This window comes from Triticum urartu, chromosome 1A (assembly GCF_056163025.1).
Source record: "Triticum urartu cultivar PI428250 chromosome 1A, HENAU_Tu73, whole genome shotgun sequence".
Classification (NCBI taxonomy): Eukaryota; Viridiplantae; Streptophyta; class Magnoliopsida; order Poales; family Poaceae; genus Triticum; species Triticum urartu.
In genome coordinates, this window is record NC_141873.1 from 11,853,782 (window position 1) to 11,925,870 (window position 72,089).

The 72,089-nt window shown below is 43.2% G+C and overlaps 2 protein-coding genes, 1 long non-coding RNA gene and 1 pseudogene across 5 annotated transcripts; 1 reads left to right on the forward strand and 3 right to left on the reverse strand.

Annotated features, from left to right (window-relative positions):
- Nucleotides 1–11,923: 11,923 nt before the first annotated feature.
- Nucleotides 11,924–16,830, reverse strand: LOC125534363 (uncharacterized). Its single transcript, XM_087538827.1, has 8 exons — nt 16,708–16,830; nt 16,441–16,494; nt 16,268–16,318; nt 15,126–15,188; nt 13,696–14,814; nt 12,734–13,103; nt 12,347–12,409; nt 11,924–12,147 (listed from the first exon to the last, which is right to left on the reverse strand). The coding sequence occupies exons 1-5, from the start codon at nt 16,777–16,779 to the stop codon at nt 14,692–14,694; spliced, it is 363 nt and encodes a 120-aa protein (XP_087394953.1). The 5' UTR covers nt 16,780–16,830; the 3' UTR covers nt 11,924–12,147; nt 12,347–12,409; nt 12,734–13,103; nt 13,696–14,691.
- Nucleotides 16,831–35,807: 18,977 nt separating this feature from the next.
- On the reverse strand, nt 35,808–42,139 carry LOC125534476 (uncharacterized; annotated as a pseudogene). Its single transcript, XR_015610312.1, has 7 exons — nt 41,534–42,139; nt 41,222–41,295; nt 40,675–40,725; nt 40,521–40,528; nt 36,779–37,180; nt 36,360–36,422; nt 35,808–36,160 (listed from the first exon to the last, which is right to left on the reverse strand). The product of XR_015610312.1 is annotated as an uncharacterized LOC125534476 (transcript).
- A 4,476-nt stretch (nt 42,140–46,615) lies between these two features.
- LOC147988352 (uncharacterized) lies at nt 46,616–49,276 on the forward strand. 2 transcript variants are annotated; one of them, XR_015613956.1, is made up of 5 exons: nt 46,616–47,131; nt 47,275–47,490; nt 47,605–47,661; nt 47,743–47,876; nt 48,551–49,276. It is a non-coding gene; the product is annotated as an uncharacterized LOC147988352 (long non-coding RNA). The 2 variants fall into 2 exon arrangements; XR_015613958.1 differs by lacking the exon at nt 48,551–49,276 and adding an exon at nt 47,960–48,528.
- A 739-nt stretch (nt 49,277–50,015) lies between these two features.
- On the reverse strand, nt 50,016–55,240 carry LOC125529265 (F-box protein At5g49610). The gene is made up of 2 exons (XM_048693670.2): nt 53,789–55,240; nt 50,016–50,546 (listed from the first exon to the last, which is right to left on the reverse strand). Exon 1 carries the CDS (start codon nt 55,067–55,069, stop codon nt 53,837–53,839), a length of 1,233 nt encoding a protein of 410 aa, XP_048549627.1. The 5' UTR covers nt 55,070–55,240; the 3' UTR covers nt 50,016–50,546; nt 53,789–53,836.
- Between the last annotated feature and the right edge of the window lie 16,849 nt (nt 55,241–72,089).

The window sequence follows — 72,089 nt, forward strand, 5'->3', positions numbered from 1 at the left end:
CTCGACATTGATGTGGTAATTATACCTTCTTAGTAGGTAAGGATTGTATGGAACAACCCACCTATTGTCTAACTCTTGGCCACATACCTTTGCACGGCGTCCATCATCTCTCCTCCTATATATGGGATATGAGTCCTTTTCTTGAAGGGTTGATGCATTAAACGGTCGTGGATAGTAGTTCTTGCAGCTACCTTTCTGCATGCACACGTTCTTGGGGTTTAGGACTCCACAAGGGCCATGCATCATGTGCTTGACGACCATTTTGTACAACTCAGGGTACTTGGATTTGTCTGGCAATTCAGCAGATATGAGACAGTCATATTGCTCTGGGCATGTTAGCTTGTACCTCCCCTCCATGATTAGGAGGAAATGAGCATGTGGTAGACCTCTTTTCTGGAACTCAACGACATATACATATGCTGCCACCTTACCAAGAATGTGCCTTTTAAAAAGTTGTACCTTGAGGTCTTCCAACTTCGCTCGAAATACTCTTACAATGAGATCAGGACGATCCTGTGGAGTTTGTCCAGGCTCTAGCTCACTAATTATTTCATCCCAATTAGGGTTGCAAGTCATGGTTAAAAAAAATGTCTGGCTTCCCATACTTTTGAACCAAGGCCATGGCATCAAGGTATCTTCGTCTCCTATCTCTTCTCCCTCCAATAAATGATGAAGGAACTATAGTCCGTTTGCCCACTGCATCCGCACGATATTCCCCAGCTTGAAGGCTATCAACAACACCTTGGTATAGATCATCACGTATTTGTTTCTGGTGTTTTTTTATATAGTCCAGTCTTGAGGTTTCAACCTTGATGTACATATCAACCACATATTGTTGGAATAGTCGTTTACCGTATAGCATGGTGTTAAATACACCACGGCGCATTTGAAACTTGTAGCAATAGTAGTCTCTAACGGAGACGCATAATTGACTATTTGTACATGAACCTACAGAATGAGAGATAACAAAAGGACAATATTGGGAATTAGGAAAAGTAAGCACAATGAGGATAAACAAAATGAACACATGTTATTTTTGTTATATGAATTACCTAGACTCTGTCGACCACTGTGACGGGACTGAAGTATCTCATTCAAGCCGACACCATTCTTTGGGATGTCAGGATGCCAACCAATCTCCCCTCTTGGGAAGAATAAAGGGTAAGACAATGGATCATAACATCCATAATATGGTTGGATGCTATATCTCGTGTTGTTGTTACCGAACAATACTATGCTACGATCAAAGTGCTTACAGAGTTCACTACCCTCAACCCAAATAGCTGCAACCTCTGATGATATAGGCACATTATACCTCCGTTGATCCAACCTCATGTCGGTGTTCAGTTCAATACGGTATTCCTCAAGGTCATCGACTCCACCTAGATTCCTGAATGTTTCAGAATAAGGATTATCCTTGAGGATGTCAACAAGCTTTCGAATGACATCTCGGTCTAGGTTCGGGGAGCGCCGAAACCTATGTTGTAAACCGGGATCGTCATCATAGAAGTAGAGTTCCAAATGCTTTGGCCCATATTGAGTTGGACCAAATGAGAAGATGTTGTGGTAAATTTGACCGTGAGCTCGAAACGTATAGACTCCTGACTTCATGTTTGTGTATCTGTTGTCCAGGCTGACTCCAAGGGTGGTGAATGAAAAGTGTCCATTGAAGTATCGAATGTTATCCCTAAAATGCACGGCATTGGGATCTGAACTTGTGTACAACATTTTAAGTTCCAAGGGTGGTTCTAAGTGTGCTAACTTAACTTTTCCAGACCGGCAACAAAATCCATTTGACTCATACTGGAACCTCTTTGCACCACAATGCTTGCAATCAGGTTTAGGTGCCAGCGTGTGAGTACTTACTGGTATATTCTTGTAAACATCATCATATGGGTCAGGAATAATGGTATCTACTTTAAATGCATCTATCAGGTCATCACAGTCTTCATCATCTCCTACATATACATGAGATGAATAGTGTTATATAGGTCTTGCAGTTTTTGTACTATAATACATGTGTAGGAAAGTAAGGCATCCATGGCATTAGCAATACCTCTGCCAGCAAATATGAAGTACTCGTCATCTTCTTCTTCAGACTCATCATCGTCCGTAACAAAGCTTTCTGTTGGGGAACCTACATATGAAACCAATGGGAGCCAATAATGAATTGTCCATTCCAAGTTATAAGGATGGTTCTGAGTGTGTGTTATAACATACTTAGTAGAGAAAAGAAGGCATCCATACCATAGCATACCTGTGTTAGTGTAAACTATGTGATCCTCTTCCACCGCTTCAGGTATGCTTTCAAGATTACCTGGTATTTTGATGATAGTGTAAAATACCGGCAACACCTTCGGAAAAATTGGCGAGATAAAGGAATGTGTATGTGAGAATTACCTTGAACTGTAGCAGAAGTTTGTGCCAGCATAATTGGGTAGCTAAAGGCATAAGAGCTTGATGATAGTTGTCCTGCCAATGAACCTTTAGGGCACTGCAGTGCGGCGGAATCCTTACAGAGAGTATCTCGTTTAGCTGCGTAGCTTTCTTTATGCTGAGCTAGGAGTGCTTGCCGCTCTTCGGGTGGTAGGCTTTTCCTACGTGCTCGCTGGCGTGCATTCCTTTCTTGTCTTTCATCTAGCGTCAAACTTTGCCTACGTGCTCGCTGACTTGCATTCCTCTCATCAAGTGTCATACATTGTCTTTTCTCTCTTCTCTGTGCATTAATCCTTTCCTTCTCATTTGGTGTTAAACTTTGCCGACGTGCTCTCACACGTTCTCGCCTTGCTTGTATTTGTTCTGGTGTACGGCTAGCATATCTTATTGCTTCACGTGCACGCTTTCGCCCTATAGTATTTTTATGAGAAATTAATTAAGTGGGTAAACAAAATTACATAAACACACACTTTCGCCTTATAGACTTACCTTTGGAGCTTTCTCCTCGCTCCAAGTCCTCAATTGATGTGAGCAGACCATTATTAGTAGGAAAAATCGCAGCTGATTGGTTTGTCACTTCATCATCCGAAGAAGACGAGTAACTCAAATGTGTCACACATGTTGGCTCGCGTATAAATAGACTTGTCCGAGTTTGTGGCATGCCATTGGGGCCAGTTCTGTTGGACTTATTATTGTCGTAGACCACTGTGTTATTTAAAGTTGGACCAATAGTCAGATAATACAAATTGAGAAATATGCAAACAGATTGTTCCGCCAAGTGATAAGGGATAAGATAGCAACCTTTTTCTTTTCCTTTATCGCTTTGTTGGCACAAGGATTGTAACATTTGGGCGCAAGACCTGAATATTTCTCCCCAAAACAAAAGAGAGTATGAGGTTAGCCAAAAATGAATTAAAAGATCAAAACACAAAAGCCAATAGGAATGTTATATCTAAAAGAATATTATTCCTTGCCAAAAGCCAACTGGATAATTCATTTTAACCCAAGCACAGGTATGATAGATTTAGAGAAATTTATATTTAGATCCAAAAGTGCACATATGATAAATTTGATCGTCATTAAGTAACAATATGAACAAAACAAATAATATGAACAGCAGCATGTACAAAACATGGAAGTATGAAACAGGGAAGTATGAAACAAGATGCACTCCTTATAAATCTCTAACACAACCACCAATCTCTGAATGAGTGCTCATACTGAATATTCATCCTAACTCAGCCAGTATGTCCTCACCTTGTGGTTCTTCAGTTTCACACCGAAATCCAAGGGTTTCTCCTGTAGACTTCTAATTTCTGAGCTTGTTGAGTATGTTTTGGACCTGCCATGTGGGTTGTCATTTCAAAAATCAGTGATTTAGTGAGAAACAAATCCAATTGTAGTTGCAGCCGCCACTGAGTATTTATGTGCAGATTTAGTACCAATGCATATTTGCTATTTGGTCAACTTAAGCAACAACTTCAAGATCTCAATTGTAAGCAATACCACAATGCATGTATAATGTGGTACTACAAAAGTATAAGATCAAGTGACAAGAATGTGGCTACCTGCGGTCCATCAATCTATGCCAATAGATGAACAAAAAACCAAACTAATATTCTATTCACTAATTATCAGTGCTAGCATTTATTGTGTAGCAATCATATTAGCATAGCAAATCTAAGGACAGTAAACTATTCCCCTTGTATTATAGGGAAAAGGTACCGGTGCTTGATCTCCTAATCGGATCAGCTATTTCTGTCAAAGCACATATATGCGATTGCACAAGAAGATTCGCCCATACCTCCTTCACGGAGCAGAACAAACGGCGTAGTCCTCACAATCTGTTCAATCTGAAGATTTGCGTAACCAGCCTCTGGCTTCTTTGGGTGCAGCAGCGTGAGTCCCATATGCCTGCCCATTTGCTTTATATTCGTCTTCAAGAGTAGCTTCTAGACAGCTCCACCTTGGCGCGCGGATTTGAACTTGGTGCGACAGAAAAATTGATATATATTGGTCTGCAAGGTTGGCTTCTAGACTGTTCCACCTGGGCGCGCGGGTTTGGCAGAAAAATTTGAATTTGGGAGGCGCCACAGGAGGATGGCAGTAGCCAAGAATAGCCCGCCGGTGGAGAAGGGGAAGGAGTAGTCGGCGCCGCCGCTGAGGATGAGCATCTCGTAGCCGGCGGCGTACTTTGCGGCAGTCAGCGTTGGAAGGGAGGGGGAAGGGGGCGGATGAGACATCGAGGGGGGGTGTCTGCGGGAGAGGAAGAGGCGTCAGGAACGTACTGCGTCGGCGGCGGACCTGCGGCGACCACCGTCGGAGGAGACGGGTGAGCCGGCGGAGGAGACAGCAAGGAGGAGGGGAAGTGGCAGTGATGGTCTACCATAGGCCTTCTGCAGCAGAGGAGGGGGCAGTAGAGGCGTCGGTAGACGAACGGCGTGGTCAGCCTGCTTGCCGCGGTCGACATCAGATGAGATGGGAAAGGGGGCGAGGGGACGACGAGGAGGATGGGGTCGTGGCGGCGGTGGGAGATGGGGCCGAGAGAAGGCACAAGAGGGCTCGGGTTGGATGGCGTCGGCAGCGGCCAGATCGCCGGATCCATTCCAGCGCTGCCGGCGGTGGTTCGTACGGCGCCCCCTGATTCTGGATTTCTGGAGAAGATGGTCGGATAAGGTGGGGCAGGAGAGTTGAACGGGAGAGACAAGTTGGAGGGCTCATCCGCAAATGTGTGATGAATAGCGGGTGTTTTTTGCAAAATTTTCCACAGATTGCTTATGGTGCGTTGGATGCAGATCCAACGATCGTAAACGACAGATGGCAGGCACACCATCATCACCAACTCAGACTTTTATAGGAGTAGAGATAATTCTCTTTCTGAAAAGCAAACAAACAAAGCAGCAGCAGCAGCAGTAACCTGGATTGCTAGCTTCTTGTATCCTCGGTTTCTTCCCTCATAATCTCTTCCTCCGAGCGCTCGCTGGATTGCTGTCGGTCTCTATTTGCTCAGCGTCAAGCTTGAGCATGAAGAAGGGACAGGGCAGGCTGCCCAAAGTCTTCGCCAGGAAATGGCAAGGACAGGCCGCGCAACAGCATGTCGAGAGCACTAATAAGAAGGTCAACGCTTACTGGTTCAAGAAACAGCCGGGTATTTCCACAAACACCTTGCGTTCAGAGGAGGAAGACAGAGTCGTACCTCCTTCCAAACCGACACCACCAACTGCAGGGCTCTCCCGTCTTCCCGACCTCGAGCGCATCCAAATTGAAAATTATATTAAAATATATAAGAAAACAAAATCTGAAACTTACTCGAAACAAGTATTGTCTAGTGTATTACTCTGATGCAAGGTTCCGCGACAAAATGGCTTTCCTGACTTTTGTGGTACTTAAAATGAACGTATATCTATATTTATACCTAATAATAAAGAGTCTATTGTTTCTGTCTGTACGTCAGGAAAATTACCCAAAATATTACTCACCAATGTCATATATAAGTGATAAAAACGCACCACAAAGGCGAATCCTCAGGCTGGGCCGGCCCATGCAGTTGGGACATCCTATAATGCGCTCAGCGCGGTGGGAGACGCAGCACTCCAGTTTCGGCCGGTCCATGTCCGGGCGGCCTGTTTTTTAATTTTCGTTTTTATTATTCCTTTATATTTTTAGTTTTTTTAACTTAAATAATTTAGGACTTCAAAAATTTCTGAAAATTAAAAAAAAGAATTTTGAAATATATTTTTAATAATTCACAAAATGTTTGTGGATTCAAAAAATGTTCACGATATTGTAAAAAAATGTTTGCTTAATAAAAAAATGTTCGGGAATCCAAAAAATGCTTATGTAATAAAACATGTTAATGAAATTGAACAAAATTTCGCCAAATAAAAAAATGTTCATGAATGGAAAAATATCCTAAAATTTTTAAAAATGTTCTTTTACAAGATAGTTTATTCATTCATAAAATGTTCGCTGATTCAAAAAATGATCTTGCATTTCAAGAAATGTTGTTAAACATTTTTTTAAATTAAATAAACACTCATTAATTTCAAAAATTATTCCACCAATTTCCAAAAAACAAATTCTTCAATTCAAGATAATAGTTTAATAAAATGTTCAAAAATTTTAAAAAATGTTTGCAAACTGTTTACAATGTTCATGAATTCAAAAAATGTTCTTAATTTTAGAAAGTGGTCGAAAATTTGTAAAAGTGTTCACGAATTTGAAAAATGCTCATGATTTCAAATATGTGCATGAGTTTAAAAAATTGTTCATGATTTCGAAAATGTTCTTGATTTCACGAAATTGAGAGTGATAGTTTATCTTGGTGATGCGGCAAAATACGGTCATGTCCATTGGAGATTATGATTTTTTTTCCTCCCGTTGTCAACGCACGGGCCCTTTTGCTAGTAAAAACAAAACCGATACTATGTTAAGCTTACCATTCACCCAGTGTGTGCTTACAATTTTCTTTTTTGCCAACAATATCACACAAGTCATTTTGTCCCGAAACTTTACACGTGAGTAACACACTAGACAATGCTTATTCCGGCAAAGTTTTGTTTATTTATTTATTTATTTATTTTACTATTTTTAAATCTTTTTCGCTAAATGGTAGACCCAGGTTACAAAAATCCGCACCGAGGAAGGACTAGCTTCATTAATTAAAATATGGAGTCATTATGTCATTTTTTATAAGGAGCCATAATACAGCTAATAATATAGACCCCAACAGAAAAATAAGTAGGAACTCGGTCCATGAGATTTGGTGGAATGACACCAAACCACGAAATTAGATCATAATTGTGCCCTTTGCCTGCCATAGAGCATGAGATGAGCAAAAGACTTGTCGTCGCCAGGGATGATTCCACTTGGGATCACAAGACTACTTCAGCACTACCACCAAATAACGTCATAAAGTGGAAGAAGAAGGCACCCACCCTGAAGCGAAGGTGCCTTCCTTTTGGCATTCATGCCGTGAGGAAGGAAAGGAGGTGACATCGCACTTGCCTCGATGTCGGAGCTCCTAACAGTCACCCTTCGGCCAGAAGATCCTGCATAGGAGCGAGGTAGACCGTCTATCTACCATCGAGGCCTAGCTCTCACAAGGAGGATGAGAGTAGAAGCAGGCACTGTAGCTCCGTGAAACACGTAATGAGCTCCTAAAAAAGGGACAAGGACAAGTGCAATTACAACACATGAGAGAAGCCACTTCAGCAGACCACAACTCAAGATCCGGACCCTATTATCCCCTTCATCTCTTTTCCGTCTCCATGGATGCACGAGAGGCTCGGGTTGAAGCATAGGAATCCACACATAGCGTCATCGAACCCCCACTTCTACCATACAAGGCGGAAGCCCTTGAAGAAGGCATCATATCCATTCCACCAATCAACTTAGGTGATCTTCGCACAAAAAACCATGGGTGCGGTAAAGCCCGTGATGAGTAAGAATTGGCTTATTGTTTTTTGGTTTATTTGGGAAGAAAACATATGGCACAAGTTTGAATCCCCTCTCACTCACCGCTATACACCGTGGCCGCGAGAAATGGGGAAAGGGGACCGAACGGGCGGTGAAGGGAGGGCTCAAGGAGCACACTAAGGCTAGTTGCCATAGAAACCGAAGTCTAAAACCGGTGGAGGTGTTAGAAGACTTCTTAAGAATTTGAATCTACCATCGAGCACACCTTCCCTAACAAGGTGGTTGACTGCATTTTTTAAATGCCCTCTCTTTTGCAGTAGGGGAAATCTCTGATTAAGGAGGGCGATGTGGCGGCTGCGGCGCTTCTGATCTCTCACGTTCGGGGAACTACGAACTTCATCCTGGGCAGAGATTCAGTGCGGTTGTCCTAGTTGGGTGCTAGCTTCGCCCTCTTTATTTTGTCTCGCCTGCATGCCATGCTTCCTGTTGCCGGTTGTGGCTCTCCATTCCTTCCTTAACTACTTTCGTACTCTTGTTGATTTGCGTTGTATGTTGGGTGTTTGTTGACTTTTGTCACGCTTGGTGGCTTTATCAATTTGAAGTCGGACAAAGGCATTTTATCTATAAAAAGAGGCCCATGGGGCAGCTCAAAATCTGATCTCTCACGACATGTTCCCGAGGAGCCAGAGACTCAAGGTAGATCGCGCATGCGAGTCGCCATAGGTCGATGATGCGGCGCACTGTGGCCACAATGTCTACAGTTGTTTCTTTCGGCCCACATTTCCCAAACCGCCAGCAACACCAATGATCTAACTCCTTTCCTCATGTTTTGTTGTGATTTTGATTATTATAATTTTTTTCTGGCCCAGTCGTTTGTAAGATTTTGATTAATTTTTTTTGTAGGGTTGTGATTTGGTATTACAATTCAATTGAAAAGCTACCATTGGTAATTTCATGTATGAAAATTCGTAGAGAGATTAAAACTTTTGTTTGGGGTGTAGTGAGATTAAAGCTACCTTTTCTGGAATGGCAAGTTTGCTCCCCCCCCCCCCCCCCCCACAAAGAAAACAGATAACATATACTCCCTCAAATAAGTGTCGTGGTTTTAGTTAAACGGAGTGAGTAGCATATTGGTGAAGACTCTAATTGTTGCTCTAATCATACTGGTTGTTTCTCATTTGCAGATTAGTGGGGAGAAGTGTGAAACACCAGTGGCATAGTTTATTAAATTATTGTATACTGAATAAGTTGACCGGAAGGCAATCAATAGTTTTTAGAATACGCGTAATACTATTTTCTTGCTAATGATTATTTGGTAAATGTTGTGCAATTTATGTTCTACAAATTATTAGAGATGTGTTATTCTAAAACAAATAGGGCAGAATCTATACCGCTAATGTTAGGTTCTACGGTAGGGTGCGTCGACTGCAAATTAAAAAAAATTCTATGCACAGAACATCCAAGAACATGCTAAGGGTGAAGGATCACAAATTGTTACCACTAGACGCGCAGTGCCGTGCAGCGGAAGTAGAGTTGGGGCAACGCGTCTTCGGATTCGTCTCCTCCTTGTCGATCTCCCACGTAGCCGATAGGATCCCGCGAACATGTTCGCCGGAGCGGCGCAAGTGCACCGCCTCTAACGGTATCCTCACATGCAGGAGGAACGTCGTGCAGCGGACTGTTAGGTCCGATCACACAACTGGCGGCGAGTGGAGGTGGCTAGTTGCAACAGATGCAAAGCCCTAGCGACGACGTCGAAGCGATCAATCAAATGAGTGTGCCGCACCTCCACTATTTATAGGCATCTGTCCCGGGATCAACTCTTGGGCCTCACACAAATCCTAATGCCCACAAGTCTACTCGGTCACAATCCAAGTCCAGCTCGGATCACGTCCGACCAGTGTCCTCGGATCCGACCTTGTAGGTTCCTTCCCTTAAGCGCGCAACCCCTTAGGTTCAAGTCGGCTTGGTCGCAGGACGGATCACCTCCGACCCGCTCGGCTAGTAGCGGCCTCTAGCAAGGCGTGCCGACCAATGAGTAGACTAAGAAGCTGGTTAAGCGAATCTGTACAACATGTCACACTTTTGTTCCCTTTGCCACACGATATATGTTGTCGGGCTCAAGGCGAGTCTGTCATCCTTGTGCTAGCGTGACCTCTTTCTCGTTGCAGTGATGCCGACCACAAACCGGATTATCTCATAATCTTTGTCACATGGCCATGCTTATCTTGGTCGGATCACACGAGCGGCCCAGAGTATATCTCTCCTGGTCGGAGGAACAAATCCCATCTTTCTCGACCATCTCTCGCAACATGGGTCTGGACAAGTCCGGAACCTACCTTTATGACTACCCAGTTACGGAGTAGCATTTGGTCGGCCCAAAGCATGTCTATCACCATCCCGAATACATGCGTCAGTTGAGGTCTTAGGACATAGAATGTATGTTGTACTAGAGACTCACAAATGACATATCGATGCGTCTCATAGTTGGGTCTGTCCGATCCGATATCCATCCGAGCTCGGATCCAACCTCGGATCCGATCAGATCTATGCAGTTCGGCAGCATCACATGCTTCATGGCTAGTGAGACAAAAACCATATACCGTATTGCATGCTAGTCTAGTCCGACGTGTGCCCACACGTCACTTATCACTAGGGACCATTTAGAACGTATCATACAACACAAGATCTCACAGACAAGTCACGTACTTGCCAACAAGCATCATTGATTACATCCAAGGACTGTCTTCATTCATAAACACATAGGAAATAACATCATACATGATTGCCTCTAGGGGATCTCACAGACAAGTCACGTACTTGCCAACAAGCATCATTGATTACATCCAAGGACTGTCTTCATTCATAAACACATAGGAAATAACATCATACATGATTGCCTCTAGGGTATATCTCCAACAGCTAATAGTTTTTGATTGTTTTCATGGTGTGGATTCTATTCTGTACCAGCTTATGTGCCTCCAGGTTGCTCTTCCAGCTTTCGTTGGTGCATGCGCCCGTGCTAGTCCCACGACAGCAGGGCACAATCGGGCCTAGTTCACCGCGAGTGTCGGGAGGATCCCTGGGATCGTCCGCAGGGAGCCGACTAATGGTTTGAACAACAAACTACGTAATTGGAACATAACGGGTTCAATACGATCAAAGTAGAATGCTTACCTTCCTCATTGAAAGCTTTCTACACCTTAGGATTGACCTTGGACGCGGTGGCTGAGCTTGACATAGATTGTTGAGGGGGCCAAAAGGGCAAATGCTGCTTAAACATTGAATCTTCAAAAAAAAAGCTTAACAAATAATAGTATGGCACATAATTTCTCTAGGGTGGGGTGGGGGTGGGGGGGGGGGGGGCACGGCCCCCTTGGTCCTAGTAAGGCACATTTAGAGGTGCAAAAAAGTGTGTGCAAGCATGCACCATCATAGATTTATTTTTGGCTGGATCCACAGTTGGTTGCTTCCTAAAAATAGGATAGTTGAACTCTACCAACTGGATATTCTAACCTCTACCTGCCTTTCAAGCTCTTTCGATTGTCCCATCCGGACGGTACTCCGCTTACCTTCAACTTTCCCATGTAAACTTTCATAAATGTTTAAGAAAACACATCAAAAAAATAATAAATACCATCAACATATTTAGAGGTGCAACAAACTACGGACTTAATCGTGTGTGCATGCATGCACCATCATAGATGTATTTCAGGATGGATCGACGGTTGGTTGCTTTCTAAAAATGGGATAGTTTCAACTCTACTAATGCAATGACATATTCTAACCTCCACCTGCCTTTTATGCTCTGTCGATTGTCCCGCCCAAACGGTACTTCGCTTACAGTGACCGTTCGCATGTAAACTTTCATAAATGTTTAAGAAACACAACAAAAAATAAAAATAAATAGCAACAACACATTTAGAGGTTCAACAAACTACAAACATATACCGGAAATTGATTTGCCAATGATTCCACCATGGCTATCACGGAGCAATGTACACCTTACACATATACTATCATAATAACTAGTTAAAATCAAGCTTGATTCTGACCCAAACGTCTCAAACATATACCAGATGTACCATTTATTAGTTATTTACAAGTCTGCCAATAGTTCCCGAAAATTGATTTCCAAATGATTCCACCATGACTATCATCGACACAATATACACCTTACACACACCATCATGTTTCCTTACATATCATGAAAATAAAAAAGAGTAAAATACACAGGAAATATATAAACTTCACATGTAGTAACCCGAGTCCATCGCCTGTCATATACCTCATCTGAGAAAAAGTTCAACAATGGGACAAAGTTACTGGTGACAACTATAGGGGGAGTTTCCATGCATCAATTGGCAACAACTAGTTTTATACCCACAAACATAGTAATGTATAAAAATTAACTAAGCATATATGACTAATGGTTTGAAAAAGAACTTACTAGAACACAATGGGATCAACACGGTGAAAGTAGAATGCTTACCTTCCTCGTTGAAAGCTTTCTACACCTTAGAATTGACCTAGGACGTCTCTGGCGCATTGGTGTCTACATGGGAAAAGTCAAGTAACACAAATAATTAATGTCAATTGCAACAAAAACTAAAATGCACTTTTGTAAGGAGTGGAAAACAAGAATCACATTTATCAGAGCTCATAGGAGACACATTGTCCTAGGAGTATTTACTATACTCCTTACAATGTTATCAAGATCTAATTATCTTGGAAGTCCACCACATTAATTCTCACATCTAATAAATGTTATCAAGATCTTATACTATATATAGTCCCTACAACAATAAGTAGGTATTCTTAAATATCAATTTTAATCATTGATCAAAGCTATGTCTTATTGAACCAAAATGTGCCTTACATTTTAGGATGCTGTCCGTCATGTCATCGATGTTAGACACCATCTGATCCAACACCTCGTGTAGCTGTCTGGACAGTCGACCAGGCGGGCTAGAAAGGCACGCGATGTTGAGGCACCTTCTTTGACAAGAGGTGACAAGCGCGTGGGCATGGGAGAAGGTCACGAGGAGCTTCTCCAGGGTACCCCGCATCGCCGGCTCGCCCACCACCTTTGTATCCTAAAGCAGCAAGAGGACGGTGCTAACTTTGTTAACACGATTGTTAATCTCAACACAATCATTCCTGTTCTGGAGAACCGTCTCCAATGCTTCTCTGATGTTGCGCACAGCTTCAACAATTTTCTGTACCAGGCTCCGCGGTGGACCGGCCATCTGACCAATAGGCGATGGTTGGGGAACGGACTCTATTAATGTTACTATTACTTATATACTCCTTAGGACAAATTTAGTGTGCCAGCGTACAAATCATAAAAGTAGGGACTTATCTTAGTGTACCAGCTACTAGTTGGACAAATTAAGGGCATTGAATTTTAAGCCATATCTTGTCCACTAAAAATATGTTTTGATACAACTATTTTAATGACTTGTGTCTTATTGCTGTATCCGAAGGACTTGTCAATTAATTTATTTTGTGAGCAAGATTCATACTATATAATGTGAACATCCTTTCCAATGCAAATCCATGCATAACAAGCATATTTGGTTAATATTTTACATATTGCTAGTAACAAAAGATTTTTTTTTTTATCTAGACAACAACTTCTATGGAACCGAGCATATGACCGAACAAAAAGATGGTGGTTGTCACATTGTTATGGAGAAGAAATTGGTGGAGGCAATGACACGGTAGTTTTCACATATTTGCAGATATAAAATTATATGGTGCATATTAAGTTTTAATGGAAAGTACAAGTAGACAAACATGTCTACTATACATGCTAGGAAAATAAATTGAAGACTTTACCGGACCCGGCTTATTAGCCCTGCATTTATTAAAGATTAAAGAAAATCCCTCCGCCTGGTCCGCATAGGGCAAGCTCCAAACTCCAAACTTGGGAACCTAGGAATTTAAAATTTTCAGTGTCATGTATTTTGGGGGATGGGGATATTACTAGTCACATAATGTATGTAGAGGTACATATAGATATAATTTTGCTATTTATCTAGTGATATTGAGAAACATAACTATATCTAAGTCGACACTAAGAATCATCCAATTTGATCATTGAGATTTATGCTAGTACAAATAGATGAAAAGATCACACGTCTAAGAGTATTGACTGAAAAATAACTACTTCTAGTCCTGCTTATATGGAATCACATTGTAGGGGTGATTACAAGACATAACAATATTGTGATCCGCCGAGTTGGATGTCAAGTCGCCAGGATCGGAAGTGGATGGTCTCAGGGGGATGTCGAGAGTTTACTAATCGTCTAAACTATGCTTCTAGGGTTTTTTGAGAGTTTCAAGCCCCCCCCCCCCCCTCTGTCTTGCTACGTTATATAGGGGTCTTGGTCTTGGTCAATGGCCATCGTATTGTCGCACAAGGAAGACCTTGATGTCCTTGACTCTTCTGTTTGCATGTCACGGGCTCCTCTGTTTTGGTAATTGCACGACTCTTTCAAACGAAGCCAGGAGTGGTACGCCTAAAGGGTTCGTCCAACTCAGGGTGGGCCCCGAGCAACATGTCCCCTTGAACAAGTAGCATGTCGCCCTTGAGACGTGGTGAAACCACTTCCCCCTTGACACTACCTATTTCTGAACGATAACTTTTATGGAAGAGCTAATGTGTGACCGAACGGAAAGCTGGTGGTTTGTCCGTTGTTATGGAAATTTTTTGGCGGAGACAATGACTCAGTGGTTTTCACATACTTGCATATGTAATCATTTATGTGGCGCATCATTTTTTGAAAGTATAAATAAACACGCATGTTTACTATACACGCTAGGAAACAAAAATTAAATATTTATCGCCCCGGACTCAGGGTTAGGTGTGCAACTCTTCCTGGAGCTTCTCTGATAGCTCTCTGGCTGGTCCAAGCGGCCCGCATGGTGCGAGTCCCAATCTCCAAACTTGGGAACCTAGGAATTTCAAAAGTTCTGTGTCATTAATAGTTGGAGATGGGGACATTAGTGGTCACATATTGTATGTAGAGGTATATAGACATATGGTTTTGCTATTTATCATGCGATTGAGAAACATAACAATATCTAGGTCGACACGAAGAACCATCCGATCTGATCATTGAGGTTCATGCTAGTACAAAGAGATGAAAATATCTTCATGGCACGCCCTCGAATATTGAGTATCCACCAAGAAATAACTATTTCTAAGTTGATAGGGAAATAGCCATTGTCATGGACACATTTACTAGCATGAGTGGGAATCATACCTGGGGCCTTGGTCTCTGGGTCTGAACTTGCTTGTTGGCTTCATCTTGATATAATTTTGACATCTGGTAGTCAAGTATTCACACACATATATATACCATCATTTGTATATACACATGTATAATAGAAACTTGACATATTAACGTTCAATCATCAACATATGGCATATTGTTATCCACGTGTATGGTAGAAATAATTCAACATAATATCGTTCAATCATCTATGCTCCATATGTGTCATGTATGTACGTTATCAGCATCGTCCTTACTACCTTTTGTGCTGGAGTCAGTGGTTGCAATGGTGTGTGTGTACCAGGAGAATACATCTAAAAAATTCCAAAATGCAAATGTCATGCATGGTGGTAGGCACAAAGTAGTTTTTTTGTGACAAAAACATGTAACTACTTCTAAGTAGGCACTAAGAACCGTCCGATCTGTCATTGAGATTCATGCCAGTACAAAGAGATGAAAAGATCTTCATCGCACGTCTAGGAATATCAACCGAGAAATAACCACTTCTAAATCGACACAAAATAGTCACTCCCATGGACATGTTTACATGTGCAAGTGGGAGTCATACCAGTTGGGGCTGGACTCGATTGTTGGCTTCATCTTGATTTTGTTTCGACATCTGGTAGCCAGGGATTCAGACATATATACTATCATTTATATTGTACATACCATACATATATATATGGCGTAGGGGTATCCACATGTCTGGTAGATATAATTCAGCATACTATCGTTCAATTGTTTATGCTCCATATATCACATATTTGTACGGTAGTAGTATCATCCTTACAACCTTTTTTGACAGAGTCGGTGATCGCAATGGTGTGTGTGTAGCACGAGAGTAAATCTGAAAAATTCCAAAATGCACTTGCCATGCATGGTGGTAGGCAGAAAGCACTTTTGTGACAAAAAAATATAACATTTTCTAAGTCAACACTAAGAATCATCTTAGCCGCAAAAAAAAGACACTAAGAATAATCCGATCTAATGAATGAGATTCATGCCAATACAAAGAGATGAAAAGATCTCCATCTCACGTCTACAAATATCGACTGAAAAATAATTGTTTCTAAGTTGAAAGAGAAACAGTCAACCCCCATGGACATATTAACATGTGCAAGTGGGAATCATACCTGTTGGGGCCGAGCTCGCTTGTTGGCTTCATCTTGATTTTGTTTCGACATCTGGTAGACAACGATTCAGACATATATACTATCATTCATTTATACATACATATATATGGCGTAGGGGTATCCACTGGTCTGCTAGATATGATTCAGCATACTATCAGTATCATCCTCACTACCTTTTGTGTCCGACTCGGTGGTTGCAATGGTGTGTGTGTACCAGAAGAGTAAATCTGAAAATTACAAATGCATTATTCATATGTCGTGCATGGTGGTAGGCAAAAAGTAATTTTGTTTGTGACGAAATAAAATTTACAGTCGTGTCATTTAGATTAACAAAATAATCTTTAAAGATACTACAAAAGCAAAAGTGCTGTAATGAAAGTTTCACTCTGTTACTATCTATAACCACAACGACAACTCTTAGAAACAGGAGAGGGTCAGACCTGTGGTGGTGGATGTTGTGGAGCACCAGCCTGAAACTTCCTGAGCAGCTGGTAGCTCATGATCGTGAGCATCGCGTCCGAGTTGAGGTACGATATGCGCTGCTCCACCTTTCCCAGCTTCCGGGACAGTATATCGTCTGGATGTATCTCGGCGCCTCTTCATCCGATTTTTCTAGGAGAAGGTCGTCCGTCCCAGTTTCGTCCTATAAATATGGAGATGGAGGTGTGCTTCCTGATTTGTATACGCCATTACGCCTCAGGCCCCGTCTGCCCCAATCCATTCGCTTTTCCCGTGCGGTGTCGCGGCCAATCGCCGTTTCCCTCCCCCCCTCTTCACAAGGCGAGGTGGCCATGTATGAATCTGAGTATCTGACCCGAGGCGGCCGTCCGGTGCTCTACAAGTACTACCGATGTCTCTACATGTAGCGTCCCTCCTCCTCTTGATCCTCTCATTTCTCTCGACCGGCCTTCTTCTTCTTCCCGGGGCGGGCTCTCCTTCTCTGTGTTCCTACTCGGATTGTGAATAGAAAGCAGCCCAGGTGGTGCAGAGAAACTGTATCCAAACAACTGGCCACGTTCGGTGTTGGAAGCCGTGGAAGGAGACGGGAGTTGGGGCTGCGCTCTCGACCTCCTGTTGGTTGATTGACTAGAGAGCGGATCAGAGGAGGCTGTGGACGAACATCGGACGAGGCCGTCGTGGCAATTAAGGGTCTCGCGTTCGCAAGAACAGTGTCCACAGCGGCGGACGTGGTGGCTAGAGAGAGGAGCGGCGACGAAGTGGAGGTGCGTGTCTGACTCTGACCTAGAATTATCCGTTAATCCGTGTTGTTGGTCGAGTTGTTTCTGTTGTGCTTAATTACGAGATTTGGTTCTGGTTGTCTTGGTCTTCAGGCATGCTGTATGCGATTGTGAATACGGTGGCCTGGGCAGATGAGTCAATACTCCCTTGAAAACGACCGAATTCTTCTGAATTGGTCATTGTTTTCTACTAATGCAGGCTGAACTTGAACGGATTTTTCTTTCGATCTAAATTGTGGTAATCAATGAGGGAGACGACGCCGTCAAGCCGTTCTCCTGTAGATTTGAGCAACCTGGACTCGAGCCAGGTGCCGGAGAAGCAAAAGCACAAACGCAACACACAGGAGGTATCCGTCAAGAACGAAGACCGCAGCGCTGTTCCACTTAGACCAAAGGATGAGAGGAAGGATGCTAACGGTGGCAGAGATTGATGACTTCTTCGCCGCCATGGAAAAGGCCAAGACCGAAAGCTTCGCCGCCAAGTAAGTGGACCTCCTAATAACTTAGCTGCAATTTTGCAATCTACTGTCAGAACCTTGGAGTACTTTATTCCACTTTTGGGTTCGTCAAAGAATTCTGGAAGGATAACAAAGCAGTCTCTCGTAAGTGATAAAAACGCACCACAAAGGCGAATCCTCAGGCTGGGCCGGCCCATGCAGTTGGGACATCCTATAATGCGCTCTGCGCGCTGGGAGACGCAGCACACCAGTTTCGGCCGGTCTATGTCCGGGCGGCCTGTTTTTTAATTTTCCTTTTTATTATTCCTTTATCTTTTTAGTTTTTTTTCAACTTAAATAATTTAGGACTTCAAAAATTCCTGAAAATTAAAAAAAAGGGAATTTTGAAATATATTTTTAATAATTCACAAAAAGTTTGTGGATTCAAAAATGTTCGCGATATTTGTAAAAAAATGTTTGCTTAATGAAAAAATGTTCGGGAATCCAAAAAATGCTCATGTATTAAAACATGTTAATGAAATTGAACAAAATTTCGCCAAATCAAAAAATGTTCATGAATGGAAAAATATCCTAAAATTTTAAAAATTGTTCTTGACTTACAAGATAGTTTATTCATTCATAAAATGTCTGCTGATTCAAAAAATGATCTTGCATTTCAAGAAATGTTGTTAAATCATTTTTTGTTAAATTAAATAAATGCTCATGAATTTCAAAAATTATTCCACCAATTTCCAAAAAACAAATTCATCAATTCAAGATAATAGTTTAATAAAATGTTCAAAAATTTAAAGAAAATATTTGCAAACTGTTTAAAATGTTCATGAATTCAAAAAATGTTCTTAATTTTAGAAAATGGTCGAAAATTTGTAAAAGTGTTCACGAATTTGAAAAATGCTCATGATTTCAAATATGTGCATGAGTTTAAAAAATTGTTCATGATTTCGAAAATGTTCTTGATTTCATGAAATCGAGATTGATAGTTTATCTTGGTGATGCGGCAAAATATGGTCATGTCCATTGGAGATTATGATTTTTTTTCCTCCCGTTGTCAACGGACGGGTCCTTTTGGTAGTAAAAACAAAACGCTATACTATGTTAAGCTTACCATTCACCCAGTGTGTGCTTACAATTTTTTTTTGCCAACAATATCACACAAGTCATTTTGTCCTGAAACTTTACACGTGAGTAACACACTAGACAATGCTTGTTCCGGCAAAGTTTTGTTTATTTATTTATTTATTTTATTTTACTACTTTTAAATCTTTTTTGCTAAATGGTAGACCCAGGTTACAAAAATCCGCACCGAGGAAGGACTAGCTTCATTAATTAAAATATGGAGTCATTATGTCATTTTTTATAAGGAGCCATAATACAGCTAATAATATAGACCCCAACAAAAAAATAAGTAGGAACTCGGTCCATGAGATTTGGTGGAATGATACCAAACCACAAAATTAGATCGTAATTGTGCCCTTTGCCTGCCATAGAGCATGAGATGAGCAAAAGACTTGTCGTCGCCAGGGATGATTCCACTTGGGATCACAAGACTACTGCAGCACTGCCACCAAATAACGTCATAAAGTGGAAGAAGAAGGCACCCACCCTGAAGCGAAGGTGCCTTCCTTTTGGCATTCATGCCGGGAGGAAGAAAAGGAGGCGACATGGCACTTGCCTCGATGTCGGAGCTTCTAACAGTCACCCTTCGGCCAGAAGATCCTGCATAGGAGCGAGGTAGACCGTCTATCTACAATCGAGGCCTAGCTCTCACAAGGAGGATGAGAGTAGAAGCATGCACTATAGCACGTAATGAGCTCCTAAAAAAAGTGACAAGGACAAGTGCAATTGCAACACATGAGAAGCCACTTCAGCAGACCATAACTCAAGATCCGGACCCTATTATCCCCTTCATCTCTTTTCCTTCTCCATGGATGTACGAGAGGCTCGGGTTGAAGCATAGGAATCCACACGTAGCTTCATCGAACCCCCACTTCTACCATACAAGGCGGAAGCCCTTGAAGAAGGCATCATATCCATTCCACCGGTCAACTTAGGTGATCTTCGCACAAAAAACCATGGGTGCGGTAAAGTCCGTGATGAGTAAGAATCGACTTATGTTTTTTTTGGTTTATTTGGGAAGAAAACATATGGCACAAGTTTGAATCCCCTCTCACTCACCGCCATACACCGTGGCCGCGAGAAATGGGGAAAGGGGACCGAACGGGCGGTGAAGGGAGGGCTCAAGGAGCACACTAAGGCTAGTTGCCATTGGGCAAGATGAGAAACCGAAGTCTAAAACCGGTGGAGGTGTTAGAAGACTTCTTAAGGATTTGAATATACCATCGAGCACACCTTCCCTAACAAGGTGGTTGACTGCATTTTTTAAATGCCCTCTCTTTTGCAGCAGGGGAAATCTCTGATTAAGGAGGGCGATGTAGCGGCTGCGGCGCTTCTGATCTCTCATGTTCGGGGAACTACGAACTTCATCCTGGGCAGAGATTCAGTGCGGTTGTCCTAGTTGGGTGCTAGCTTCGCCCTCTTTATTTTGTCTCGCCTGCATGCCATGCTTCCTGTTGCCGGTTGTGGCTCTCCATTCCTTCCTTAACTACTTTCGTACTCTTGTTGATTTGCGTTGTATGCTGGGTGTTTGTTGACTCTTGTCACGCTTGGTGGCTTTATCAATTTAAAGTCGGACAAAGGCATTTTATCTATAAAAAGAGGCCCATGGGGCAGCTCAAAATCTGATCTCTCACGACATGTTCCCGAGGGGCCAGAGACTCAAGGTAGATCGCGCATGCGAGTCGCCATAGGTCGATGATGCGGCGCACTGTGGCCACAATGTCTACAGTTGTTTCTTTCGGCCCACATTTCCCAAACCGCCAGCAACACCAATGATCTAACTCCTTTCCTCATGTTTTGTTGTGATTTTGATTATTATAATTTTTTTCTGGCCCAGTCGTTTGTAAGATTTTGATTAATTTTTTTGTAGGGTTGTGATTTGGTATTACAATTCAATTGAAAAGCTATCATTGGTAATTTCATGTATGAAAATTCATAGAGAGATTAAAACTTTTGTTTGGGGGGTAGTGAGATTAAAGCTACCTTTTCTGGAATGGCAAGTTTGCTCCCCCCCCCCCCCCCCCCAAAGAAAACAGATAACATATACTCCCTCAAATAAGTGTCGTGGTTTTAGTTAAACGGAGGGAGTAGCATATTGGTGAAGACTCTAATTGTTGCTCTAATCATACCGGTTGTTTCTCATTTGCAGATTAGCGGGGAGAAGTGTGAAACACCAGTGGCATAGTTTATTAAATTATTGTATACTGAATAAGTTGACTGGAAGGCAATCAATAGTTTTTAGAATACGCGTAATACTATTTTCTTGCTAATGATTATTTGGTAAATGTTGTGCAATTTATGTTCTACAAATTATTAGAGATGTGTTATTCTAAAACAAATAGGGCAGAATCTATACCGCTAATGTTAGGTTCTATGGTAGGGTGCGTCGACTGCAAATTAAAAAAATTTCTACGCACAGAACATCCAAGAACATGCTAAGGGTGAAGGATCACAAATTGTTACCACTAGACGCGCAGTGCCGTGCAGCGGAAGTAGAGTTGGGGCAACGCGTCTTCGGATTCGTCTCCTCCTTGTCGATCTCCCACGTAGCCGATAGGATCCCGCGAACATGTTTGCCGGAGCGGCGCAAGTGCACCGCCTCTAACGGTATCCTCACATGCAGGAGGAACGTCGTGCAGCGGACTGTTAGGTCCGATCACACAATTGGCGGCGAGTGGAGGTGGCTAGTTGCAACACATGCAAAGCCCTAGTGACAGACGCCGAAGCGATCAATCAAAGGAGTGTGCCGCACCTCCACTATTTATAGGCATCTGTCGCGGGATCAACTCTTGAGCCTCACACAGATCCTAAAGCCCACAAGTCTACTCGGTCACAATCCAAGTCCAGCTCGAATCACATCCGACCAGTGTCCTCGGACCCGACCTCGTAGGTTCCTTCCCTTAAGCGCGCGACCATCGGGTTCAAGTCGGCTTGGTCGCAGGTCGGATCACCTCCGACCCGCTCGGCTGGTAGCGGCCTCTAGCAAGGCGTGCCGACCAGCAAGTAGACTAAGAAGCTGGTTAAGCGAATCTGTACAAAATGTCACACTTTTGTTCCCTTTGCCACACGATATATGTTGTCGGGCTCAAGGCGAGTCTGTCATCCTTGTGCTTGCGTGACCTCTTTCTCATTTCAGTGATGCCGACCACAAACCGGATTATCTCATAATCTTTATCGCATGGACATGCTTATCTTGGTCGGATCACACGAGCGGCCCAGAGTATATCTCTCCTGGTCGGAGGGACAAATCCCATCTTGCTCGACCATCTCTCGCAACATGGGTCTGGACAAGTCCGGAACCTACCTTTATGACTACCCAGTTACGGAGTAGCGTTTGGTCGGCCCAAAGCATGTCTGTCACCATCCCGAATACATGCGTCAGCTGAGATCTTAGGACATAGAATGTATGTTGTACTAGAGACTCACAAATGACATATCGCTGCGTCTCATAGTTGGGTCTGTCCGATCCGATATCCATCCAAGCTCGGATCCAATCTCGGATCCGATCAGATCTATGCAGTTCGGTAGCATCACATGCTTCATGGCTAGTGAGACAAAAACCATATTGTTGGGTTTCGTAGTAATTTCAAAAAATTTCCTACGCACACGCAAGATCATGTGATGCATAGCAACGAGGGGGAGAGTGTTGTCTACGTACCCAACGCAGACCGACTGCGGAAGCGATGACACGACGTAGAGGAAGTAGTCGTACGTCTTCACGATCCAACCGATCAAGCACCGAAACTACGGCACCTCCGAGTTCGAGCACACGTTCAGCTCGATGATGATCCCCGGACTCCGATCCAGCAAAGTGTCGGGGAATAGTTCCGTCAGCACGACGGCGTGGTGACGATCTTGATGAACTACAGCAGCAGGGCTTCGCCTAAACTCCGCTACAGTATTATCGAGGGATATGGTGGCAGGGGGCACCGCACACGGCTAAGGAATAGATCACGTGGATCAACTTGTGTGTTCTAGGGTGCCTCTACCTCAGTATATAAAGGAGCCAAGGGGGGAGAGGGGCGCCGGCCAGGGAGAGAGGCGCAGGAGGAGTCCTACTCCTTCCGGGAGTAGGACTCCCCCCCAATCCTATTCCAACTAGGATTCCCCAAAGGGGGAAAGGGGAGAAGGGTGGCCGGCCACCTCTCCTAGTCCTAATAGGACTAGGGGAGGGGGGAGGTGCGCAGCCCCCTTGGGCTGCCCCTTTCTCCTTTCCACTAAGGCCCATGTAGGCCCATATGGCTCCCGGGGGGTTCCGGTAACCTCCCGGTAACCCGGTAAAATCCCGATTTCACCTGGAACACTTCCAATGTCCAAACATAGGCTTCCAATATATCAATCTTTACGTCTCGACCATTTCGAGACTCCTCGTCATGTCCGTGATCACATCCGGGACTCCGAACAACCTTCGGTACATCAAAATGCATAAACTCATAATATAACTGTCATCGTAACCTTAAGCGTGCGGACCCTACGGGTTCGAGAACAATGTAGACATGACCGAGACACGTCTCCGTTCAATAACCAATAGCGGGACCTGGATGCCCATATTGGCTCCTACATATTCTACGAAGATCTTTATCGGTCAGACCGCATAACAATATACGTTGTTCCCTTTGTCATCGGTATGTTACTTGCCCGAGATTCGATCGTCGGTATCCAATACCTAGTTCAATCTTGTTACCGGCAAGTCTCTTTACTCGTTCCGTAATACATCATCTCACAACTAACATATTAGTTGTAATGCTTGCAAGGCTTATGTGATGTGTATTACCGAGAGGGCCCAGAGATACCTCTCCGACAATCGGAGTGACAAATCCTAATCTCGAAATACGCCAACCCAACATCTACCTTTGGAGACACCTGTAATGCTCCTTTATAATCACCCAGTTACGTTGTGACGTTTGGTAGCACCCAAAGTGTTCCTCCGGTAAACGGGAGTTGCATAATCTCATAGTCATAGGAACATGTATAAGTCATGAAGAAAGCAATAGCAACATACTAAACGATCGGGTGCTAAGCTAATGGAATGGGTCATGTCAATCAGATCATTCAACTAATGATGTGACCTTGTTAATCAAATAACAACTCATTGTTCATGGTTAGGAAACATAACCATCTTTGATTAACGAGCTAGTCAAGTAGAGGCATACTAGTGACACTTTGTTTGTCTATGTATTCACACATGTATTATGTTTCCGGTTAATACAATTCTAGCATGAATAATAAACATTTATCATGATTGTAAGGAAATAAATAATAACTTTATTATTGCCTCTAGGGCATATTTCCTTCAGTCTCCCACTTGCACTAGAGTCAATAATCTAGATTACACTGTAATGATTCTAACACCCATGGAGCTTTGGTGCTGATCATGTTTTGCTCGTGGAAGAGGCTTAGTCAACGGGTCTGCAACATTCAGATCCGTATGTATCTTGCAAATCTCTATGTCTCCCACCTGGACTAGATCCCGGATGGAGTTGAAGCGTCTCTTGATGTGTTTGGTCCTTTTGTGAAATCTGGATTCCTTTGCCAAGGCAATTGCACCAGTATTGTCACAAAAGATTTTCATTGGACCCGATGCATTAGGTATGACACCTAGATCGGATATGAACTCCTTCATCCAGACTCCTTCGTTTGCTGCTTCCGAAGCAGCTATGTACTCCGCTTCACATGTAGATCCCGCTACGACGCTTTGTTTAGAACTGCACCAACTGACAGCTCCACCGTTTAATGTAAACACGTATCCGGTTTGCGATTTAGAATCGTCCGGATCAGTGTCAAAGCTTGCATCAACGTAACCTTTTACGGTGAGCTCTTTGTCACCACCATATACGAGAAACATATCCTTAGTCCTTTTCAGGTATTTCAGGATGTTCTTGACCGCTGTCCAGTGATCCATTCCTGGATTACTTTGGTACCTCCCTACTAAACTTATAGCAAGGCACACATCAGGTCTGGTACACAGCATTGCATACATGATAGAACCTATGGCTGATGCATAGGGAACATCTTTCATATTCTCTCTACCTTCTGCAGTGGTCGGGCATTGAGTCTTACTCAACTTCACACCTTGTAACACAGGCAAGAACCCTTTCTTTGCTTGATCCGTTTCGAACTTTTTCAAAATTTTGTCAAGGTATGTGCTTTGTGAAAGTCCAATTAAGCGTCTTGATCTATCTCTATAGATCTTAATGCCTAATATGTAAGCAGCTTCACCGAGGTCTTTCATTGAAAAACTTTTATTCAAGTATCCCTTTATGCTATCCAGAAATTCTATATCATTTCCAATCAGCAATATGTCATCCACATATAATATCAGAAATGCTACAGAGCTCCCACTCACTTTCTTGTAAATACAGGCTTCTCCAAAAGTCTGTATAAAACCAAATGCTTTGATTACACTATCAAAACGTTTATTCCAACTCCGAGAGGCTTGCACCAGTCCATAAATGGATCGCTGGAGCTTGCACACTTTGTTAGCTCCCTTTGGATCGACAAAACCTTCTGGTTGCATCATATACAACTCTTCTTCCAGAAATCCATTCAGGAATGCAGTTTTGACATCCATCTGCCAAATTTCATAATCATAAAATGCGGCAATTGCTAACATGATTCGGACGGACTTAAGCATCGCTACGGGTGAGAAGGTCTCATCGTAGTCAATCCCTTGAACTTGCCAAAAACCTTTTGCGACAAGTCGAGCTTTGTAGACAGTAACATTACCATCAGCGTCAGTCTTCTTCTTAAAAATCCATTTATTTTCAATTGCTTGCCGATCATCGGGCAAGTCAACCAAAGTCCATACTTTGTTCTCATACATGGATCCCATCTTAGATTTCATGGCTTCAAGCCACTTTGCGGAATTTGGGCTCACCATCGCTTCTTCATAGTTCGTAGGTTCATCATGATCTAGTAGCATGACTTGCAGAACAGGATTACCGTACCACTCTGGTGCGGACCTTACTCTGGTTGATCTACGAGGTTCAGTAGTATCTTGATCTGAAGTTTCATGATCATTATCATTGGCTTCCTCACTAACTGGTGTAGGTGTCACTGAAATAGTTTTCTGTGATGAACTACTTTCCAGTAAGGGAGCAGGTACAGTTACCTCGTCAAGTTCTACTTTCCTCCCACTCACTTCTTTCGAGAGAAACTCCTTCTCTAGAAAGGATCCATTCTTGGCAACGAATGTTTTGCCTTCGGATCTGTGATAGAAGGTGTACCCAACAGTTTCCTTTGGGTATCCTATGAAGACACATTTCTCCGATTTGGGTTCGAGCTTATCAGGTTGAAGCTTTTTCACATAAGCATCGCAGCCCCAAACTTTAAGAAACGACAACTTTGGTTTCTTGCCAAACCACAGTTCATAAGGCGTCATCTCAACGGATTTTGATGGTGCCCTATTTAACGTGAATGCGGCCGTCTCTAGAGCATAACCCCAAAACGATAGCGGTAAATCAGTAAGAGACATCATAGATCGCACCATATCCAGTAAAGTACGATTACGACATTCGGACACACCATTACGCTGTGGTGTTCCGGGTGGCGTGAGTTGCGAAACTATTCCACAGTTTTTCAAATGTACACCAAACTCGTAACTCAAATATTCTCCTCCACGATCAGATCGTAGAAACTTTATTTTCTTGTTACGATGATTTTCAACTTCACTCTGAAATTCTTTGAACTTTTCAAATGTTTCAGACTTATGTTTCATTAAGTAGATATATCCATATCTGCTTAAATCATCTGTGAAGGTGAGAAAATAACGATATCCGCCACGAGCCTCAATATTCATTGGACCACATACATCGGTATGTATGATTTCTAATAAATCTGTTGCTCTCTCCATAGTACCGGAGAACGGTGTTTTAGTCATCTTGCCTATGAGGCACGGTTCGCAAGTACCAAGTGATTCATAATCAAGTGGTTCCAAAAGTCCATCAGTATGGAGTTTCTTCATGCGCTTTATACCGATATGGCCTAAACGACAGTGCCACAAATAAGTTGCACTTTCATTATCAACTCTGCATCTTTTGGTTTCAACATTATGAATATGTGTATTACTACTATCGAGATTCAATAAGAATAGACCACTCTTCAAGGGTGCATGACCATAAAAGATATTACTCATATAAATAGAACAACCATTATTCTCTGATTTAAATGAATAACCGTCTCGCATTAAACAAGATCCAGATATAATGTTCATGCTCAACGCTGGCACCAAATAACAATTATTTAGGTCTAATATTAATCCCGAAGGTAGATGTAGAGGTAACGTGCCGACCGCGATCACATCAACTGTGGAACCGTTTCCCACGCGCATCGTCACCTCGTCCTTTGCCAGTGCCCGCTTATTCCGTAGTCCCTGTTTCGAGTTGCAAATATTAGCAACAGAACCAGTATCAAATACCCAGGTGCTACTGCGAGCTCTAGTAAGGTACACATCAATAACATGTATATCACATATACCTTTGTTCACCTTGCCATCCTTCTTATCCGCCAAATACTTGGGGCAGTTCTGCTTCCAGTGACCAGTCTGCTTGCAGTAGAAGCACTCAGTTTCAGGCTTAGGTCCAGACTTGGGTTTCTTCTCCTGAGCAGCAACTTGCTTGCCGTTCTTCTTGAAGTTCCCCTTCTTCTTCCCTTTGCCCTTTTTCTTGAAACTAGTGGTTTTGTTAACCATCAACACTTGATGCTCCTTTTTGATTTCTACCTCCGCAGCTTTCAGCATTGCGAAGAGCTCGGGAATAGTCTTGTTCATCCCTTGCATATTATAGTTCATCACGAAGCTCTTGTAGCTTGGTGGCAGTGATTGGAGAATTCTGTCAATGACGCAATCATCTGGAAGATTAACTCCCAATTGAATCAAGTGATTATTATACCCAGACATTTTGAGTATATGCTCACTGACAGAACTGTTCTCCTCCATCTTGCAGCTATAGAACTTATTGGAGACTTCATATCTCTCAATTCGGGCATTTGCTTGAAATATTAACTTCAACTCCTGGAACATCTCATATGCTCCATGACGTTCAAAACGTCGTTGAAGTCCCGATTCCAAGCCGTAAAGCATGGCACACTGAACTATCGAGTAGTCATCAGCTTTGCTCTGCCAGACGTTCATAACATCTGGTGTTGCTCCAGCAGCAGGCCTGGCACCCAGCGGTGCTTCCAGGACGTAATTCTTCTGTGCAGCAATGAGGATAATCCTCAAGTTACGGACCCAGTCCGTGTAATTGCTACCATCATCTTTCAACTTTGCTTTCTCAAGGAACGCATTAAAATTTCAACGGAACAACAGCACGAGCCATCTATCTACAATCAACATAAACAAGCAAGATACTATCAGGTACTAAGTTCATGATAAATTTAAGTTCAATTAATCATATTACTTAAGAACTCCCACTTAGATAGACATCCCTCTAATCTTCTAAGTGATTACGTGATCCAAATCAACTAAACCATGACCGATCATCACGTGAGATGGAGTAGTTTTCAATGGTGAACATCGTTATGTTGATCATATCTACTATATGATTCACGCTCGACCTTTCGGTCTCCGTGTTCCGAGGCCATATCTGCATATGCTAGGCTCGTCAAGTTTAACCTGAGTATTCTGCGTGTGCAAAACTGGCTTGCACCTGTTGTAGATGGACGTAGAGCTTATCACACCCGATCATCACGTGGTGTCTGGGCACGATGAACTTTGGCAACGGTGCATAATCAGGGAGAACACTTCTTGATAATTTAGTGAGAGATCATCTTATAATGCTACCGTCAATCAAAGCAAGATAAGATGCATAAAAAGATAAACATCACATGCAATCAATATAAGTGATATGATATGGCCATCATCATCTTGTGCTTGTGATCTCCATCTCCGAAGCACCGTCATGATCACCATCGTCACCGGCGCGACACCTTGATCTCCATCATAGCATCGTTGTCGTCTCGCCAATCTTATGCTTCCACGACTATCACTACCGTTTAGTAATAAAGTAAAGCATTACATCGCGATTGCATTGCATACAATAAAGCGACAACCATATGGCTCCTGCCAGTTGCCGATAACTCGGTTACAAAACATGATCATCTCATACAATAAAATTCAGCATCATGCCTTGACCATATCACATCACAACATGCCCTGCAAAAACAAGTTAGACGTCCTCTACTTTGTTGTTGCATGTTTTACGTGGCTGCTACGGGCTTAAGTAAGAACCAATCTCACCTACGCATCAAAACCACAACGATAGTTTGTCAAATAGACTCCGTTTTAACCTTCGCAAGGACCGGGCGTAGCCATACTTGGTTCAACTAAAGTTGGAGAGACAGTCGCCCGCAAGCCATCTCTGTGCAAAGCACGTCGAGGGAACCGGTCTCGCGTAAGCGTACGCGTAAGGTTGGCCCGGGTCGTCTCGTCCAACAATGCCGCCGAACCAAAGTATGACATGCTGGTAGGCAGTATGACTTGTATCGTCCACAACTCACTTGTGTTCTACTCGTGCATATAACATCAACATAAATAACCTAGGCTCGGATGCCACTGTTGGGTTTCGTAGTAATTTCAAAAAATTTCCTACGCACACGCAAGATCATGTGATGCATAGCAACGAGGGGGAGAGTGTTGTCTACGTACCCAACGCAGACCGACTGCGGAAGCGATGACACGACGTAGAGGAAGTAGTCGTACGTCTTCACGATCCAACCGATCAAGCACCGAAACTACGGCACCTCCGAGTTCGAGCACACGTTCAGCTCGATGATGATCCCCGGACTCCGATCCAGCAAAGTGTCGGGGAATAGTTCCGTCAGCACGACGGCGTGGTGACGATCTTGATGAACTACAGCAGCAGGGCTTCGCCTAAACTCCGCTACAGTATTATCGAGGGATATGGTGGCAGGGGGCACCGCACACGGCTAAGGAATAGATCACGTGGATCAACTTGTGTGTTCTAGGGTGCCTCTACCTCAGTATATAAAGGAGCCAAGGGGGGAGAGGGGCGCCGGCCAGGGAGAGAGGCGCAGGAGGAGTCCTACTCCTTCCGGGAGTAGGACTCCCCCCCAATCCTATTCCAACTAGGATTCCCCAAAGGGGGAAAGGGGAGAAGGGTGGCCGGCCACCTCTCCTAGTCCTAATAGGACTAGGGGAGGGGGGAGGTGCGCAGCCCCCTTGGGCTGCCCCTTTCTCCTTTCCACTAAGGCCCATGTAGGCCCATATGGCTCCCGGGGGGTTCCGGTAACCTCCCGGTAACCCGGTAAAATCCCGATTTCACCTGGAACACTTCCGATGTCCAAACATAGGCTTCCAATATATCAATCTTTACGTCTCGACCATTTCGAGACTCCTCGTCATGTCCGTGATCACATCCGGGACTCCGAACAACCTTCGGTACATCAAAATGCATAAACTCATAATATAACTGTCATCGTAACCTTAAGCGTGCGGACCCTACGGGTTCGAGAACAATGTAGACATGACCGAGACACGTCTCCGTTCAATAACCAATAGCGGGACCTGGATGCCCATATTGGCTCCTACATATTCTACGAAGATCTTTATCGGTCAGACCGCATAACAACATACGTTGTTCCCTTTGTCATCGGTATGTTACTTGCCCGAGATTCGATCGTCGGTATCCAATACCTAGTTCAATCTCGTTACCGGCAAGTCTCTTTACTCGTTCCGTAATACATCATCTCACAACTAACATATTAGTTGTAATGCTTGCAAGGCTTATGTGATGTGTATTACCGAGAGGGCCCAGAGATACCTCTCCGACAATCGGAGTGACAAATCCTAATCTCGAAATACGCCAACCCAACATCTACCTTTGGAGACACCTGTAATGCTCCTTTATAATCACCCAGTTACGTTGTGAAGTTTGGTAGCACCCAAAGTGTTCCTCCGGTAAACGGGAGTTGCATAATCTCATAGTCATAGGAACATGTATAAGTCATGAAGAAAGCAATAGCAACATACTAAACGATCGGGTGCTAAGCTAATGGAATGGGTCATGTCAATCAGATCATTCAACTAATGATGTGACCTTGTTAATCAAATAACAACTCATTGTTCATGGTTAGGAAACATAACCATCTTTGATTAACGAGCTAGTCAAGTAGAGGCATACTAGTGACACTTTGTTTGTCTATGTATTCACACATGTATTATGTTTCCGGTTAATACAATTCTAGCATGAATAATAAACATTTATCATGATTGTAAGGAAATAAATAATAACTTTATTATTGCCTCTAGGGCATATTTCCTTCAGTCTCCCACTTGCACTAGAGTCAATAATCTAGATTACACTGTAATGATTCTAACACCCATGGAGCTTTGGTGCTGATCATGTTTTGCTCGTGGAAGAGGCTTAGTCAACGGGTCTGCAACATTCAGATCCGTATGTATCTTGCAAATCTCTATGTCTCCCACTTGGACTAGATCCCGGATGGAGTTGAAGCGTCTCTTGATGTGTTTGGTCCTTTTGTGAAATCTGGATTCCTTTGCCAAGGCAATTGCACCAGTATTGTCACAAAAGATTTTCATTGGACCCGATGCATTAGGTATGACACCTAGATCGGATATGAACTCCTTCATCCAGACTCCTTCGTTTGCTGCTTCCGAAGCAGCTATGTACTCCGCTTCACATGTAGATCCCGCTACGACGCTTTGTTTAGAACTGCACCAACTGACAGCTCCACCGTTTAATGTAAACACGTATCCGGTTTGCGATTTAGAATCGTCCGGATCAGTGACAAAGCTTGCATCAACGTAACCTTTTACGGTGAGCTCTTTGTCACCACCATATACGAGAAACATATCCTTAGTCCTTTTCAGGTATTTCAGGATGTTCTTGACCGCTGTCCAGTGATCCATTCCTGGATTACTTTGGTACCTCCCTACTAAACTTATAGCAAGGCACACATCAGGTCTGGTACACAGCATTGCATACATGATAGAACCTATGGCTGATGCATAGGGAACATCTTTCATATTCTCTCTACCTTCTGCAGTGGTCGGGCATTGAGTCTTACTCAACTTCACACCTTGTAACACAGGCAAGAACCCTTTCTTTGCTTGATCCGTTTCGAACTTTTTCAAAATTTTGTCAAGGTATGTGCTTTGTGAAAGTCCAATTAAGCGTCTTGATCTATCTCTATAGATCTTAATGCCTAATATGTACGCAGCTTCACCGAGGTCTTTCATTGAAAAACTTTTATTCAAGTATCCCTTTATGCTATCCAGAAATTCTATATCATTTCCAATCAGCAATATGTCATCCACATATAATATCAGAAATGCTACAGAGCTCCCACTCACTTTCTTGTAAATACAGGCTTCTCCAAAAGTCTGTATAAAACCAAATGCTTTGATTACACTATCAAAACGTTTATTCCAACTCCGAGAGGCTTGCACCAGTCCATAAATGGATCGCTGGAGCTTGCACACTTTGTTAGCTCCCTTTGGATCGACAAAACCTTCTGGTTGCATCATATACAACTCTTCTTCCAGAAATCCATTCAGGAATGCAGTTTTGACATCCATCTGCCAAATTTCATAATCATAAAATGCGGCAATTGCTAACATGATTCGGACGGACTTAAGCATCGCTACGGGTGAGAAGGTCTCATCGTAGTCAATCCCTTGAACTTGCCAAAAACCTTTTGCGACAAGTCGAGCTTTGTAGACAGTAACATTACCATCAGCGTCAGTCTTCTTCTTAAAAATCCATTTATTTTCAATTGCTTGCCGATCATCGGGCAAGTCAACCAAAGTCCATACTTTGTTCTCATACATGGATCCCATCTTAGATTTCATGGCTTCAAGCCACTTTGCGGAATTTGGGCTCACCATCGCTTCTTCATAGTTCGTAGGTTCATCATGATCTAGTAGCATGACTTGCAGAACAGGATTACCGTACCACTCTGGTGCGGACCTTACTCTGGTTGATCTACGAGGTTCAGTAGTATCTTGATCTGAAGTTTCATGATCATTATCATTGGCTTCCTCACTAACTGGTGTAGGTGTCACTGAAATAGTTTTCTGTGATGAACTACTTTCCAGTAAGGGAGCAGGTACAGTTACCTCGTCAAGTTCTACTTTCCTCCCACTCACTTCTTTCGAGAGAAACTCCTTCTCTAGAAAGGATCCATTCTTGGCAACGAATGTTTTGCCTTCGGATCTGTGATAGAAGGTGTACCCAACAGTTTCCTTTGGGTATCCTATGAAGACACATTTCTCCGATTTGGGTTCGAGCTTATCAGGTTGAAGCTTTTTCACATAAGCATCGCAGCCCCAAACTTTAAGAAACGACAACTTTGGTTTCTTGCCAAACCACAGTTCATAAGGCGTCATCTCAACGGATTTTGATGGTGCCCTATTTAACGTGAATGCGGCCGTCTCTAGAGCATAACCCCAAAACGATAGCGGTAAATCAGTAAGAGACATCATAGATCGCACCATATCCAGTAAAGTACGATTACGACATTCGGACACACCATTACGCTGTGGTGTTCCGGGTGGCGTGAGTTGCGAAACTATTCCACAGTTTTTCAAATGTACACCAAACTCGTAACTCAAATATTCTCCTCCACGATCAGATCGTAGAAACTTTATTTTCTTGTTACGATGATTTTCAACTTCACTCTGAAATTCTTTGAACTTTTCAAATGTTTCAGACTTATGTTTCATTAAGTAGATATATCCATATCTGCTTAAATCATCTGTGAAGGTGAGAAAATAACGATATCCGCCACGAGCCTCAATATTCATTGGACCACATACATCGGTATGTATGATTTCTAATAAATCTGTTGCTCTCTCCATAGTACCGGAGAACGGTGTTTTAGTCATCTTGCCTATGAGGCACGGTTCGCAAGTACCAAGTGATTCATAATCAAGTGGTTCCAAAAGTCCATCAGTATGGAGTTTCTTCATGCGCTTTATACCGATATGACCTAAACGACAGTGCCACAAATAAGTTGCACTTTCATTATCAACTCTGCATCTTTTGGTTTCAACATTATGAATATGTGTATTACTACTATCGAGATTCAATAAGAATAGACCACTCTTCAAGGGTGCATGACCATAAAAGATATTACTCATATAAATAGAACAACCATTATTCTCTGATTTAAATGAATAACCGTCTCGCATTAAACAAGATCCAGATATAATGTTCATGCTCAACGCTGGCACCAAATAATATTAATTCCGAATGGGTCATGTCAATCAGATCATTTAACTAATGATGTGACCTCGTTAATCAAATAACAACTCATTGTTCATGGTTAGGAAACATAACCATCTTTGATTAACGAGCTAGTCAAGTAGAGGCATACTAGTGACACTTTGTTTGTCTATGTATTCACACATGTATTATGTTTCCGGTTAATACAATTCTAGCATGAATAATAAACATTTATCATGATTGTAAGGAAATAAATAATAACTTTATTATTGCCTCTAGGGCATATTTCCTTCACATATACCGTATTGCATGCTAGTCTAGTCCGACGTGTGCCCACACGTCATTTACGACTAGGGACCATTTAGGACCATTTAGGACGTATCATACAACACAAGATCTCACAGACAAGTCATGTACTTGCCAACAAGCATCATTGATTACATCCAAGGACTGTCTTCATTCATAAACACATAGGAAATAACATCATACATGATTGCCTCTAGGGCATATCTCCAACAACTAATAGTTTTTGATTGTTTTCATGGTGTGGATTCTATTCTGTACCAGCTTATGTGCATCCAGGTTGCTCTTCCAGCTTTCGTTGGTGCATGCGCCCGTGCTAGTCCCACGACAGCAGGGCGCAATCGGGCCCAGTTCACCGCGAGTGTCGGGAGGATCCCTGGGATCGTCCGCAGGGAGCCAACTAATGGTTTGAACAACAAACTACGTAATTGGAACATAATGGGTTCAATACGGTCATAGATTGTTTACCTTCCTCGTTGAAAGCTTTCTACACCTTAGGATTGACCTTGGACGCGGTGGCTGAGCTTGACATAGATTGTTGAGGGGGCCAAAAGGGCAAATGCTGCTTAAACATTGAATCTTAAAAAAATAGCTTAACAAATAATAGTATTGCACATAATTTCTCTAGGGTGGGGTGGGGGTGGGGGGGGGGCACGGCCCCCTTGGTCCTAGTAAGGCACGTTTAGAGGTGTAAAAAAGTGCGTGCAAGCATGCACCATCATAGATTTATTTTAGGCTGGATCCACAGTTGGTTGCTTCCTAAAAATAGGATAGTTCAACTCTACCAACTGGATATTCTAACCTCCACCTGCGTTTTAAGCTCTTTCGATTGTCCCATCCGGACGGTACTCCGCTTACCTTCAACTTTCCCATGTAAACTTTCATAAATGTTTAAGAAAACACATCAAAAAAAATAATAAATAGCGTCAACATATTTAGAGGTGCAACAAACTACGGACTTAATCGTGTGTGCATGCATGCACCATCATAGATGTATTTCAGGATGGATCGACGGTTGGTTGCTTTCTAAAAATGGGATAGTTTCAACTCTAATAATGCAATGACATATTCTAACCTCCACCTGCCTTTTATGCTTTGTCGATTGTCCCGCCCGAACGGTACTTCGCTTACATTGAACGTCCGCATGTAAACTTTCATAAATGTTTAAGAAACACAACAAAAAAAAATAGCAACAACACATTTAGAGGTTCAACAAACTACAAACATATACCGAAAATTGATTTGCCAATGATTCCACCATGGCTATCACGGAGCAATGTGCACCTTACACATATACTATCATAATAACTAGTTAAAATCAAGCTTGATTCTGACCCAAACGTCTCAAACATATACCAGATGTACCATTTATTAGTTATTTACAAGTCTGCCAATAGTTCCCGAAAATTGATTTGCAAATGATTCCACCATGACTATCATCGACACAATATACACCTTACACACACCATCATGTTTCCTTACATATCATGAAATAAAAAAGAGTAAAATACACAGGAAATATATAAACTTCACATGTAGTAACCCGAGTCCATCGCCTGTCATATACCTCATCTGAGAAAAAGTTCAACAATGGGACAAAGTTACTGGTGACAACTATAGGGGGAGTTTCCATGCATCAATTGGCAACAACTAGTTTTATACCCACAAACATAGTTTTGTACAAAAATTAACTAAGCATATATGACTAATGGTTTGAAAAAGAACCTACTAGAACACAATGGGATCAACACGGTGAAAGTACAATGCTTACCTTCCTCGTTGAAAGCTTTCTACACCTTAGGATTGACCTAGGATGTCTCTGGCACATTGGTGTCTACATGGGAAAAGTCAAGTAACACAAATAATTAATGTCAATTGCAACAAAAACTGAAATGCACTTTTGTAAGGAGTGGACTCATTATTTTAGAAAAGGAAAAAAGGGAAATAAACAAGAATCACATTTATCAGAGCTCATAGGAGACACATTGTCTTTGGAGTATTTACTATACTCCTTACAATGTTATCAAGATCTAATTATCTTGGAAGTCCACCGCATTAATTCTCACATCTAATAAATGTTATCAAGATCTTATACTATATATAGTCCCTACAACAATAAGTAGGTATTCTTAAATATCAATTTTAATCATTGATCAAAGCTATGTCTTATTGAACCAAAATCCGCCTTACATTTTAGGATGATGTCCGTCATGTCATCGATGTTAGACACCATCTGATCCAACACCTCGTGTAGCTGTCTGGACAGTCGACCAGGCGGGCTAGAAAGGCACGCGATGTTGAGGCACCTTCTTTGACAAGAGGTGACAAGCGCGTGGGCATGGGAGAAGGTCACGAGGAGCTTCTCCAGGGTACCCCGCATCGCCGGCTCGCCCACCACCTTTATATCCTAAAGCAGCAAGAGGACGGTGCTAACTTTGTTAACACGATTGTTAATCTCAACACAATCATCCCTGTTCTGGAGAACCGTCTCCAATGCTTCTCTGATGTTGCGCACAGCTTCAACAATTTTCTGTACCAGGCTGCGTGGTGGACCGGCCATCTGACCAACGGACGATGGTTGGGGAACGGACTCTATTAATGTTACTATTACTTATATACTCCTTAGGACAAATTTAGTGTGCCAGCGTACAAATCATAAAAGTAGGGACTTATCTTAGTGTACCAGCTACTAGTTGGACAAATTAAGGGCATTGAATTTTAAGCCATATCTTGTCCACTAAAAATATGTTTTGATACAACTATTTTAATGACTTGTGTCTTATTGCTGTATCCGAAGGACTTGTCAATTAATTTATTTTGTGAGCAAGATTCATACTATATAATGTGAACATCCTTTCCAATGCAAATCCATGCATAACAAGCATATTTGGTTAATATTTTACATATTGCTAGTAACAAAAGATTTTTTTTTTTATCTAGACAACAACTTCTATGGAACCGAGCATATGACCGAACAAAAAGATGGTGGTTGTCACATTGTTATGGAGAAGAAATTGGTGGAGGCAATGACACGGTAGTTTTCACATATTTGCAGATATAAAATTATATGGTGCATATTAAGTTTTAATGGAAAGTACAAGTAGACAAACATGTCTACTATACATGCTAGGAAAATAAATTGAAGACTTTACCGGACCCGGCTTATTAGCCCTGCATTTATTAAAGATTAAAGAAAATCCCTCCGCCTGGTCCGCATAGGGCAAGCTCCAAACTCCAAACTTGGGAACCTAGGAATTTAAAATTTTCGGTGTCATGTATTTTGGGGGATGGGGATATTACTAGTCACATAATGTATGTAGAGGTACATATAGATATAATTTTGCTATTTATCTAGTGATATTGAGAAACATAACTATATCGAAGTCGACACTAAGAATCATCCAATTTGATCATTGAGATTTATGCTAGTACCAATAGATGAAAAGATCACACGTCTAAGAGTATTGACTGAAAAATAACTACTTCTAGTCCTGCTTATATGGAATCACATTGTAGGGGTGATTACAAGACATAACAATATTGTGATCCGCCGAGTTGGATGTCAAGTCGCCAGGATCGGAAGTGGATGGTCTCAGGGGGATGTCGAGAGTTTACTAATCATCTAAACTATGCTTCTAGGTTTTTTTGAGAGTTTCAAGCCCCCCCCCCCCCCCCCCCCCTCTGTCTTGCTACGTTATATAGGGGTCTTGGTCTTGGTCAATGGCCATCATATTGTCGCACAAGGAAGACCTTCATGTCCTTGACTCTTCTGTTTGCATGTCACGGGCTCCTCTGTTTTGGTAATTGCACGACTCTTTCAAACGAAGCCAGGAGTGGTACGCCTAAAGGGTTCGTCCAACTCAGAGTGGGCCCCGAGCAACATGTCCCCTTGAACAAGTAGCATGTCGCCCTTGAGACGTGGTGAAACCACTTCCCCCTTGACACTACCTATTTCTGAACGATAACTTTTATGGAAGAGCTAATGTGTGACCGAACGGAAAGCTGGTGGTTTGTCCGTTGTTATGGAAATTTTTTGGCGGAGACAATGACTCAGTGGTTTTCACATACTTGCATATGTAATCATTTATGTGGCGCATGATTTTTTGAAAGTATAAATAAACACGCATGTTTACTATACACGCTAGGAAACAAAAATTAAATATTTATCGCCCCCGACTCAGGGTTAGGTGTGAAACTCTTCCTGGAGCTTCTCTGATAGCTCTCCGGCTGGTCCAAGCGGCCCGCATGGTGCGAGTCCCAATCTCCAAACTTGGGAACCTAGGAATTTCAAAAGTTCTGTGTCATTAATAGTTGGAGATGGGGACATTAGTGGTCACTTATTGTATGTAGAGGTATATAGACATATGGTTTTGCTATTTATCATGCGATTGAGAAACATAACAATTTCTAAGTCGACACTTAGAACCATCCGATCTGATCATTGAGGTTCATGCTAGTACAAAGAGATGAAAATATCTTCATCGCATGCCCTCGAATATTGAGTGTCCACCAAGAAATAACTATTTCTGAGTTGATAGGGAAATAGCCATTGTCATGGACATATTTACTAGCATGAGTGGGAATCATACCCGGGGCCTTGGTCTCTGGGTCTGAACTTGCTTGTTGGCTTCATCTTGATATAATTTGGACATCTGGTAGTCAAGTATTCACACACATATATACAGTGGCGGAGCTAGCGAATTGCTAAAGCCCGGGCACATTGTAAGCTAAAGTACATTTTGGCCTTAAAAAAATCAGATGTATCACATTTCTGATCTATCACAACATGCTCAATTCTGAATTTGAACAAACATAATTTGAATCGACACAAGCAATGTTAAATTGCATAATTTTTCATTAAATTACAGAGAATGACTCACCTAATTGTTGTGTGCCATGGTAGCCCTCTTTGACAGTCTGGTGCTTGCCGCGTCTTGGTCGCGGCTTTGTGTTGGTCGAACACTTGGCAGTGCTGCTGGCGCGGCTACTGCGGACGGCGAAGACCCACCGTCCACCGGGGTCGGAATGAAATTTTCACAGGAGGAGCCACCGCCTGGGCGCTTGCACTATCGATCGTACGTGACCCTCACCTGCCTTGCCCGACGGAGTAGTAGCCCGGCCGCGCACCAATACTCTAGCGGCTCACCGTTCATCGATGCCCTCCGGCAGTCCGCCCTCCACAGTGGCTAGATTGTCTTCGAGAATGGAGTATCGAGCTAGGGTTTGGGCGTGTCGCGCGAGCGCCCGTTCCCATCTCCCCGAGTTCCTCGTCTCTGCTCGACAGGCAACTAATCCATCGATTCATCTCATGATTTTCTCGTGTTGGTTGTAGCCCAGTTACGAAAGGGTGCATCTTGGTTGGTTGTTATAAGAAAGGCCCAATAGACAGAAAATGACCACGCTGGCCTAGTTATAGAGCAATTTTCCTGTTTGCGGCATATTTTCACGAGTTTTCAGCCTATATGAGTAATTTTTGCGATTCTTGCGGCTTCGAGAGCTCACGCACGTTTTGGAAGGTGGGGGCGTCGAGCCCGGGCACGTGCCCAGGGTGCCCGGACGGTAAAATCGCCCCTGCATATATATATATATACCATCATTTGTATACACATGTATGATAGATATAACTTGACATATTAACGTTCAATCATCAACATATATATGGCATATTGTTATCTACGTGTATGGTAGAAATAATTCAACATAATATCGTTCAATCATCTATGCTCCATATGTGTCATGTATGTACGTTATCAGCATCATCCTTACTACCTTTTGTGCTGGAGTCAGTGGTTGCAATGGCGTGTGTGTGTGTGTACCAGGAGAGTACATCTGAAAAATTCCAAAATGCAAATGTCATGCATGGTGGTAGGCACAAAGTAGTTTTTTTGGGGGACAAAAACATGTAACTACTTCTAAGTAGGCACTAAAGAACCATTCGATCTGTCATTGAAATTCATGCCAGTACAAAGAGATGAAAAGATCTCCATCGCACGTCTAGGAGTATCGACCAAGAAATAACTATTTCTAAACCGACACAAAATAGTTACTCCCATGGACATGTTTACATGTGCAAGTGGGAGTCATACCTGTTGGGGCTGAACTCGATTGTTGGCTTCATCTTGATTTTGTTTCGACATCTGGTAGTCAGGGGTTCAGAAATATATACTATCATTTATATTGTACATACATATATATGGGGGTATCCACATGTCTGGTAGATATAATTCAGCATACTATCGTTCAATTGTTTATGCTCCATATATGTCATATTTGTACGGTAGCACTATCATCCTTACTACCTTTTTTGCCAGAGTCGGTGATTGCAATGGTGTGTGTGTAGAGTAAATCTGAAACATTCCAAAATGCACATGTCATGCATGATGGTAGCCAGAAAGTAACATTTTCTAAGTCGACGCTAATAATCATCCGATCTAATCAATGAGATTCATGCCACTACAAATAGATGAAAAGATCTCCATCGCACATCTACAAATATCGACTGAGAAATAACTGTTGGGGCCGAGCTCGCTTGTTGGCTTCATCTTGATTTTGTTTTGACACCTGGTAGTCAAGGATTCAGACATATATACTACCATTCATTTATACAGACACATATATGGCGTAGGGGTATACACTGGTATCATCCTCACTACCTTTTGTGACCGACTTGGTGGTTGCAATGGCGTGTGTGTGCCAGGAGAGTAAATCTGAAAATCGCAAATGCATATGTTATGCATGGTGGTAGGCAGAAAGTAGTTTTGCTTGTGAAGAAACAACATGTACACTCATGTAATCTAAATTAACTAATTTATTTTTAGAGATACCACAAAACAAAACAAAACAAAGCAAAAAGGTGCAGCAATGAAAGTTTGACTTTATCATTCTTCATAACCACAATGACCACTTCTGGATGCAGGAGAGAGGGTGATTAATTAGTACTCAGACCTGTGTGGGTGGATGTGGTGGAGCACCATCATGGAACTTCCTGAGCAGCTGGTAGCTCATGATGGTCAGCATCGCGTCGGAGTTGAGGTACGATATGCGCTGCTCCACCTTGCCCAGCTTCCGAGACAGCCTCCCGGCGGTGTAGAAAGCGCAGAGGATGCACCTCTCCTGCTGGCACACGGTGATGACCTCGAGCGCCTCGAGCGCGGCCGTCACCGCAGAGTCCTCCATCAGCTCCGTGTTGTTCTCATGGTGCGAAAGCGTTTTGTTGAGTATCTTGACGCGCCTCTTGATGTGGTGGCGGTCCTTCTTATTCTGGTGGACCGTGCTGGCCGCCTCCTTGATCTTGAGCGCCACCCCGATGATCCACGCGACGCCGCCCATGACGTCCACCATGCCTGTCCCGGAGCGCAATCTGCCGGTGGATACAAAGAACCTGGTAGATGAACAGAGGGGAAGATCATTGTGATCCCCTTTCTGAAAACAAACAAAGCAGCAGCAACAACCTACCGAGCTAGCTAGCTTCTTGGATCCTGAATTTTCTTTCCTCACAATCTCTTCCCCCAAGTACTCTGCCTGAGCATGAAGAAGGGAGGGACAGGCTGCGCAAAGACTTCGGCAGGAAATGGCAAGGACAGGCCGCGCAACAGCATGTTGAGAGCACTAATGAGAAGAAGGTCAACGCTTAGGCTGCTGCCAATGCATGGGTGCTTAGATGAGGTGCTAAGCACATTAAATAGTTTAACAACTATACTCCCCAATGCATAGGTGCTTAGCTTATGGTTACTAAGCTTGCTTCATTTAATGATTTAGCAACTAAATCTTTTCATGTATTGGTGGGCTTCCTTCCTTTAAATGTTTTGCCTAGGTTCACGCGCTTAGCATTGGTTCTTCCTAGGGTCACCACACTCCTCTCTCTCCTTTTAAATAACTTGCCACATCAGATTTTTTGCCTACGTGAAAGGTTTAGCACCTATACAAGTTGGAGCACTGGGAGGGGCTTTACTGGTTCAAGAAACAGCCGGGCATTCCCTCAAACACCTTGCGTTCAGAGGAGGGAGACAGAGGCGTGCCTTCCAACGGACACCACCAACTGCAAGGCGAGGCGAGGGCTCTCCCGTCTTCCCGGGCAGACTCCTGGCCCTCGTCCTCGGAGACAAGAGCCATGGGAGGAGTCGCGCCGTAGTGGACGAGCGCCTTCTGACCGCCGGCCTCGCTTCGGGGCAGCTACACTGTACGTCTGTACTACTAGCAAAACGGCCCGTACGATTGCAACGGAAGAAAAAGCCATGACCACATTTTGCTGCATCGCCGAGACACACTACCACTCTCATTTTCGTGAAATCATGAAAAAAAATTGAAAATCATGAATATTTTTTAACTCGTGAACAGTTTTACAGATTTGCAAACATTTTCTAAAACCATCAACGTTTTTTCAATTCACGAATATTTTTTGAATTCATGAACATTTTATACTATTTTCAAACATTTTTCTAAAATCGTGAAGATTTTTTAAAACATTTTTTCTTGAATAGCCGAACATTTGTAGAATTGACGAACTTTTTTTTGGAAATTGGTGGAATAATTTCTGAAATTCACGAAAAAATTGATTTAACAAACATTTTCTAAAATGCATGATCATTTTTTGAATCAGCGAGCATTTTATGAATCAAACAACTATTTTGTCAGTCACGAACAGTTTTTAAATTTTTAGAATAATTTTCAATTCATGAAAAAAAAATTGAATTCGCAAAAATTATGTTCAATTCCATTAATATTTTTGAATTTGCAAAAATTATGTTCAATTCCAATTATTCGTATTTGACCATATGATACATTCTGCATCCGAAATAAAACAAAATAGTCTATGTAAATTAGCACTAAGGATAGCTGATGAGACAATTTCCAACAACAGGGCCCATCCATAGTCCATCTCATCCCCTTCACTTGGTAAGCTCCAATCAAGCACCTAATAATGGCTTCCTAAACCCCACTGAACCGCAACCACGATAGAGGCACTATCCCTACAATCAACAAGGCATGTGATTGACACAACCAATCTTTAAGACAAAAAACCGGGAACGGCCAAAAATCTACGCCATATTTTAACTTAATGTAATCCATCGAATTAACCCTCAAGAGTGACACCTAAAACTTGGACCAACTCAAACCAACAGCCAAACCAACGAAATATCCTAAACCAGCAGAATCTAACAACGACGGCCCACGCCAAACTCATAAGCACCTAACATATTAAGGAAGGCAACCGAAAAATGTATGAATCGGTTCACTTGCTTCACCAAAAGAAGAAGCAAACAATAAAAATTAACACAAACTTGCAGCAGTAGAGGTGGTAGGCTGGCTTATGACCTTGGATGTCTAGAAGCAAACTGGGCTTGTTGTTTCGGGTCTTCACACGATCTGCAAGGCGAGCTCGTCCGGCTCCATGACGACTGAGGACCTGCAAGCCAAGACGATGGTAGGAACAACTGTCAGTGAGAGAGGGAGACGAGCCTGTGGATGGGAAGGGAGGGAGGGGATCTCACCATGGAGCGGCGGCCTTCACATGTCTGACCGAGAGAGCCGCTGCGGTTGTGTCTTCCTTGTCCTCACAGGTGTGCGGCGACAGGAGAGGCGGCTATGGATGAAGAGTGGCGCAGCAGCTTCGTGGCCTCCTGGGCGGAGAGGAGAAGAGGCCGAGCAGGTGGGCGACGGGCGGGGAGGAGAGGAGACGAAGCACGAGGGCAGAGGACTGGCGGCGGCGGCTAGAATTCACCGCGAGGAGAGCAGCAGCCATGGAAGCACCTCTACCTCCTCCCCTCTCTGCCGCTCGCTCCTCCTTTCCTCTCGTCTGGTGGCGCCCCTGAATCGTCACGTACGAGACGCTCGAGTTCGGCCATGGCCGCCGCCGTGCTCAGAGCTCGGCCACGACCACCGCCGCGCTAACCAACGCGCCCACATGCCTCGGCTCAAGCTCGGCCATGGCCGCCACCGCGCCCGGATCTGGATCCGGAGCGCCCTTCGACCCCTCGACGCGCGCTGCTTGCCGCCGAGTCTCACGGGAGTGGTCGGCGCCCCGCCGTCTTCGCATCCGGCCGCCGCTGCCATCTCTATTCTTGCCCCAGCCCGACCGGTGCGAAGGTGATTCGGGCGACGGGACGGGAGGGGACGACAGGGCAGGAGGCAGAGCACAGGGGATGAAGGGTGGCGGTGGCGGAGGCGGCGGCGAGTGCGGGGACGATGGGGGCGAATGGGAGGACGAGGAGGCGAGGCAGGCGCTAGGGAAGGAAGGGGCGAATGAGAGGCGAGCCAGCTGCCCTCCCCCACCCCATAGCCGCACGGGCCAACCACAACCCACCACGCACGAGGCCTGGACGCGAAAAGACCGAAATACCCTTGGCGGGGGGCAAGATTTACGTCCGGTGGCACGGGATCTTTACAGTGGGGTGAAACTGTTCATTCCTACAGTGTCAACTCTTCGATCCGACGGCGCAGGTCATCTGGGAGCTTGATCTAACGGTCCACATCCGATCAAGCACGCAGATCCAACGACCAGGGATCCAAACGATGAGGAGCCGGGAGGATGCCTGTCATTCTTATTTCTCGATGTGCAACTTTAGCGCCCCACTTCTATGCAACTTTTCACTACCCCTATGAAGTTTTAACCATATATCCCTACCAATGAGACGTGCAATTTCGTTGGTTGCCCCGGCCAACTGCAACAGACTATGTGCAACTTGGTGTGTACAGTTCTATAAGTAGGGGAAAGGAAGGACTTGTAAGTTGCACATATCGTCGGCGGGGTAGGTGGGCATAGTGTTCCAGCAGTGAAAGACTACACACCAACGAGTAGGGAGGGGGGTTGCACATCGACTACTAGGTAGTTGGATGGGTAGTAGACTAGTTGCACATTACTAAAAGTCGGTTATCATGTAGCTCCTAAATTGGTTTTGAAAAAAGTTGCACAATCCAGTACTAAAAGTTGCACCATGTAGTAATATAGTTGACAATATAGCATAAAAGTTGGCATAAAAAATTTGTCGAAATATACCCATTAGGGATTTAGTTTTGAAGATCTCGTCATGATGATTCCAACGGTGAAAACATATCTGAATTCCGATGCATGGATTGCAAGATATGACTTTTTGAAATTTTGAAAACCCGAATTAATGCATGTGCGCACCCATTAAACATGTAATTAAATGGGATGTCTATTCCACATAACCATCGTATTAGTAGATGCTACGTCACATGAATAAAGACAAATTTGGTTCACAAGATTGCATGCATGCATGTGTAAGAGCCGACCGCTCGATCACGCGTAATAGTACACACGCACTTTTAAGATTTTAAGTTTTTTTAATTGTTCGAAGAAAAAGCATCGGCCACCATCCACTAGCAGAAGTTAGCGTTATTGCATGACAGTCATCATCGTCGTTAGTTGTCACGGCGAAACTTATAAACTACACTCAGCCATTCAGGTGTGTGTGGATGTGAGAAAGGTATACATAAATTTCAAAGGGACGCAGCTTCGGTGCCTTAAAAGGCACCTGCCTTTGGATCACTTACATGTGGGCCAGCCACCTGTTGGGCCCACATATCATTGACACAAAGGCATCAAAGCATAGTCCATTTCAAAGATATATGATGATCCACTATATTTTAAGTATAGGGCATATGGAAATATAATATTTTATACGTAATAAGCAGTAAAAATAATTATAAATATTTTGTACTTCCGATTTGTATGAGATTTCAAGTAAATAATTACTGCAACTTTTATGTATAATATTATAGATTTTCAAAAATTCTTAGCCCGTGCAGTAGCATGGGGTTTTACAAATTTTAATCAGGAGCAAGGTTACCATTTCCTTGCAGGAATTATATAATCCGTAGCTTGTTCTATGCAAAATTCTTGTGAGATTTCTATATGGCATGTCTTTTGGATATTTGTAAATTTCGATGGAAACTGTTAATTTTCGTCCCATCAAAGATGGTTTTTTTTTCATCCTCAATTTCATTGGTTATTTTTCATCTGAGTTATTTTCCGTCTCGCCTCTCTGTCTCCCACGAGACGCTCCTCTCCTCCCTCTCCTATGCGCTCGATCCCCTCTCACGCTAGGGTTCGTACAGGTTGCGCCCACAGCTCGGCTCGGCCTCCTCCTTCCCTTCCCTCCCCCCACCTCCAGCCACACCCGTCCGACCACCTGCCGGATCCCGCGCCGCCACGCCTGCATCGCTCTGGTCTTCTCCCACAACTCGCGCATCGCAACGGGGCTCGCGCCCGCGCGGTCTCCTCCATGACCTCTCTCCCTTGCGGCGGCGGCGGCACAAATGACGCATCCGACGGTGAGCTCCACAGGTCAACGCATCCTCTCTTCTCTCCCATGGAAGTCCCTCCCCTCTCACATCTCTCTCTGTCTGCGAGCGGTGGCGGCCGGCTACGCGAGAGGTCGATCTGGTCACGCCTTCCCACCATCGACCGCGCCGCGTCGCTATCGGAGGGGCACCCTGCCGCTGTCGGGGACTCGCCGTCATTGAAGCCGCCGCTCTTCTGTCTCTCCCTGCTCGCCTCCCACAATCTTCGTCCAATAGGAGGTATGCGTTCAATACATTAGCCGCGGCCGTCAGCCGTTCAGAGCCTCCCACGACGACAACAACGTCGGGCGGCCAAAGCCCAGCATCAACGCCCATTCCTTTTTTGCGTGTGCACTCTCCTCCATTGCATCCCCCTTCTCCAGCGCGCATGGCGAAACCGTTGGATTGATGGCGTGCGTCTCTGCATGTGCGTGCGAGTGGGCATACGTGATCTGTTCATGGCGGGCATGCGAGTGTGCTGTGTTGGGCGTGTTTGTCCCGTGGATGCCCTGTGCACCTGCAGGATCCAGACGGCTGTCTGTCGCCGAGCTCCGCCATCCTGCTTCGTAGGACTGACCCAGACGACCTGATCAGAGCAGGTTCGATCCGATATACCCTTTTTTCCATGGTCTTCCCACCCCCTCCCCTATCATCCGATGTATCAAGAATCGAGGGTCGCGGCTAATATAGGAGGGTTGATGATCTATAATCAGCAGATCGAAGGCCATGAAGATGGAGCCTGGAGCCAAGTAGCAGCTTTCCAGTTTAAGGTTGGGTTATTTGTTCTATTGTTACAATCGTGGGATCATCGATTTTGACTCTCAGTGTAACATATGGCTTTGTTTCTCCAGCTAGCTGACGTAGATGGATAACGCTGTCGCCGCTAATCAAGAGCGCGGGGGGTGGCCAGGCGTGGCTGGGTGGTGACCTCGTGCAGATCGCAATCTGCTGATTGGAAAAGGGGGTGCGTGTGTGCTGTGTTCAGGTACTGCATGCCTGCAGCCGATCCATTTATGAGAATTGTAACTTTCTTTTCAGTTTCCTCACAGCAATCTTATTCTTTGCAAGGAATTTGAACTCTATTTCAACGTGATCAACATCCCATTGTGATGCACCATCAGATTGTTACCCTTGTTTTGGAGAAAGTTTGATATGATTTTTCATGGAAGGATTCACCTGTATTAAATGTCTTACTGAATATAGCATTGGTTGCTTGATTAGCATTACTTCTTGAAGGACAAAACTATTGATTCTTTTTGGCTGCAGCAAAAAGTTTTGGATGCAGAGCTGGGTGGTTTCTTCATAGTACTAAGGAGCCAGTAAAAAAACATGAGAATTCGTCAACTGTGTGCTACTTAATTAATTGTAATTTCTTTGTTCAGTTAGTTCTCTGGAAAAAAACCACTTCTTCTCCCGATGTATATGTTCTTTTTGCAAATTCCCGATGTATATGTTTAATACTAATCTTCCAAAGATTGTTGTAAGAAATAACTATATTTACTATCTTATCTCATCAGTGGGCTAATTCTATAATAAAAGAACTAATAAGGAGATTTCTTAGCAGTACTGTATATGTTTGGAGCAGTGAGATAATTTTATCCTATATGACTTTCTTTCTCTTGCCTTTCCTGATTTCGTTTTCCCCTCCATTTTTTTCAGGTTCCAAAGTTTGGCCGCAGCTAGCTTGATTTGGAGACATTTCCTATTTTGGCATAAATGTTTCATCATACTAGGATTTAATTGGTGATCTTACTTCTGTTGCCTTTTGGTGACTATGAAACATATTGCATTTTCATGGAAGCAGGAGCCGGGTAGTTGTTGAGCGGGTTGTGGGAGAGGCGGTCGGCGAGCGCGGGCTAGATGGGAAGGTGATGCTTGCGATGGCGACCATGCCGGCGGGCAGGGCAAGGTCGATTGTGTCCATCATGGTGTTTCCGAGGGAGAGCGAGGCATCTGCCATCGCGCATCTGAAGAAGTCGATGCTCGGGGCGAGGTTGACCACCGTGGCCGGCGTGAAAGCAGACGGACTTAAAGGCCGGTGATAGGTTTGCCGTCGTCGCACCGTCTCTCAACTTGGTGGAGAGGCGAAAGGAGAGCGGTGGCAGCATGAAGACCTCGACGCCTGCTGCTGTGACCACGACCAGGCCATTGTGTTTGTAATAAAGATACTAATTGTATACATATCCCCCAGCTTCAAAAACATTAGATAAATATCCAACTTATTATTGAAAAATCTTGATTCAAGATAAATGGAACCTTTCCTATATACAATGAGCTTATTATTTGAAGGTTGCATTGATTGTGCTATTATTGCTGAAATAAGAGGCTTATGTGAATTTGTCAATCTTTGTGTACCTTGTAATAGTGATTGTCAATCTATGTGTACCTTGTAATATTGACTGTCAACCTTTGTGTACCTTGTAATAGTGACACATGGATGCGTAAAGTTGAGTGGTACTCCCTCCGTAAAGAAATATAAAAGCGTTTAGATTCACTACTTCAGTGATCGAAACACTCTTATATTTCTTCTTTACAGAGAGAGTACTAATACTACTTAAAAATGGATAATATATATCCAGTTATGAGTGCTTGCTCTTATATTTCTTCTTTACAGAGAGAGTACTAATACTACTTAAAAATGGATGATATATATCCAGTTATGAGTTCTTGGGTGGTGGTAGCGATCGATTTGGTTAGTTAAGGACATACGAAGATTGCCCAGAAGGAAAAGAAGTGAAGAGAATTTATATTCATCGTTGCATGATGAAATCTAAGTGTAACCATGCTTAACCCATATTTCTAAATTAGAAGAATAGTTTGATCAACGTGTTCATATTTTTATTATTCCATGGCAACGCATGGGAATTCGGCTTTTGCCCATAGCAACGCACGGGCCTTCTACTAGTCATGTTAAAAACTGAGTATGATGCAAAAAAAAAAACTGTTCTTTTTGCAGTTTCTCATATGAAAAATAACATGAACATTAACAACAAGAGCATAACTAGGGTTTCAAGGCAGAGATGGCTGGAGGAGAATTTGAATTGTTTTTCTTATGAACTTTTTATATGAAATTTTTGGAAAGTCGGTAATGGTGGATTGTCATAATTCTGTTCTTTCAGCCAGATAAAAGAAAAGAATGATGTTCGTTTGGCCAAGATAACTGAACAGTGGTTTACATGAAGCAACAGATGTCAGCTGAAATGAACAGATGTTTAAGCCTGAGCTGTTTATTTGTTCTTGTCCAAAAGGACAATCCCGACCTTGCTGATTGTTTTTCACACTAAGGAGATTTCGCCCCGATTTCATTTCATTGAAATGAAACCGATGAAACAGCCGTCAGACCACAAGAATGCAAGTACCAATCCAGAACAACAAAGAAATAGGCCACCCAGGCAAGCGCCCATAACATGACACTCGCCAGCTCAAAACGAGATAACCAGACTCCAAGATAAACCACCTGATAAAGGGTAATCGAAAGATGACCCCCTCATCCATATAAAGGGTAACCGAACGCAACGACAATATATCAAACATATCTCGTGTAGCATCATCCCACTCCAATCCTGCTGCGACCCATAGGACAGGAAGAAGTCCACGGCCACCTTAGCGAGCTGAGACGCCACGGCTTGGGAGTACCCGGCGTCCTTCAGTCTCTCTGCAAATTAGACCAATATAACAACCAATGAGCAGTTTGATAGACAATTACACTAGGATCACGCGCGTAAACGTTTACATTTCTGGCTTCCATGAAGTCCAGAAAATTGCTGCTACACACATAACCATCAGATTATTTACTTTTCTACAAAAGCTATTTATCCAGCTACTAAAATCTTCTACAGCAATAGGTATATCATTTAAACATATCACAGCTTTAATGATTCCACACATGAATTTGGCAACATTTACAGAACAAGTGATCTATGTTTTCCTCAAAATAACAAGATTCTTCTTTTGAGCAAAAGCCAAACAAACACTTCAATTTTTAGAGGAATTCTAGCTTGCCACATCTTCATGTGAGGCCACAATACCTGCTCAGTTTTTGAAATAGAGTACAGAGGCCTTATAGTAAACTTGCCGGATTTATTTAAAGTCCAAAACATTTATCCTCACTTTCTGTAAATTGGATACCTGGGCATAATGCTTTTGACTCAGCTCATATGACAGTAGTCCCTCCCCACAGATTCCTTCTAAATGTAATGAGACTCATATTCTCACTCAATGCTTTTGCAACAGAGAAAATGACACTGGAAGTAAGAAAATACAACCCAGGGAATATCACACAAAGAGTTTCTTCTTTTTCCTATCAAGGGATCTTCCCATAACCCAGTTTTGTTACCATTACCGATAATTTTTTTTACAATACTGGGAAATAATAGGTTTAACTTTCAGAATGCCCTGTCGGAATTGAGATTAACCAACCTTAGCTTTACAATCTCCTAAAGTAGATTTACCAATATACTTATTTCCAAGGGCTCCTTTGATTCAAAAGATTTTCAAAGGAATGAAGGATTAGAATCCTTAGGATTTTTTTCCTACGATGGTTGTTTGATTCATAGGATTGAATCCTATAGGAATTTTTCCTAAGAATTTCTTTGTACTACTTTCCATAGGATTTCTAGCATCCACTCAAACCTCTTTGAAAGAATCCTTTGTTTTTCCTATGATGCAATCAGACAACCCAAAATCCTGTAGGATTGAGATAACCATGACAATCCTATCCTCTGTTTCTCCATATTCCCGTGTTTTTAAAATCCTGTGAATCAAAGAGGCCCTAACTATGGACTGCCACATACCTAGCTCATTCTGCAACTTCCAAATTCATTTACAAAGTAAAGAAATATTCATTACACTTAAATCCACTATCCCAAGACCCTACCATATCATTAGGTCTACAAACAACTTCCCATTTTGCTGGATGGTAATTTTTTACATTATCTTCCTCTTGCCAGAACATCATTTTTCTAAAAAATATCCATCTTCTTACTAGGACCTTTAGGCAGTTCAAAAAGAGACAACATGTATAAAGGTATAATACTCAAACTACCTCTAATAAGAATTAGCCTCCCTCCATATGAAAGACCCCTACCTTTCCAAGGTGCAAAGCTTTTTACCCATTTTCTGTACAGGCACATCCCAATCTTTCTTAAATAGCCTAACTGAATTAATTGGTATACCTAAATATCTAAATGGTAAGCAACCATGGGCACCTATGTTTTTAAGGCGTCCGTAAGGCGACGCCTAGGCGTCGAGGCCCCCCCCCCCCCCCCCCCAGCGCCTTAAAGCGAAGCGTCACCTTAAAAACATAGATGGGCACATGTGAAAATAGCAGCATAATCCTTTTTATCCTCTACAGTTCGATCAAAACAAAATAATTCACTTCTACGAAAGTTTAACTTTCAAACCAGACAGGTGTTCAAACAAACATAAAATAATCTTGACATTGCGAGCACTTTCTAGGTTTGCTTTAAACATAAATATCGTGTTATCAGCATACTGTAACATATTCAAACCACCCCCATAAAGGTGTTGTACTAAATTTTGCACCAAACCCATCTCCTGAGCTCTAAGTAAAACCAAGTGTAAAATATCTATTACAATATTAAACAGAATCGGACAAAGGGGAACGCCTTGTCTTTAAACCTTTTTTTAGTTTTAGAAAAAGCCCTACCTAATAATTAACCATAACAACTACTTTACCATGTTCCAGTGTTTGTATAATCCAGTTAATGAATTTATTACATAACCCATTTTTAATAATGACAAATTTAAGAAAAGCTAGTTAATCATATCGTATGCTTTCTCGAAATCTACCTTAAAGAAGACATCGTCTATTTTTTTTCTATGCATGTTATGCAGCACCTCATGCAGAACTAAAACCCCATCCAAAATAAAACGACCTTCTATAAAAATTGTTTCACTAGAGCAACAATCTTGTCCTACAACAGCATCCCTATTATTAATAACCTTTGTAAAGATTTTTAAAATAACATTGAGACGGCAGATAGGTATGTACTGATGTAAACTACTTGCACCAGCACATTTAGGTCTCTCTCTCTCTCTCTCTCTCTCTCTCTCCCTCTCTCCCTCTCTCTCTCTCCCTCTCCCTCTCTCTCTCTAAATCATTTAAAACAGACTACATCTCAATATCCAGGGTAATATTCTTTAGACATTCAGAATGACCAAACAAATTCTTATAAAAGGAATTGGCATATAATAAAATGTCTTTACCGCCTGCACCAGATTTACATTACTTCCTAAAGAAAGGACTTTCTTCTTTCTTTTTCTAGTAAGCTTAAGAAGTGACAGCATCCCCTTCTAACAATTCAAACTATGCTATTTTTAGTCTGTCGGTGTTAAATGGAGAGCAATCTTCCCAATACAGGTCAGCTTCAACCTGTCAAACCCCGCTACAAAAAAAATTCTTACGAATATTTCTGCTGAAGTTTCGAGTGATGATAAAATTCAGGTCATGAAAAGGACTATCCGAACACCTTTTATACCACTATATTTGACGAACAACCCTACATGGTAACCGTTAGTTTATCACCTGATGAATAATTGAGACAAACCAAATGCACGTGCATATACACCAAACAAGGAAACTTCTCAGCAAAGTTTGCATTATGCACTTAATTCATGAGCTCATCTACTGCATAAGACCGAATTCATCAACTAAACAAGACTGAATTAATCGGCAACAGCAAACATATGATAACTGAAAAGGAACAAAACGAAGTTCACAAGTAGCACTCACTAATACTAGGATTCAGGACAACCATAATCATGACATGTCATGGCCAAGAAAGCTGGATAACAGTATATAGTATAATTCAGCCCCACAGAACAAACTGACTTAACATAATTCAAGAAGATTAAGAAGTGCAGGTGTACACATACATGATTATTCCATTGATCGGAGCAAGCCCAAGCAGAAATCAAACTGAATTAGTGCCCATCTGCATCTGCTAGTGGCTCTGATGAGAAGAGAGGAACATAAGGCCGATATGGCCCGACACTGCATTTCTCGAGATCGAGCACACTTGAGAGTTGGTGACGTCGCATGTCCCACGACAGCAATGAAGCCGCATCTCGTGCATCGCCATCAAAAAGACCCATGCTGACAAAGAAGAAGATGTCACGATCGGGATGGAACCCAACCAGCTGGTACTCCACCTCAGCTAGGTTCAGCACCTCATCGATTCTGAAACTGTGCTTCAGGGCCCATTGTTGGGTATCATAATCCTCAAGGCGCCAGATCGCAACCTCTTCAGCCATCTTGAGTGAATCTTCATCGTCGTCGTTGCTGGCAGTGAGAGGAACTGGAGATATAGTAGCATAGTGCAGGCAACCCTGTGACCACCCAACCCTATAATAGAACTGTCCGCGTGGCATGGAGATGGTCTTCCACACCTTGCCCTCCATGTCCACGGCCACCAGCACAGTAGTGTCTTCCCAAGTGTTGTTGCTGTTGGTCCGACGCCGGTTGCCCACAACATGCAGCATACCATGAAGCAGGACACTGTGATGTTCCAGTACAACATTGTCAACCAATCCAGTATCCCTCCGGGTCCAGGCTCCGGTTCTCGATGAGTAGATGCTCACTCCTGTGAGGCCCACGTCGTCAGTGCGCTCGAAATCAAAAACGTGAAAATGGGATGAGACTGCTGGATCAAAAGCCAGGTGGAACTGGCAGTGAAAGCCGCATGTGTTTGGCCGCGGCTGCGGGCCGGGGGGCAGCTCCGCCCACCTCCGGGTGGCCGGATTGCAGACGACAAAACGGACTTGAGATCCCGCGTCCGGGTAGTAGGAGCAGAGGAGGAGACCATTGCAGGCGTGCTCCAGCCCGAAGTACCTGTACTCCGTATGTGGCAGGAACGTGAGTGAAGTGTCGAGATCAAGACCCTCGGCGTAGGCGCCGGCCAAGTGGTGGCGGAAGCCGCCGGCGTCGGGGATGGTGGTGTAGAGGACGCCGGCGAGGGTCTGGGGCAGCTTCTTGCGGTGGGCGGGGTGGGCGATGAGGTCGCGCCAGGGCTTAGAGACGCACTTGAAACGGCAGACGGACCGGAAGGGGAGCCGGGAGAGGATCTCCACGATGAGGTCGTCGGTGAGTCGACTAACCGCCGCCGCCACTAGAGATCTGTCCGGGCTCAACTCGTCCGCAGATTTCTCCTCCTCCATGGGGCGGCGGAAGCGGCAGGATTTAGATCTGAAAATCCTCCTGCGCACGATGGGTGCAGCGCGTCGGAGGAGAGATGTGGTGGGAATGGGGGCGGCGATGCTGGACGGCCGGTGGCGGCGCGTGGGGGGGAATGGATGGATAGAGAGAACAGAGATGGACAGGACCGAGTGGAGTAGGTACGCTTTGCTGAAGAAACCTCCAGACGGGCCAGCCCACTTAACGAGCGATTTCGATTTCGATTTCGATTTCGTTTTCTTTCTTTCTTCTTTTTTTCTCTTTTCGAATTTAGTTTTTTTCTTCTTATTTTTCCTTTTTTTAAAATCGTACATTTATTTTATTACAAAACGAATTCATATACGCTGAAATTTTTATGGGTTTTATATGATGATATATTTCGATATTTTGCCGATATATGTTCATGTATGTATGCATGGATATATGTGTGTACGTTGTGTGCTACCGGCCATCGAGTGCCGATGTTTGTTTTATAGGGAAATATACATGAGTGCCAATGTTTTGACGAAATGTTGATTTGTCAACATTTCGTCAAATTTCTGAAACTCAATCTGTTCAACTTTTAGCAAAGGTCATGTCGATTTTTTTTCATAGATTGTTCAAGCCATAGATTTATTTTACCATTTATTCTAACAATTGAACATTGTAATGGTTGTGAATGTAGCAAATGGACCCATTGTGCCCAGAGTGTGGCGACAACCGGGTTGGAAGGGAAGAGGGGGAGTAAGAAGAGAGGTTGGCATATGTGGATGTACAACAATCGTTTCTCCTTGTGCTTGGAGAGAACTTCGGGTGAAGACAATATGTTTGTAAGAATGACAGATTTCATAAGCCTGTTGAGCCTTCTTACACAGATGTGCCAAACAAATGTCTCACTTTTTTACCCTTTAACTTGTCTCACATCATCCCTTGCTTAACAAGGCTTGAAGTCCTAGAGATGTTCAAGGTTCCAGTCCATAGTTGAGGCGCACCATGAAACAAAAGAGGGCTTTAACTTAATTGTTTTGGTAAAAAAAATGAAAGAGGTCAAACCTAGATTGCCCTGGTTGGAGAAGATTGGCTAAGGTATTCGCGCTTGAGGTTTGGATGAAGATCGAGATGTACATTCTTGGCCAATCCGATCTTGACGTCATGGATCTATGTGGCAGCGAGGAGTAGTCGGATATGTGCGGCGGCGAGGAACCGCCGGAGCGCCACTGCCGCGCCATGCCACGGTGCCACGGCTTCGTACGCCTGGTATGACTCAATCTTCTTCATGCTCTCTTTTCCTAGCAATAAAGTTTGCAAGCAGATTTGCTTGTAGTATTTGAGCATCTGAATTGCTACAGTAGCTTATTTGCTACAGTAGCTTATTTGCTACAGTAGTGCTTGTAATAGGAGTAGTTGAGCATTTGATTTGCTGCTATTAATTGAGCAGTAGTTGACCATCTGATTTGATGTAGTAGTTGATTTGACAAAAGTAGTTGAGCAGCTGATTTTCCTAATTGAGTAGTAATAGGAGGTTCCTTAGATCCAGTAGCTTGCAGTAATTGAGCACACAATAGTGCTTGCATCTTGGAGTAGTTCTTGCAGTAGCATTTTGGGGTAGTGATCTTGCAGTAGCATCTTGGGGTAGTGATCTTGTAGTAGCATCTTGAAGTATCGTGCTCTTGCAAAATGTGAGTACTGTTTAATGGAGTAGTGATACGTCTCCAACGTATCTATAATTTTTGATTGTTCCATGCTATATTATATTCTATTTTGGATGTTTAATGGGCTTTATTATACACTTTTATATTATTTTTGGGACTAACCTATTAACCGGAGGCCCGGCCCAAATTGCTGTTTTTTTGCCTATTTCAGTGTTTCACAGAAAAAGAATATCAAACAGAGTCCAAACGGAATGAAACCTTCGGGAACGTGATTTTCAGAACAAACGTGATCCAGAGGACTTGGAGTCTACGTAAAGCAATCAACGTGGAGAGCACGAGGCAGGGGGCGCGCCTACCCCCCCCCCCCCAGGCGTGCCCTCCACCCTCGTGGGGCCCACGTTGCTCCACCGACGTACTTCTTCCTCCTATATATACCTACGTACCCCCAAACCATCAGATGCATCCACGAAAACCTAATTCCACCACCGCAACCTTCTGTACCCGTGAGATCCCATCTTGGGGCCTTTTCCGGCGCTCCGCCGGAGGGGGCATTGATCACGGAGGGCTTCTACATCAACACCATAGCCTCTCCGATGATGTGTGAGTAGTTTACCTCAGACCTTCGGTCCATAGTTATTAGCTAGATGGCTTCTTCTCTCTTTGGATCTCAATACAAGTTCTCCTCGATTCTCTTGGAGATCTATTCGATGTAATCTTCTTTTGCGGTGTGTTTGTCGAGACCGATGAATTGTGGGTTTATGATCAAGTTTATCTATCAACAATATTTGAATCTCCTCTGAATTCTTTTATGTATGATTGGTTATCTTTGCAAGTCTCTTCGAATTATCAGTTTGGTTTGGCCTACTAGATTGATCTTTCTTGCAATGGGAAAAGTGCTTAGCTTTGGGTTCAATCTTGCGGTGTCCTTTCCCAGTGACAGCAGGGGCAGCAAGGCACGTATTGTATTGTTGCCATCGAGGATAACAAGATGGGGTTTATATCATATTGCATGAGTTTATCCCAAACGTTACTCTATTCTTATGAACTTAATACTCTAGATGCATGCTGGATAGCGGTCGATGTGTGGAGTAATAGTAGTAGATGCAGGCAGGAGTCCGTCTACATGTCGCGGACGTGATGCCTATATACATGATCATACCTAGATATTCTCATAACTATGCTCAATTCTATCAATTGCTCGATAGTAATTTGTTCACCCACCGTAATACTTATGCTCTTGAGAGAAGCCACTAGTGAAACCTATGGCCCCCAGGTCTATTATCCATCATATTAATCTTCCAACACTTAGTTATTTTTATTACCGTTTATTTTACTTTGCATCTTTATCATAAAAATACCAAAAATAGTATCTTATCATATCTATCAGATCTCACTCTCGTAAGTGACCGTGAAGGGATTGACAACCCCTTTATTGCATTGGTTGTGAGGTTCTTATTTGTTTGTGTAGGTGCTCGGGACTTGTGCATGGTCTCCTACTGGATTGATACATTGGTTCTCAAAAACTGAGGGAAATACTTACGCTACTTTACTGCATCACCCTTTCCTCTTCAAGGGAAAACCAACGCAGTGCTCAAGCGGTAGCAAGAAGGATTTTTGGCGCCGTTGCCGGGGAGATTTGCGCCAAGTCAAGTCAAGTCAAGACATACCAAGTACCCATCACAAACTCTTATCCCTCGCATTACATTATTTGCCATTTGCCTCTCGTTTTCCTCTCCCCCACTTCACCCTTACCATTTTATTCGCCCTCTCTTTTCCGTGTCCTCTTTTCTCGTATTCCTTGAGTTTGTCGCCGTTATGTCTGAATCAAAAAGGGTTCGGGGTTCTCTCCCGGGTTTTAGTACCTTGGATAATCCCTCTGTCCTCTCTAAGCTCATAAACAATGATGCTATAGAAAAACCTACCGGGGTCATCAATGAGAGTCTAAACAATTTTGATGAAGATGATTCCAGATTTTTTCGTTATTTACTCGATGAGTCTTTGAAAGATGCTTGGGATAGATTACTAAGAATCCGGGCTAGCTATGTACCTCAATATCAAATCGAAATTTACTTAAAAAGCTTTTATGTTGCCCTACCCTCGTCGTTTAAGCATGTCTTAGACTCTATTTTTGAAGAAGGTTTTCTTGAAGGGGATGCCGTAGACACCTATGAAAAGATGAAAACTATATTTGGGCACCCCATGAATGAGAAGGTTCTACCTCTCTTTTGCTCTCTTATCAAAACGAAACTATCAAAGGGATAAAGGCTAGCTTAGATGCAAATTTTCATAACGTGCTTAATCTTTCTTCCACCATTAATAGCCACGTGCTTTATCAAAACAGAAAGATTAATTCCATAGATAACAAGTTTGCTCTTTTCTTCCCTAAAACCAAGATGGCAATACCTAGATCTATCCTCGCTTTTATGCCTAGCTAGGGGCGTTAAACGATAGCGCTTGTTGGGAGGCAACCCAATTTTGTTCTTTTAGTTTTTTGCTTTTTGCTTCTGTTTAGGAATAAATCTTTGATCTAGCCTCTGGTTAGATTTGTTTTTGTGTTTTAGTTAGTGTTTGTGCCAAGTTAAACCAATAGGATCTTCTTGGATGATAGTTATTTGATCTTGCTGAAAATTCCAGAAACTTTCTGTTCACGAAAACAATTGTTACAAATTACCAGAACGTGATAAATATTGATTCCAATTTCAGCAGATCAATAAACAAATTATTTAGGTCGTCCTATTTTGGCAGAAGTTTTAGAGTTCCAGAAGTTTGCGTTAGTTACTGATTACTACAGACTGTTTTGTTTTTGACAGATTCTGTTTTTCGTGTGTTGTTTGCTTATTTTGATAAATCTATGGCTAGTAAAAGAGTTTATAAACCATAGATAAGTTGGAATACAGTAGGTCTAACACCAATATAAATAAAGAATGAGTTCATTACAGTACCTTGAAGTGGTGTTTTGTTTTCTTTTGCTAACGGAGATCATGAAATTTTCTGTTAAGTTTTGTGTTGTGAAGTTTTCAAGTTTTGGGTAAAAGATTTGATGGATTATGGAACAAGGAGTGGAAAGAGCCTAAGCTTGGGGATGCCCATGGCACCCCAAGATAATCTAAGGCACCTAAAAGCCAAAGCTTGGGGATGCCCCGGAAGGCATCCCCTCTTTCATCCTCATCCATCGGTAAATTTACTTGGAGCTATATTTTTATTCACCACATGATATGTGTTTTGCTTGGAGCGTCTTGTATGATTTGAGTATTTGCTTTTTAGTTTACTGAAGGAAATATGCCCTAGAGGCAATAATAAAGTTATTATTTATTTCCTTATATCATGATAAATGTTTATTATTCATGCTAGAATTGTATTAACCGGAAACATAATACTTGTGTGAATACATAGACAAACAAAGTGTCACTAGTATGCCTCTACTTGACTAGCTCGTTAATCGAAGATGGTTATGTTTCCTAACCATAAACAAAAGAGTTGTTATTTGATTAACGGGATCACATCATTAGGAGAATGATGTGATTGACATGACCCATTCCATTAGCTTAGCACCCGATCGTTTAGTATGTTGCTATTGCTTTCTTCATGACTTATACATGTTCCTATGACTATGAGATTATGCAACTCCCGTTTGCCAGAGGAACACTTTGTGTGCTACCAAACGTCACAACGTAACTGGGTGATTATAAAGGAGCTCTACAGGTGTCTCCAAAGGTACATGTTGGGTTGGCGTATTTCGAGATTAGGATTTGTCACTCCGATTGTCGGAGAGGTATCTCTGGGCCCTCTCGGTAATGCACATCACATAAGCGTTGCAAGCATTGCAACTAATGAGTTAGTTGTGAGATTATGTATTATGGAACGAGTAAAGAGACTTGCCGATAACGAGATTGAACTAGGTATTAAGATACCAACGATCGAATCTCGGGCAAGTAACATACCGATGACAAAGGGAACAACGTATGTTGTTATGCGGTCTGACCGATAAAGATCTTCGTAGAATATGTAGGAGCCAATATGAGCATCCAGGTTCCGCTATTGGTTATTGACCGGAGACGTGTCTCGGTCATGTCTACATTGTTCTCGAACCCGTAGGGTCCGCACGCTTAAGGTTTCGATGACAGTTATATTATGAGTTTATGAGTTTTGATGTACCGAAGTTAGTTCGGAGTCCCGGATGTGATCACGGACATAACGAGGAGTCTCGAAATGGTCGAGACATAAAGATTGATATATTGGACGGCTATATTCGGACACCGGAAGTGTTCCGGGGAAGTTTCGGATAAAACTGGAGCACCGGGGGGTTACCGGAACCCCCCGGGGGTTAATGGGCCTCATGGGCCTAAAGTGGAGAAGAGGAGGGGCTGCCAGGGTAGGCCGCGCGCCCCCTCTCCCCCTAGTCCGAATTGGACAAGGAGGGAGGGGCGGCGCCCCCCCTTTTCCTTCTCTCCTTCCCCCTCTCCTACTTGGACAAGGAAAGGGAGGGGAGTCCTACTCCCGGTAGGAGTAGGACTCCTGCGCGCCTCCTACTAGGGCCGGCCGCACCCCCCCCCTTGGATCCTTTATATACGGAGGCAAGGGGCACCCCTAGACACACAAGTTGATCCACATGATCATATTCTTAACCGTGTGCGGTGCCCCCTTCCACCATAGTCCTCGATAATATTGTAGCAGTGCTTAGGCGAAGCCCTGCGACGGTAGTGCATCAAGATCGTCACCACGCCGTCGTGCTGACGGAACTCTTCCCCGACACTTTGCTAGATCAGAGTCCGGGGATCGTCATCGAGCTGAACGTGTGCTAGAACTCGGAGGTGCCGTAGTTTCGGTGCTTGATCGGTCGGGTCGTGGAGACGTACGGCTACATCAACCAAACGCTTCCGTTGTCGATCTACAAGGGTACATAGATCACACTCTCCCCTCTCGTTGCTATGCATCACCATGATCTTGCGTGTGCGTAGGAATTTTTTTGAAATTACTACGTTCCCTAACATTTACCACAATCATCCTTGTTGTACACATCTTTTGAGATAGACACACATGATTCGGAATTTATTAGAATACCCTATGTGCTTCACTTATATCTTTTGAGCTATATAGTTTTTGCTCTAGTGACTTATACTCCCCCCGTTCCTAAATATAGGGTCTATAGTTTTTGGCACGAAAATTAAAGAACACATGTGGAGGAAAAATTTCACAAGTTTTGGGCGAGACTACACCTGAATAATTGACATGAGAAAATAGAGGAGCTTGCCCTATGTAAGGAAATGTAATCAAATCCCTTAAAAAGTTATCCAAACGAGTGGTGCAAGGCAATACACCTTATATTTCGAAAAAATTCTTAAAAATCTATATACCTTATATCAAGGAACGGAGGGAGTATCTTTTAGAGCACGGTGGTGGATTTGTTTTATAGAAACTATTGTTCTCTCATGCTTCACTTATATTATTTTGAGAGTCCTACAAAACAGCATGGTAATTTGCTTTAATTATGATAGGCATCCAAGATTAGTAAAAAAATTCTTATGAGTGTGTTGAATACTATGAGAAGTTTGATGCTTGATAATTGTTTTGAGATATGAAGATGGTGATATTAGAGTCATGCTAGTTGAGTAGTTGTGAATTTGAGAAATACTTGTGTTAAAGTTTGTGATTCCCATAGCATGCACGTATGGTGAACCGTTATGTGATGAAGTCGGAGCATGATTTATTTATTGATTGTTTTCCTTATGAGTAGCGGTCGGGGACGAGCGATGGTCTTTTCCTACCAATCTATCCCCCTAGGAGCATGCGCATAATACTTTGCTTTGATAACTTGTAGATTTTTGCAACAAGTATATGAGTTCTTTATGACTAATGTTGAGTCCATGGATTTTACGCACTCCCTTCCTTCCATCATTGCTAGCCTCTCTAATACCGCACACTTTTCGCCGGTATCCTACACCCACCATATACCTTCCTCAAAACAGCCACCATACCTACCTATCATGGCATTTCCATAGTCATTCCGAGATATATTTCCATGCAACTTACCACCATTCCGTTTACTATGACACGCTTCATCATTGTCATATTGCTTTGCATGATCATGTAGTTGACATCATATTTGTGGCAAAGCCACTGTTCATAATTCTTTCATACATGTTGTTGGAAATATGCCCTAGAGGCAATAATAAATTAGTTATTATTATATTTCCTTGTTCATGATAATCGTTTATTATCCATGCTATAACTGTATTGATGGGAAACTCAGATACATGTGTGGATACATAGACAACACCATGTCCCTAGTAAGCCTCTAGTTGACTAGCTCGTTGATCAATAGATGGTTACGGTTTCCTGACCATGGACATTGGATGTCGTTGATAACGGGATCACATCATTAGGAGAATGATGTGATGGACAAGACCCAATCCTAAGCCTAGCACAAGATCATGTAGTTCGTATGCTAAAGCTTTTCTAATGTCAAGTATCATTTCCTTAGACCATGAGATTGTGCAACTCCCGGATACCGTAGGAATGCTTTGGGTGTACCAAACATCACAACGTAACTGGGTGGCTATAAAGGTACATTACAGGTATCTCCGAAAGTGTCTGTTGGGTTGGCACGAATCGAGACTGGGATTTGTCACTCCGTGTAAACGGAGAGGTATCTCTGGGCCCACTCGGTAGGACATCATCATAATGTGCACAATGTGATCAAGGAGTTGATCACGGGATGATGTGTTACGGAACGAGTAAAGAGACTTGCCGGTAACGAGATTGAACAAGGTATCGGGATACCGACGATCGAATCTCGGGCAAGTATCGTACCGATAGACAAAGGGAATTGTATACGGGATTGATTAAGTCCTTGACATCGTGGTTCATCCGATGAGATCATCGTGGAACATGTGGGAGCCAACATGGGTATCCAGATCCCGCTGTTGGTTATTGACCGGAGAACGTCTCGGTCATGTCTGCATGTCTCCCGAACCCGTAGGGTCTACACACTTAAGGTTCGATGACGCTAGGGTTGTAAAGGAAGTTTGTATGTGGTTACCGAATGTTGTTTGGAGTCCCGGATGAGATCCCGGACGTTACGAGGAGTTCCGGAATGGTCCGGAGGTAAAGATTTATATATGGGAAGTCCTGTTTTGGTTACCGGAAGAGTTTCGGGGTTTATCGGTAATGTACCGGGACCACCGGGAGGGTCCCGGGGGTCCACCAAGTGGGGCCACCTGCCCGGGGGGCCACATGGGCTGTAGGGAGTGTTCCTTGGCCTACATGGGCCAAGGGCACCAGCCCCACTAAGGCCCATGCGCCTAAGAGAGAGAGAGAGAGAGAGGGGGGCAAACCCTAATGGGATATGGGCCTTAGGGCCCATATTGGTGCGCCTCCCTCTCCCATCCCCTCTTGGCCGCCCCTTGCCTCCCCATCTAGGGCTGCCGCCCCCCCTAGGGGTGGGAACCCTAGAGGGGGCGCAGCCCCTCCCCTTCCCTATATATATTGAGGCATTGGGCTGCCCAGAACACACGCGATTCGATCTCTCGTTGGTGCAGCCCTGCATCTCTCTCTCCCTCCTCTTCTGTGGTGCTTGGCGAAGCCCTGCAGGATTGCCACGCTCCTCCATCACCACCACGCCGTTGTGCTGCTGCTGGATGGAGTCTTCCTCAACCTCTCCCTCTCTCCTTGCTGGATCAAGGCATGGGAGACGTCACCGGGCTGTACGTGTGTTGAACGCGGAGGTGTTGTGCGTTCGGCACTTGGTCATCGGTGATTTGAATCACGACGAGTACGACTCCATCAACCCCGTTCTCTTGAACGCTTCCGCTTAGCGATCTACAAGGGTATGTAGATGCACTCTCCTTCCCCTCGTTGCTAGTCTCTCCATAGATTGATCTTGGTGATGCGTAGAAAATTTTGAATTTCTGCTACGTTCCCCAACAGTGGTATCAGAGCTAGGTCTATTGCGTAGATTCTATGCACGAGTAGAACACAAAGTAGTTGTGGGCGTTGATTTTGTTCAATATGCTTGCCTTTACTAGTCTTATCTTGATTCGGCGGCATCGTGGGATGAAGCGGCCCGGACCAACCTTACACGTACGCTTACGTGAGACCGGTTCCACCGACAAACATGCACTAGTTGCATAAGGTGGCTGGCGGGTGTCTGTCTCTCCCACTTTAGTCGGATCGGATTCGATGAAAAGGGTCCTTATGAAGGGTAAATAGCAATTGGCATATCACATTGTGGTCTTTGCGTAGGTGAGAAACGTTCTTGCTAGAAACCCATAGCAGCCACGTAAAACATGCAAACCACAATTAGAGGACGTCTAACTTGTTTTTGCAGGGGTATGCTATGTGATGTGATATGGCCAAAAGGATGTGATGAATGATATATGTGATGTATGAGATTGATCATGTTCTTGTAATAGGAATCACGACTTGCATGTTGATGAGTATGACAACCGGCAGGAGCCATAGGAGTTGTCTTAATTTATTTATGACCTGCGTGTCAACATAAACGTCATGTAATTTCTTTACTTTATTGCTAACCGTTAGCTGTAGCAGTGGAAGTAATAGATGACGTGACAACTTCATGGAGACACGATGATGGAGATCATGGTGTCATGCCGGTGACAAGATGATCATGGAGCCCCAAGATGGAGATCAAAGGAGCTATATGATATTGGCCATATCATGTCACTATTTGATTGCATGTGATGTTTATCATGTTTATGCATCTTGTTTGCTTAGAACAACGGTAGTAAATAAGATGATACCTCATTAAAATTTCAAGAAGGTGTTCCCCCTAACTGTGCACCGTTGCGACAGTTCGTTGTTTCAATGCACCACGTGATGATCGGGTGTTTGATCCATACGTTCACATACAACGGGTGTTGACGAGCCTAGCATGTATAGACATGGCCTCGGAACACATGCAAACACTTAGGTTGACTTGACGAGCCTAGCATGTACAGACATGGCCTCGGAACACAGAAGGCCGAAAGGTCGAGCATGAGTCGTATGGTAGATACAATCAACATGAAGATGTTCACCGACGTTGGCTAGTCCGTCTCACGTGATGATCGGACACGGCCTAGTTGACTCGGATCATGTAATCACTTAGATGACTAGAGGGATGTCTATCTAAGTGGGAGTTCATAAGATGAACTTAATTATCCTGAACATAGTCAAAAGGATTTTTGCAAATTATGTCGTAGCTCACGCTATAGTTCTACTGTTTAGATATGTTCCTAGAGAAAAATTAGTTGAAAGTTGATAGTAGCAATTATGCGGACTAGGTCCGTAAACTGAGGATTGTCCTCATTACTTCTTAGAAGGCTTATGTCCTTAATGCACCGCTCAGTGTGCTAAACCTCGAACGTTGTGTGTGGATGTTGCGAACATCTGACATACACGTTTTGATAACTACATGATAGTTCAGTTAAACGGTTTAGAATTGAGGCACCAAAGACGTTTTTGAAACGTCACGAAACATATGAGATGTTTTGAGGGCTGAAATTGGAATTTCAGGCTCGTGCCCACGTCAAGAGGTATAAGACCTCCGACGATTTTCTTAGCCTGCAAACTAAGGGAGAAAAGCTCAATTGTTGAGCTTGTGCTCAGATTGTCTGAGTACAACAATCATTTGAATCAAGTGGGAGTTGATCTTCTAGATAAGATAGTGATGTTTCTCCGAAGTCATTACCACCAAGCTGCTAGAGCTTCGTGATGAACTATAATGTATCAGGGACATATATGATAATCCTTGAGATATTCGCGATGTTTGACACCACGAAAGTAGAAATCAAGAAGGAGCATCAATTGTTGATGGTTAGTGAAACCACTAGTTTCAAGAAGGGCAAGGGCAAGAAGGGATACTTCATGACACGGCAATTCAGCTGCTGCTCTAGTGAAGAAACCCAAGGTTGAACCCAAACCCGAGACTAAGTGCTTCTGTAATAAGGGGAACAACCACTGGAGCAGAATTACCCTAGATACTTGGTAGATTAGAAGGCTGGCAAGGTCGATAGAAGTATATTGGATATACATTGTGTTGATGTGTACTTTACTAGTACTCCTAGTAGCACCAGGGTATTAGATACCGGTTCGGTTGCTAAGTGTTAGTAACTCGAAATAAAAGCTATGTAATAAACGGAGACTAGCTAAAGGTGAGCTAATGATATGTGTTGGAAGTGTTTCCAATGTTGATATAATCAAATATCGTACGCTCCTTCTACCATCGAGATTGGTGTTTGTGTTGAGCATAGACATGATTGGATTATGTCTATCGCAATACGGTTATTCATTTAAGGAGAATAATGGTTACTCTGTTTATTTGAATAATACCTTCAATGGTCTTACACCTAAAATGAATGGTTTATTGAATCTCGATCGTAGTGATACACATGTTCATAGTAATGATAGTACCACCTACTTGTGGTACAACCACGTAAGTCATATCGGTATAAAACGCATGAAGAAGCTCCATGTTGATGGATCTTTGGACTCACTCATTTTTGAAAAGTTTGAGACATGCGAACCATGTCTATTGGTGTGTATGCATGAAGAAACTCCATGCAAATGGACCGTTTGGACTCACTTGATTTTGAATCACTTGAGGCATGCAAATCATACCACATGGGCAAGATGACTGAAAGCCTCGGTTTCAGTAAAATGGAACTAGAAAGCAAATTGTTGGAAGTAATACATTTTGATGTGTGCAGTCCAATGAGTGCTGAGGCATGTAGTGGATATCGTTATGTTCTTTCTTCACAGATGATTTGAGTAGATGTTGAGTACATTTACTTGATGAATCACGAGTCTGAATTATTGAAAGGTTCAAGTAATTTCAGTGTGAAGTTGAAAGATCGTCGTGACAAGAGGATAAAAGATCTATGATATGATCATAGATATGAATATCTGAATTACGAGTTTGGCACAAAATTAAGACATTGTGGAAATCGTTTCACAACTAATACAGCCTGGAACACCATAGTGTGATGGTGTGTCCGAACATCATAACTGCACCCTATTGGATATGATGCATACCATGATGTCTCTTATCGAATTACCACAATAGTTTATGGGTTAAGCATTAGAGACAACCACATTCACTTTAAATAGGGCACCACGTAATTCCGATGAGATGACACCGTATGAACTATGGTTTAGAGAAACCTAAGCTGTCATTTCTTAAAAAGTTTGGGGCTGCGACGCTTATGTGGAAAAGTTTCAGGCCGATAAGCTCGAACCCAAAGCGGATAAATGCATCTTCATAGGACAACCCAAAAACAGTTGGGTATACCTCCTGTCTCAGATCCGAAAGCAATAAAGGATTGTTTCTAGAATCGGGTCCTTTCTCGAGGAAAAGTTTCTCTCGAAAGAATTGAGTGGGAGGATGGTGGAGACTTGATGAGGTTATTGAACCGTCACTTCAACTAGTGTATAGCAGGGCACAAAGAGTTGTTCCTGTGGCACCTACACCAATTGAAGTGGAAGCTTATGATATTGATCATGAGACTTCGGATCAAGTCATTCCCAAACCTCGTGGGATGACAAGGATGCGTGCTACTTCAGAGTGGTACGTAATCCTGTCTTGGAAGTCATGTTGCTAGACAACAATGAGCCTACGAGCTGTGGAGAAGCGATGGTGGGCCCGAATTCCGATAAATGGCTCGAGGCCATAAAATCCGAGAGAGGATCCATATATGAAAACAAAGTGTAGACTTTGGAAGAACTACTTGATGGTCGTAAGGCTGTTAGGTACATATGGATTTTAAAAGGAAGACGGACAATGATGGTAAGTGTCACCATTAAGAAAGCTCGACTTGTCGTTAAGATGTTTTCTGACAAGTTCAAGGAGTTGACTACGGTGAGATTTTCTCACTCGTAGCGATGCTAAGAGTCTGTTGGAATTATATTAGCAGTCACTGCATTATTTATGAAATCTTGCAGATAGGATGTCAAAACATTGTTTCCTCGACGATTTTCTTGAGGAAAGGTTGTATGTGATACAACCGAAAGGTTTTGTCAATCCTGAAAAGATGCTAATAAGGATGCAAAGCTCTAGCAATCCTTCTGAGGACTGGAGTGAGCATCTCGGAGTTGGAATGTACACTTTGATGAGATGATCAAAGATTTTGGGTTTATACAAAGTTTATGAGAAACTTGTATTTCCAAAGAAGTGAGTGGGAGCACTATAGAATTTCTGATGAGTATATGTTTTAACATATTGTTGATCGGAAATGACGTAGAATTTCTGGAAAGAATATAGGGTTATTTGGAAAGTGTTTTCAATGGAAAGCCTGGATTAAGCTACTTGAGCATTGAGCATCAAGATCTATAAAGATAGATCAAAACGCTTAATGGTACTTTCAAATGAGCACATACCTTGACATGATCTTGAAGTTGTTCAAGATGGATCAGTCAAAGAAGGAGTTCTTGCCTGAGTTGTAAGGTATGAAGTTAAGACTTAAAGCTCGACCACGGCAGAATAGAGGGAAAGGACGAAGGTCGTCCCCTATGCTTAAGACATAGGCTCTACAGTATGCTATGCTGTGTGCTGCACCTGAAGTGTGCCTTGCCATGAGTCAGTCAAGGGGTACAAGAGTGATCCAAGAACGGATCACAGGACAGTGGTCAAAGTTATCCTTAGTAACTAGTGGACTAAGGAATTTTCTCAATTATGGAGGTGGTAAAAGAGTTCGTCGTAAAGGGTTACGCCGATGCAAACTTTGACACTAATCCAGATTATTCTGAGTAGTAAACTGGATTCGTATAGTAGAATAGTTATTTGGAATAGCTCCAAATAGAATGTGGTAGCTGCATCTAGGAGATGACATAGAGATTTGTGAAGCACACACGGATCTGAAAGGTTCAGACCCGTTGACTGAAACCTCTCTCACAAGCAACATGATCAAACCTAGAACTCATTGAGTGTTAATCACATAGTGATGCGAACTAGACTACTGACTCTAGTAAACTCTTGGGTGTTAGTCACATGGCGATGTGACCTGTGAGTGTTAATCACATGGCGATGTGAACTAGATTATTGACTCTAGTGCAAGTGGGAGACTGTTGGAAATATGCCCTAGAGGCAATAATAAATTAGTTATTATTATATTTCCTTGTTCATGATAATCGTTTATTATCCATGCTATAATTGTATTGATGGGAAACTCAGATACATGTGTGGATACATAGACAACACCATGTCCCTAGTAAGCCTCTAGTTGACTAGCTCGTTGATCAATAGATGGTTACGGTTTCCTGACCATGGACATTGGATGTCGTTGATAACAGGATCACATCATTAGGAGAATGATGTGATGGACAAGACCCAATCCTAAGCGTAGCACAAGATCATGTAGTTCGTATGCTAAAGCTTTTCTAATGTCAAGTATCATTTCCTTAGACCATGAGATTGTGCAACTCCCGGATACCGTAGGAATGCTTTGGGTGTACCAAACGTCACAACGTAACTGGGTGGCTATAAAGGTACATTACAGGTATCTCCGAAAGTGTCTGTTGGGTTGGCACGAATCGAGACTGGGATTTGTCACTCCGTGTAAACGGAGAGGTATCTCTGGGCCCACTCGGTAGGACATCATCATAATGTGCACAATGTGATCAAGGAGTTGATCATGGGATGATGTGTTACGGAACGAGTAAAGAGACTTGCCGGTAACGAGATTGAACAAGGTATCGGGATACCGACGATCGAATCTCGGGCAAGTATCGTACCGATAGACAAAGGGAATTGTATACGGGATTGATTAAGTCCTTGACATCGTGGTTCATCCGATGAGATCATCGTGGAACATGTGGGAGCCAACATGGGTATCCAGATCCCGCTGTTGGTTATTGACCGGAGAACGTCTCGGTCATGTCTGCATGTCTCCCGAACCCGTAGGGTCTACACACTTAAGGTTCGATGACGCTAGGGTTGTAAAGGAAGTTTGTATGTGGTTACCGAATGTTGTTTGGAGTCCCGGATGAGATCCCGGACGTTACGAGGAGTTCCGGAATGGTCCGGAGGTAAAGATTTATATATGGGAAGTCCTGTTTTGGTTACCGGAAGAGTTTCGGGGTTTATCGGTAATGTACCGGGACCACCGGGAGGGTCCCGGGGGTCCACCAAGTGGGGCCACCTGCCCGGGGGGCCACATGGGCTGTAGGGAGTGTTCCTTGGCCTACATGGGCCAAGGGCACCAGCCCCACTAAGGCCCATGCGCCTAAGAGAGAGAGAGAGGGGGGGGGCAAACCCTAATGGGATATGGGCCTTAGGGCCCATATTGGTGCGCCTCCCTCTCCCATCCCCTCTTGGCCGCCCCTTGCCTCCCCATCTAGGGCTGCCGCCCCCCCTAGGGGTGGGAACCCTAGAGGGGGCGCAGCCCCTCCCCTTCCCTATATATATTGAGGCATTGGGCTGCCCAGAACACACGCGATTCGATCTCTCGTTGGTGCAGCCCTGCATCTCTCTCTCCCTCCTCTTCTGTGGTGCTTGGCGAAGCCCTGCAGGATTGCCATGCTCCTCCATCACCACCACGCCGTTGTGCTGCTGCTGGATGGAGTCTTCCTCAACCTCTCCCTCTCTCCTTGCTGGATCAAGGCATGGGAGACGTCACCAGGCTGTACGTGTGTTGAACGCGGAGGTGCTGTGCGTTCGGCACTTGGTCATCGGTGATTTGAATCACGACGAGTACGACTCCATCAACCCCGTTCTCTTGAACGCTTCCGCTTAGCGATCTACAAGGGTATGTAGATGCACTCTCCTTCCCCTCGTTGCTAGTATCTCCAAAGATTGATCTTGGTGATGCGTAGAAAATTTTGAATTTCAGCTACGTTCCCCAACACATGTCACTCTTGATTCATTGCATATACCGGTACACCGCCGGAGGCATCCACATAGAGTCATATTTTGTTCTAAGTATTGAGTTGTAAAGAAAATAAAAGTGTGATGATCATCATTATTAGAGCATTGTCCCAAGTGAGGAAAGGATGATGGAAACTATGATTCCCCCATAAGTCGGGATGAGACTCCGGACTAAATAAAAAAAAGGGAGGCCATAAAAAGGCCAAAGAAAAAAATGAGAGAAAAAGAGAGAAGGGACAATGCTACTATCCTTTTACCACACTTGTGCTTCAAAGTAGCACCGTAATCTTCATTATAGAACTTGGCTTGTATATTCCAATGATGGGCTTTCCTAAAAATGCCCTAGGTCTTCGTGAGCAAGCGAGTTGGATGCACACCCACTTAGTTTCTTTTGTTGAGCTTTCATATACTTATAGCTCTAGTGCATCCGTTGCATGGCAATCCCTACTCACTTATATTGATATCTATTGATGGGCATCTCCATAGCCCATTCATACGCCTAGTCGATGTGAGACT

Excerpts from the sequence above, each read along its gene's own strand:
- LOC125534363 (XM_087538827.1), bottom strand. The coding sequence starts at position 16,779 with ATGCTCACGATCATGAGCTACCAGCTGCTCAGGAAGTTTCAGGCTGGT. Across the intron at positions 16,319-16,440 it reads CACCGAGTCGGACACAAAAG|ATGTCGAAACAAAATCAAGA; the intron begins GTAGTGAGGATG and ends GTTGTCTACCAG. Across the intron at positions 15,189-16,267 it reads AGCGAGCTCGGCCCCAACAG|ATGTCAAAATTATATCAAGA; the intron begins GTATGATTCCCA and ends CTTGACTACCAG.
- LOC125529265 (XM_048693670.2), bottom strand. The coding sequence starts at position 55,069 with ATGGAGGAGGAGAAATCTGCGGACGAGTTGAGCCCGGACAGATCTCTA.